At 36.1% G+C, this 72,089-nt stretch overlaps 4 protein-coding genes across 4 annotated transcripts; all 4 read left to right on the forward strand.

The window, feature by feature from the left end:
- The first annotated feature begins 1,207 nt into the window (after window positions 1-1,207).
- LOC141334929 (cytosolic phospholipase A2 gamma-like) lies at window positions 1,208-30,425 on the forward strand. The gene is made up of 20 exons (XM_073840154.1): window positions 1,208-1,232; window positions 1,504-1,647; window positions 2,391-2,416; window positions 2,570-2,728; window positions 2,916-3,058; window positions 3,143-3,344; window positions 9,147-9,249; window positions 9,328-9,468; window positions 9,772-9,825; window positions 9,918-9,985; window positions 10,296-10,407; window positions 10,548-10,686; window positions 12,160-12,419; window positions 13,379-13,504; window positions 13,700-13,840; window positions 16,687-16,764; window positions 16,839-16,993; window positions 26,184-26,349; window positions 26,419-26,555; window positions 30,216-30,425. The coding sequence occupies exons 1-20, from the start codon at window positions 1,208-1,210 to the stop codon at window positions 30,423-30,425; spliced, it is 2,589 nt and encodes an 862-aa protein (XP_073696255.1).
- Window positions 30,426-37,632: 7,207 nt separating this feature from the next.
- LOC141335838 (cytosolic phospholipase A2 gamma-like) lies at window positions 37,633-44,920 on the forward strand. Its single transcript, XM_073841396.1, has 14 exons — window positions 37,633-37,658; window positions 38,066-38,177; window positions 38,274-38,416; window positions 38,501-38,702; window positions 39,998-40,100; window positions 40,182-40,322; window positions 40,407-40,469; window positions 41,232-41,285; window positions 41,544-41,669; window positions 41,833-41,973; window positions 42,425-42,502; window positions 42,581-42,735; window positions 44,023-44,188; window positions 44,271-44,920. Exons 1-14 carry the CDS (start codon window positions 37,633-37,635, stop codon window positions 44,417-44,419), a joined length of 1,659 nt encoding a protein of 552 aa, XP_073697497.1. The 3' UTR covers window positions 44,420-44,920.
- Window positions 44,921-45,874: 954 nt separating this feature from the next.
- Window positions 45,875-55,945, forward strand: LOC141334930 (cytosolic phospholipase A2 gamma-like). The gene is made up of 13 exons (XM_073840155.1): window positions 45,875-45,900; window positions 46,561-46,672; window positions 46,775-46,917; window positions 47,002-47,203; window positions 48,857-48,962; window positions 49,042-49,182; window positions 49,483-49,548; window positions 49,641-49,700; window positions 51,499-51,624; window positions 54,274-54,357; window positions 54,439-54,593; window positions 55,539-55,704; window positions 55,782-55,945. The coding sequence occupies exons 1-13, from the start codon at window positions 45,875-45,877 to the stop codon at window positions 55,943-55,945; spliced, it is 1,551 nt and encodes a 516-aa protein (XP_073696256.1).
- Window positions 55,946-61,165: 5,220 nt separating this feature from the next.
- LOC141334931 (cytosolic phospholipase A2 gamma-like) lies at window positions 61,166-70,597 on the forward strand. Its single transcript, XM_073840156.1, has 14 exons — window positions 61,166-61,188; window positions 62,495-62,606; window positions 62,709-62,851; window positions 62,936-63,134; window positions 66,852-66,954; window positions 67,036-67,176; window positions 68,019-68,084; window positions 68,168-68,224; window positions 68,642-68,767; window positions 68,930-69,070; window positions 69,513-69,590; window positions 69,669-69,823; window positions 70,204-70,369; window positions 70,449-70,597. The coding sequence occupies exons 1-14, from the start codon at window positions 61,166-61,168 to the stop codon at window positions 70,595-70,597; spliced, it is 1,659 nt and encodes a 552-aa protein (XP_073696257.1).
- Window positions 70,598-72,089: the final 1,492 nt, after the last annotated feature.

Genomic DNA, 72,089 nt, shown 5'->3' on the forward strand with positions numbered 1-72,089 from the left:
AGCCTTTCTGTGTTTCTGAGTGGTATTCTAGTTTAGTCCTGTTTTATCCATGTCTTGATCCCAGGCTGGTGTATCTCATCCTCGGGCATATAGGGATTCAACATTTTATTAGCCCTCTCTGTGCAGTCATGGCCTAATGGTGAGAGAGTTGGGCATGTAACCCGGGCTTGTTCGATTCCCACCCCGGCAGGAATTGAAGGTGGGGATTGTGAATGAACAGCGCTCTTTCCACCTTCAATACCATGACTGATGTCCTTGAGCAAGGCACTGAACCCACCCTGATTGCTCCCTGGGTGCTGGAGCAATGCCCACTCCTCTGGTGTGTGTGTGTGTGTGTTTGTTTACTTCTCACTGCTGTGTGTGTGCACACTTGGATGGGTTAAGTGCAGAGCAACAATTTTGAGTATTTGTCACCATACTTGACAATACGTCACTTTCACTAAACAAGGCCTTTGAATGCTGGAGAACCATATTCGCAATTTTTTTGCCATCGCAAACTATTCTGATCTCCCTGACTGTCTATTGATAGAGATTTTTTGTGATGTGTGAATCAACCTCTAAGCTCGAAGCTTAGAGGCGAGGGTCACTCGTTCAGTTTATGGACTTTGCTTTGTTGTCTGTCGGTTCCTCTTTAATAATGTGGGTGTCACGGATGAGGAACGTGACATTGCGGTTAGGATGGCCGCAAGGTTTAGTCACAGCTCTCATTTCAGAGTCAAGTCAAATCAGTGCTGATATCCCAGAGTCTTGTCACGACACAGCCAATCGTCCAGAGTCTCATCACGTCCCAGCTGATATCCCAGAGCCTCATCACATCTCAGTTGGTTTCCAGAGTCTTGTCATGTGGCAGCTGATCGTCCAGAGCCACGTCATGCCTCAGCTGCTTGTCCAGAGTCTCTTCTCATCACAGCTGATCATCTAGAATCACATCAAGTCCTGTCTGCTGCACCCAGATCATCAGTAACCTAGTCTTGTATCCAGTGTGAGGGATGCACCACTGGTGTCAGCACGTGTAGCTGGTATCCCCAAACCAGCGCTTTCAAACCCTTCTGTCCCAGAAGTAATACTCATGTCTAAAGCACTTCCTATATGTGGGATTGCTTTCTGGTGTGTTTGAGCTGCGTACACTACCGCTGAAACTCCAGACCAAGTAACATCCCCTGAAGGATAACCAGAAGTGGCGGCTGAGGCTGCAGAACCTGCAGAAATGGCAGCTCCCGCTCCAGATCCTCGTGAGCATCTGAACTGAGATTAGAGACCATTGCTTCATACAGAATCTCTCCAGATCCTTCAAATTCCCAGCTTCACATTGGTGTTTCTTCTCTTTAGTTTCTACAGGGTTCAGGTCAGGGAACTGGGATGGCCATGGAACAAACGTCATTCTGTGCTTAGTGACACATTTTTGTGTTGATTTTGATGTTTGCTTTGGATCGCTGTCCTGATGGAAGATCCAACAACATCCCATATAAGATTTCTAACAGGCTGTCAGGTTTAGATTTTTAGATTGGAAGGATCACCAGAGGTGGCGGCTAAGGCTGCAGAACCTCCTGTCATGGCTATGGAGGCTGTCTGTGAACTCTAAACTCCTGCGTTGTCCCAAACCGGCCACGAAGGCTGAGTGTGAGTCTGTTGATCTAGTTCCTACTAGTGAGTCTAATTTTGAACTGTCAGTCCTGGCAGTTTCAGTCAGTGAATTAGATCCTAACTGTGTGCCCCGGATTTCTCTTATGTTCACCTGTGCATTCCTATTTGTCAATGTTGGAGGAGCTGGCTATTTAGCCTTCCCTGGACCAGGTTGTGCTACTTTCACAGCATGTCATAAATTCCGAGATAACACGTGACATTTTTACACATTTGTTTTTACACATCTTTCTATGTTCTCGGATTCTGAGTCCTATGTAGTGCCTGTTATAAGGTGACATGCTGGACGGACGGGACAAGAAACAATATTACAATAAACACTATATTTTAATATATACTTAGAATAACAAGCAGGAACAGGCAGGGACATCCACACACGAACACATTCAACGATTAAAGACCGACATTGACTCTTCAAACAAAGAGACACAGGTGAAACAGATTACGGTGATGAGGACTAAACCAAATGACTACAGAATGACAGGGGGAGACAATGGAAGAAACCAAATGAACAGACATGAACTGACAGAACTGTGACAGTGCCAAACTGAGCCTAAAACTAAACTAAAATATCCAAACTATAAGTTAACAGTTGTTGGTGTCATAAATCATTCTAATTTGCTAATTTGTTGCGCAGAAAAAATTTCTGATTATTAACAATGTCGGAAATGGTTGTGCTTTGAGAAATATGAGTTCATCAAATGATTTACATGTAGATTTACTTTAATGTCAACTTTTTTGTTTTATAGATGAGTGCATCCAAACCCCAGGGAAGGTAATTTTGCACAGATTCCTATAATAATGGGATAACAACTGTGCTCCATTTCTTACACAATTAACATCTATAAAAACTGGATACTAGAAATTAAAAATTAAAATGAATTGCAGACTAAATTATGTTTAGATTTAGAATATTTATAACTGAGAGGTGAAGTTGAATCACCACTGCTCTATATGTCTATGTCTCTGCTGCAGTGGTAAGGTGAGAATCGGACACTCTCTGAATAAGGAGGAAGAAGAGTATGTAGCCAAAAGGAGAAACACTGTTTTCCAATGCCTGCACAAGTTAAACATATGTTGCAGCCAGGTAAAACATATATATATACTTCATATATCTAACTGGTTATACCGGTATGACTAATTCTGTAACCATGAAATAACTGCATGAAATAATTCTGTGACCAATGAACATCGGATGTCAAACGGAGCATAGTTGTACTCTTGTGAAAAACCATGGCATTAGTCTAATGCTTTAAACGATGTGTGTGTTTCAGGATAAAGTTCCAAACATTGCATTAATAGGTTCTGGAGGAGGACAAAGAGCCATGGTGGGTTTGCTGGCATCACTGGTTGAGCTCGATAAAGCCGGTCTTCTGGGTTGCATGCTTTATCTGAGCGGAGTCTCTGGATCCACCTGGTATGAACCCTGAGAAACAACAAACACAGAGAGATTGAATTGGGCTGAATGTCAAAAATGACAGCAGTATGTTCTTCTCTGAAGGTGCATGGCCTCCTTATACAAAGAACCAGACTGGTCCACCAAACTAGAGACTGTGAAAGACAAAATCATCAAGAGAATCAGTGGACCAAATGTCAGCTGGACAGATGCATTAGCCAAACTGAGCAAATATCACCAAGAAAGAGATCACTTCAGCTTGACTGACGTCTGGGCAGTGATGTATGTCACATCAATTGTGAAAGAGGTTAGTTACTATTCATAACATAACCTTCTATGAATTTTTGAGGGTATAGGTGGCCATGTTCAGTCTTAAAGTGTGTGTTTTTATTTGAGGTCGACTGATTGTGGATTTTATATATATCTTTACTCTCAAGCCACCTTTCTACTGCACAAAACATTGGGACACGACGGTCGCATTTCTCCCTCTAGTGACAGTTGCACAGAACTTTCAAACTGATCATGCAGCAACTGTTACCTCGGCATATTCACTTTCGTAAAATTAATGATTTGAATGAATATAATCACATGAATTGTCACAAAAAAGATCCCCCAAATAAAAAAAACATAGTAGGTGTTATGGTATTATTATAATAGCTGTAAAAATGATAAGTCATTATAAAATAAATATTTCTGTTATAATTATTCTAAAGCATCATTTAACAGAAAAAGTGTTTAAAGAATAATGTTAAAGTGAACAAAATATTGGTAATTCTAACCTTAAGTCCCCCATAGTGAAAATAAAGTTTTTTAATGTGCCTCTAGACAAACCATGTGCCAATCCATTAATCAGCACAATTGCTGAGTATTTTGTCTTGAAAACTATAGTTTCCCAAAGGCTGTCCCAGAAATGTGGTTTGAAACAAAATAAAGCAATTGGATTACAAGCACAAAACCAAAAAGAGCAAAACCGCTAAACATTAACTTATATAATTATCTGCGGCAACCATGTAAAAGTAGCCTAGAGTCAGACTCACCTCTCCTGCACTTCACACGCATATGCTCATGGGCTTAAATTTCAATCACAATATAGGTTTCATTTGAACCTTCAAGGCATGTTAAGAACGTTACAGTATCCACTGTAGCTGACTTCTAGTAAAAGCAAATGTGGCGGAGGGGAATATGCTACTGCATTGTGGGGGATCATAAACTCTTAACCAAGAAAGATTGAGTACCAGGATCTCAGTCCCCCCACCCAATGCTTTAGGTCTCTATATAACAGGTGGTTATATGTTGGTGCCTATTGTGTTGCTGTTTGGTGCTACAGATAAAGGGTACAAGCTTTTGACTGCACAACCCACCATCCCCAAATCTAACAGGATAGGTGAGATGTCGTCACTCCTTAGTAAAAGAAACTCAACTTAATGTATATTTCAATTTACAGTTCCCTCCACTAATATTGGCACCCTTGGTAAATATGAGAAAAGGTGGCTGTGAAAATAAATCTGCATTGTTTATTCTCTAGATCTTTCATTAAAAAAATTCACAATATTCTAACCTTTCATTGAAGTAAAACAATTCTCATTATGAAATAAATGTTTTTCTCTAGTTCCCAAAATTACAGCTTTGAGTGTTCTCTAACAATGTCTAATGAATTTGGAGAGCATCTGAACTGAGATTAGAGACCACTGCTTCATACAGAATCTCTCCAGATCCTTCAAATTCCCAGCTTCACATTGGTGTTTCTTCTCTTTAGTTTCTACAGGGTTCAGGTCAGGGAACCGGGATGGCCATGGCACAAACATCATTCTGTGCTTAGTGACACATTTTTGTGTTGATTTTGATGTTTGTTTTGGATCACTGTCCTGGTGGAAGATCCAACTACATCCCATATAAGATTTCTAACAGGCTGTCAGGTTTACATTTTTTATCCATTGGTATCTGACAGAATCCATGATGCCATGTATCTAAATATGACATCCAGGACCTTCGCCAGAAAAACAGGTCTACAAAATTTAAGACCCAGCAGTATTTTTAACCGTGGGCATTGGTATTTTTTTTTTTTTTTATCTCCGTTTGCACCAAACACATTTGGTGGGTTTGTTGCCAAAAAGCTTATTTTTTAGTTCCATCTGACCATAGAAGCCAGTCCTGTTTGAAGTTCCTGTCGTGTCTGACAAGTGAATATGAGTATGTTTTTGGGTAAGCAAGGAAGATTTTTCTTCTTGAAAAAGAAAACAACATGTGGTGAAGTAGGGGTTGTTTGATCATTTTATTTTAGGCTTACTGACCCCAAGACTCAACTAATCTCTGAAATTCTCAAGCTGTGATGCTTGGATAGTTATTGGCCTTTCAAACTCTCCTCCTTATCGTGCATTAGGCTGATATAGACACACATCCTCTTCTAGGCGGATTTGTAACATCTTTAGTTGATTGGAACTTCTTAATTATTGCCCTGATGGTAGGAATGGGGATTTTCAATGCGTTAGCTCTTTTCTTACAGCCACTTTCTATTTTGTGAAGCTCAACAATTTGTTCTGCACATCAGAACTACACTCTTTAGTTTTACTCCTTGTGATGGATGATTAAGGGAATTTGGCCTTTGTGTTCCTCATATTTATAATCCTGTGGAACAGAAAGTCATGGCTGGACAATTTTATACTCCTAGCCACTAGTGTTGTCAAAAGCCTGGTACTTCGGTGCCAAGTTGGTACTAAAAAAAATAAAATGTTATGGTACCAGGTAGGATGCACCGAATATTCGGCCACCGAAAATTTTTTCCGAAAATGACCCAAAAGTGCACATTTCAAAGCCTTTGCTGCCGTGCTTTGTGTACCAATCTTAAAGCGCCTCCTGCTGGAAGAGAAACATGTAGAGTTGTAAATGTGAACTGATGGATCCACAAGATAATGTGTTATAAAAATGTAAACAATTGAACAATTTAAACAAACGCAGTAAAATATGTTATTTAAGTAATATAATACTTTTATTGATAATAATTGTTTAAATTTATATAATTGATTTATTCTTTGAAACTTTAATATTAATTTATGCAATTGCAATGCTTTGATTTTAGTAAGATTAGTACATAGTCATAGCCATAAATGCAATGGTACTAATAATTGGCATAATTCTTTCGATGTTTCAGTTTTCGGCCTTGGTCTCCTCTTTTTCGGTTTTCGGTTTCGGCCAAGAATTTTCATTTCGGTGCATCCCTAGTACCAGGTTTGGTACCTACTTTCCGCAGTTGCGGTCTCTTCATAAAAGCACCGGCGGTGCTGCTGATGGGGTGGCTCTGAATCCACTTGTTGACAAGGAAGAGCCAGGCATGCTCCAAATATTTGTTACTGTGGCTGAATTAGGCAGACATCATATATAATCAAAAAACTATTTGCAAAGGATGTCTTCTAGGTTCTCTCAAAAGGAGGAAACACATCAAACTTAACATAAAACTTAAAGACCAACTCCAGGATCAAATGAAAGAGTTCAAGTAAGGTAAGTTTCAATTTAATTTTATATTCAGAGCTTCTGTTACAAACATTATTGCATATTTTAATTTGAAATAATCAGATTGAAATTAACATTAATGTTTTTGTAGTTAATCATTAGCATAAGCACGGCTAACACTAATATGCTGGGCCTTAGAATGAATTAACTCTCTTTAACCTTTTATTAGGGTTAAAAAAAGGACGTTATGTATTTACTATTTTTTAATCACAAATGACATGTGTATCCAAAATAATTGTGATAGAGAATGTACAAATGTGTCGTTGACAATGATTATGTCCTTAATATCAGTCTGTCAGAAAACGTTTATTCTTGGCTGAATAATTAGCAGGTTTATAAAGCTTTGTAATATTAAAGGGGTCCTATGATGCTTTATCACATTTTAAACTTTAGCCAGTGTGTGGTGAGTATGTTTGGGTATAAAAAAAACATCTACAAAGTTACAAATCTCAAAGTCCACTCCAAAGGGAGATATTTCGTTTTTAAAAATTCCCTTTTCAAGAACTACAATGAAACGGCTCATTTGGACTACAGCGTTTGTTTTCCGGAGGCTATTATGTAACAACATAAGTCCAGCCTACAGAAATTCAATTTGTTGGCGGGTGGGGGATTCGCCTAACTTTAGCCATGTATTATGGACAGCCACTTTTGGGGTGCTACAGCGAGACACAGGTCGGCTCGTTTAAATGCGAGCTTTAACTAAAGGGTCCAGGAACTGCTTCAGTAGCCATGCTGAAGCCACACCGTTCACGTGTGTTGTACACAGGGTCCAAACACACGCAGATCCACGGCTGCTGTAAACACGAACATTGACTAGTGATCATCCGTGGACGCGGCAAAATTAGCCTAACATTAAGAAGGATAGTTGCCATGTACTGTTTATTGTTAAGTTATATTATCTAACAAATGAAATCTTATTGTAAAGCGTTTTTAATACTGGCGTTTCTATCTGTGATAGACACTTGACCTAATATATGTAATCATACCTAAATTTATTATAAAAGCTGAAGTTTGTTATTTACTGAAAATTATTATTTTTGCTGGTGTCGATGATCTAATGTCACATCTGGTCAGACTTAGCCCACTGCTTTACTTAAGATTATTATATTTTCTTTTTACAGCTGCAGATTAAGGAAGATCAAGAGACACCCCAGCAAAAAGTTACACGTTTTTTAGCAGCAGCAGAAATATGACAAAAAAATTTGGGTGAAGCTTGTTTACATTTTTTTAATGCCTGTAATTTATTTGGGTATTATTTAATTACTAAAATGTTTACAATCCTTGAAATACTGGTGGAAAAACTTGAAACAATATTTTGTGTAAGTGTAAAGAATGACATTTGGTTTTGTACATTTTATTTTTGTTTAACTTTATTAATAAAAAATAGTGTGTGGTTCAATTACTATGTTATTGTGTTTTACTTGGGTAGCGAAATTAGTACCGAGAACCGTGGATTTTCACTGGTATTGGTAACAAATACTGAAATTTTGGTACCATGACAACACTACTAGCCAACCTTGTGCTAAAAAAAATTGTAATATTAATGGGAATATACTTCAGAGATATTTTACTTAGACAAATTTTTAGGGGTGCAAAAGAAAGTATGTGAATCACTTTGCAGGTGAATTCACACAACACAGTTCCACTTATAAGAGATTCCTCTTAAAGGGATGGTTCGGAGTAGATTTGACTTCATTGCTATGCACTCCGAAGCCCATGTAAATACCCCATCCAAAGTTTTTTTTTACCTTAGTCGAACATTTATGGAGATATTAGAGTTTTTCAAATGGCTTGCTACAGCCCTTAAAGGTTCTTGTGACGTATCTCGTAAATTGCACCACTAAACGTGCAAGTAATCTTACCAAACTTACAGTACAGTAGTGTAAATAGGGTATGTACTCACAAAACGCTGCATCGGAAAATTTGTAACTCCACCATGAGTGCTTTAAAAACAACTTTTACGCAATCCCTACTAGTCTCAAAAACTACAAAATGGCGACAAGTCGACGTCACTGCCTGTCATCAATTATTCAATTATTCATTAATTAAATAGGGAGAGTATGGCTGAACCTTGAACATTTTCAGGAAGGCTATTCCAGAGTTTGGGAGCCAAATGCTAAAAAACACTCCCTCCGTGGACTTTGCTGTCCTTGGTACTATCAAATGTCCAGAGTTTTGTGACCTTAGGGAGTGTGATGGATTGTGGCATGGTAGGAGACTAGTTATGTACACAAGAGCTAAACCATTAAGGGCCTACTAGGTAAGAAGTAATATTTTGTAACTGATGCAGAACCTAATAGGTGCACAGTCTGTAAAATTGGAGTAAGTGCCACTTCTCTTAATGAAGTCTCTGGCAAAAACTTCTAAAGAACATCAAATATTCTATTGTAAACTCAAACTTTAACACGTTTCTAAATAGAGTTTTATTTTTGATGGTATCAGTGGTTGTTTCCAGTACCTTTTCAGTTTTACATATAGAGCTTGACTTTAGGTCATAATGAGAACTGAAAACATGTTGAGTAAATGTCACTTAAACCTTTTTAGTGATTACCCTAGAAGTCTCCACTACAACATGATGCTTTGAAATTTTTTTTTTCTTCAGATTGATGAACACACACTTACAGATCAGTGGAAACAGCACAGTAAAGACCCGTATCCCATCTACACAGTGACTGACAAGAATTGCAAACTGCATGAGGAAGGAGGTCTGTGTTTTGTCTGAAAGAGACAGAGAGTTATTGTGTTTGTGTCCACTGTTATATGGTGGTGTTTTCTGTCTGCAGACCCCTGGTTTGAGATCAGTCCACATGAAGCAGGTTATTCCCTCACTGGAGCGTTTGTGGACACCTGTAACTTTGGCAGCCAGTTTAACAAAGGCTTTAAGGAAAAGCATCAGAATGAATTTGACATGTTGTACCTACAAGGTAACAAATTCTGTTGCAGGACTGCCTACAGTTTTTTATTTTGTAATACCAACTTGCAATGTATACTTTATACCATGAACTCACCTAGAATTAATTACTCACTATTCTCACTATACTATTCACTAATCTCTGTTACATCTGTAGTAATAGCTAAATTTCAAGTAAAAACTGAAATACAAAGGTTGCAGACTCCTTCTGAGTACAGATACATCCCTGCCATTAGCTGTTTTTATGAAACTGACAGACAAAATTACTTTCATTTATTTGAAATGTTGCGTTTGTTTCATCTTGTGTTTTCTGCAGCTATGTGTGGCAGTGCTCTTGCTGATAAAGAGGTGGTCTGTGAACAAATCAGAGGTACAACTTGAATTGTGAAGCTTGAGAATTTGAAAGTCAGTCAACGATGCTACTTTAAAGTAATTTGGTTTTCATTTGATTTTGTTTTTCAGATTATTTACTTAAAACAGTAAAACCGGGAGTTATGATGTACGAGCTATTTAGGACAGGCGCAGAATTGGTGTTTAAGAAAGGTATAGAATTCTATTACTTTAATTTACTGAATGTACTGTATTCTAATATTTGTTGATCTATTATTTGTGGCCAAGCAAATGTTTCAGCTACAGCTGACAAAGTGGCATACTCTAAAGTGATCTTTCAAAAAGGTCTCTTCATCTCTTATCTGTTATACAAACTGCAAATAACCCCAAAACAAATCTGTATCACCTGCTAAAAATGTGTCACCAGTCCTGATGTAATATTGTTTGTATGATTGCTTCTGGATATGGGGAAAATCTTGGTTATGTATGGTAACCCTTGTTCCCTGATAGAGGGAACGGAGACGTTGTGCCAAGAAGCGTCTCAAGCTCACTCAGAGGCAGTCCAGAGTTGTGCTAGGAGGACACAATGTCTCTGTTCCCTCCATCAGGGAACGAGGGTTACGTAACCAAGACGTTTCCTCTTTGTCGTTCACTTCGACAACTCACAGACTGCATCACAAGTGTACAGGAATGCAAATATTAACAGGTTCACATGTTAGATAAATGCATCTCACCTCTCCATGACCTTCCATTGCCCAAAAGCTTTCAGCTGGCCTTACCTCACCCTTCGGCTGAGAATCTTGGAAAACACTGAAGCAGTGACTGTTCCCCCAGTGACTGAGGCGGGGGCGGGGGGGGGTTGGGGGGGCGGGCACTATGGAGATCACACCCTACAGATGAGGTAACGTGTGAATAACACCTAAGGACTCACTGAGGGAGTGCCACAAAGAGAGGATTCTGAGGTGGGCTCCACGTCAGGAGCCTGTCTCAAGGGAAACACCACATCTGAATATAGGTGGGGATATACACATGAGGCCACCTTTGGGAGCCACTACATGTGGAGCACCAAAATAGTACAAGAGGTAATTTACCTTGTACTGGATTCTGATAGCAAGTTCCTCCGTTGAACTTAGCTATATGCAATGGAAATGGCCTTCTGCTGGAAACAGACAAAGAGCTGGTCAGAGTATGTTCCATGTAGATGTGCAGGGCACAGACTGGGCATAACATGGACAGTTTCGGGTCCCCTTCTTGGGAAGGGATAGCTTGCAAGTTGACCACCTGATCTCTGAAAGGAGTGGTGGGTACCTTGGGCATGTATCCAGGCTGGGGTCTCATGACAACGTGAGAGTCTGCCGGCATGAATTGTTAATGGAGAGGGCTTGGAGGTCTCCCACTCATTTAACCAACTTGAGTGCAGTCAGGATGGCCGTCTTAATAGAGAGAACGCTGGGGTCAACTGACTGAAGGGGCTCAAACGGATCTTGCTGTAAGGCCTGACAATTAAGGCAGTAAAATATATGTATATGTTAAGTAATATAATATTTGATTGATAATAATTGTTTAAATTATTATCAATCAAGATACATCAAGATACATCACAAAATGCCAACCCACCTGGGGAATTCCCCTAAAAACCTTGCTGAACTCCCATGACGGAGGAGGAGCCAGTATAGCAGTATAGCAACACTTTGCGCATTTCCACTCATTCAAGCACGGCTGCCATTTTCAAGTACTGCCTGCAACTGAGACTCGGCCCACAAAGTGTCAACCTCATATGGCTCATGCCCACGATGCTGCAGTCAACCTTCCTTCCTTCTTAGGGGCTCTGAACAGGAAATCAAGCCGTACTAAGACAAACTTTCAAACCTGTCCGGAAGCCAGATCGGGAGACTGGAGACGTGAGGAACGAGCAATCTGCGGGGTTTCACCAAGCAAAACTAAACTTGTTTACTTTGCTTGCCATCAATGAACATCACTGCAGTCTCATACACTGAAGTAGGAGAACCAGAACGGGTAGTCGAGGTGAGCTGGGGCTTCTTCGAAAAGAATGCGACTCATGAGTTGAGCATACCCTTAGTCATATCCTCACAAGCAGAACATGAATCAACGAATGCTGCTTCAGCGCAAGATTAGCCCAACGCTGAATACAACGATCATGCTGATCATTAGGGGAGAGGTAAGAATTGCAACCAGAAGGACATGGAAGGAAAGGCATTTTGCAAACACACAATCCATCCATGTCAGCTCTATTAGAGAAATTGCTCTTTTAGGAGGAAATTTGCTCTTCATAGGTCGCCTTCGAAGCACCCAGGGTTACTCTCACAACATATGGCTGTGTTTGAGAGGTAGAACCCGCTATTTTGTGCCATAGATCCAATGACGAAGAGGTGAGTGGTGCTACTTCTCACAGAGAGACGCTGTATTCGGCCCCAAAGATCAGAACGATTGAGCAGATGCCACGCTGGCCTATTCTTACCCGAATGTGGCCAGCTATGCAAATTATGCACACCCAATTTCATTGGCATTTTCTTAAGAAATCAGAGGTATTGGGTTCCCAACAGCGGCCCCTAATGTCGGACATTAGACACAACTTCGAAGTGAATGACAGAGAGGGAACATCTGCTATTCACTGTAAAAATAAATTTGCACTGCAGCAACACCTGGAGCCATTCTGCACAAGAAATTACAATGAATTTTGACAATTTCTTTGAAAAGAAATTAACTTGATTTTTTAATACATTAACCCAGTTCATGGAAGCATAAAATTAATGCAATACATGTTGCATAGTGTAAATCAGGTGGCTCAAATCTCCTTCATTCTGTGTGTTATTATTTTTTCCCCTAACAACGAAGTTACAATTCAGTGTATATAAAGGAATTCATGTAAAGTAATAATAATAATTTATTATGCAGTAATAGTACATCATACAAAAGATTAACATTAACTATCTGCTCCAGTAGCGCAGAGGATAAATCACCTTTCATTCTTTTTGATGCGACCGAAGCGAGTTCGAATCCCCCTTCAGACAAACTTTTTTTCCCTTTTCAATCTCATATCATCAGAAAGGCATTTATTTTCAGTAAAAATGAAGGACATAATTGAAAAGTTGAAAATAAAGTATTGCTTAGGGTTAGGGAGGGCTTATTGTCCCAATAAGGCAGTACCATTTTATAAATTGAATTAAAACAATAATTTACACTAATCACTGCATACTGTTTTAAGTATTTAAGTTAAGTTGTCCAGATATAGCCTCTATCACTATTTACACTCAAAATCCACACAGAAATCCGAAATCATTCCAGTTTCCTTACATAATGCACTAGATCAGGCACAATTTATTTTGGTGAAATACATATGATCTTCGGATACCAAATAAAATATTTTAAGATTACACATTTTAAATAGTAGATTAAGTAGTAATTTTGTGCCCCTCATGGTTGAAAACAGCTTTGCAGATTACACAGACTACTTATTTGGCAGCATTACTAAACTTTAAAAGGGCCATTACATTTAAATTATTCTTGTGCACAAGCATATTCTGTCAAGACAATTTGCAGTGTGTTCATGTTCAGTGTGTTTTCTTTAAAAGATATACAGTACCTACACGTAGAAAAGATTTTCCAGCTGGTTGTGGATCTTGTGGACATGAAACTCGCTGAGATCAAAGGAACTGATCCTTCTGCTTATGCTGAATCCATCAAAAAAACACTGACTGGTAAACTTTTCCCAAGTGTGCTAAAAGTAAAACAACTGAAAATGAAATCATGAAACTGCAAAAATGTGCCATAGTGTCATTCAAACCAGTTATTTTTATTATTATTTTTTTACTAATTGTAAATAATGATTGTAGATGCACAAACTAAAATAGCAAAAAAATTATAACAAACCTATGTGTCCCCCTCTCTTACAGACATCCTTGGAAGACAAAATCAGCAGTGGCTTGTAGCATCAAAACTTCAATTTGATAAAGCTATGAATAATGTTACTCAGATTACCAAGGAAGTATGCAACATTATCCATTCAGAGGAGAAGCTCAAGTTCTGGATAACTGGTAGGTTAAACTGTGTGTAATATCAATTCATTCATCTGTTCTCCACACTGATTGTCCCATTCTGTTACCATACACACTACAGTCACTGGGAGGCACTGGCCAAGTAGTTATCTGTTGAGCTTGTTCCCCCTTACTTCCCTGTTGATTTTAAACATAGATTGATACTGCAATAGTAAAAATATTACTGAAAACATATTCTCAAGTAAAAGCACCATTCTCTTTAAAAAATTATACTGTGAGTAGAGTAAAAGGTACTTGCCCAAAAAACTACTTAAAGAATGGAAAACTGTATTTACCTTGGCATAGTTGAATAATAAAAGTTCAGTTCATGGACATGGCATACCATGAGTCTCATACACCACCATTTACTCCTCCTTGTATAAATCTGGTGTTTGCAAAAGACCACTGACAAATAGGCTAACTCTAACATAATAGTGACTATTATGTAAGAGTCGCATTCATTAAAAGTTACACCCACAATATTTGCATCACCCAATCATCAGACATTCTGCAGGTAGACTATTGTGAAAAAAAAAAAAAATTATATATATATATATATATATACACATATATATATACATATACATATATACATACAGGTCATTCTCAAAAAATTAGCATATTGTGATAAAGTTCATTATTTTCTGTAATGTACTGTTAAACATTAGACTTTCGTATATTTTAGATTCATTACTTCACAACTGAAGTAGTTCAAGCCTTTTATTGTTTATAATTTTGATAATTTTGGCATACAGCTCATGAAAATCCAAAATTCCTATCTCCAAACATTAGCATATCATGAAAAGGTTCTCTAAAAGAGCTATTAACCTAATCATGAATCAACTAATTAACTCTTAACACCTGCAAAAGATTCCTGAGGCTTTTAAAAACTCCCAGCCTGGTTCATTACTCAAAACCGCAGTCATGGGTAAGACTGCCGACCTGACTGCTGTCCAGAAGGCCATCATTGACACCCTCAAGCAAGAGGGTAAGACACAGAAAGACATTTCTGAACGAATAGGCTGTTCCCAGAGTGCTGTATCAAGGCACCTCAGTGGGAAGTCTGTGGGAAGGAAAAAGTGTGGCAGAAAACACTGCACAACCAGAAGAGGTGACCGGACCCTCAGGAAGATTGTGGAGAAGGACCGATTCCAGACCTTGGGGGACCTGCGGAAGCAGTGGACTGAGTCTGGAGTAGAAACATCCGTAGAAACAGAAGCGGCTGTTTCTGAATGAGATGCAAAAAGTTTCCGAATGACATGCAAATTTTGCATGTCATTCAGAAATCAAAGTGCCAGAGTCTGGAGAAAGACTGGGGAGAGGGAAATGCCAAAATGCCTGAAGTCCAGTGTCAAGTACCCACAGTCAGTGATGGTCTGGGGTGCCATGTCAGCTGCTGGTGTTGGTCCACTGTGTTTTATCAAGGGCAGGGTCAATGCAGCTAGCTATCAGGAGATTTTGGAGCACTTCATGCTTCCATCTGCTGAAAAGCTTTATGGAGATGAAGATTTAATTTTTCAGCACGACCTGGCACCTGCTCACAGTGCCAAAACCACTGGTAAATGGTTTACTGACCATGGTATTACTGTGCTCAATTGGCCTGCCAACTCTCCTGACCTGAACCCCATAGAGAATCTGTGGGATATTGTGAAGAGAAAGTTGAGAGACGCAAGAGCCAACACTCTGGATGAGTTTAAGGCCGCTATCGAAGCATCCTGGGCCTCCATAACACCTCAGCAGTGCCACAGGCTGATTGCCTCCATGCCACGCCGCATTGAAGCAGTCATTTCTACAAAATTGCATAACTGAACATAATTATTTGATGGTTGGCTTTTTTTGTATTAAAAACACTTTTCTTTTATTGGTCGGATGAAATATGCTAATTTTTTGAGATTAAAATTATTATCATGAGCTGTATGCCAAAATCATCAATATTAAAACAATAAAAGGCTTGAATTACTTCAGTTGTGAAGTAATGAATCTAAAATATATGAAAGTCTAATGTTTATCAGTACATTACAGAAAATAATGAACTTTATCACAATTTGCAAATTTTTTGAGAATGACCTGTATGTTTATGTATATATATGTTCCAGGTTGTGCAGGTTGAGATGTTAAGTGCAGGGATGGTTGGTATCTGTAACTTACTCAGAAAGGCAAGAAAAACAAAATGCAATCTACTAAAATAAGGCAAGCCACTGACATGGTTAGTTTAATGCTAGCGGTAGCCTGTTTTAAAAAGCAGTACATAAGATTTCAATAAAATAGGTGGTAATTACTGCTGCTGCAGTATAGCATTACACAGAGCACATGCCATCACAAAATGAAAGTAAAATGATTGCATTCAAAACGGCAGCTTCAATAAATTATTAATAGTGGCTCAAGCTTTGTGACAAATCCTAGGGTTGTAAATGGGCTTGTAAAACCTTTTCTGATTTCTCTCCAAAACGGAGGCAAAAAATCTAAACAAAAAAAAAATATTAATAAAGCCAGTGGGTTCTGTTTAAAGTAGTCCTGTTAATCCCTAAAAATTCAACACCAGAATTTTTACTCTTTACTCTCAAAGTCCTTAACACTTGGATTTAAACAAGGGACATTTTGAAGTGTACCATTTATTTATCCATGACAAGCCTCAAGCAGCACAAAAAAACACTCTTTTGTCTTTTTTGACCACTGCCTTTATCCCTGTTATACCCTAAACTTACTGTTAAAATTAACAAAGAACCATGTGGTCAAAATCCTGTTCAGCCAAAATAGTTATTGACAAGACCCTAAGAAACCATTTACTGAGCCGAAGAACTGAATAACTTTAGAAAATTATTTTTTTTACTGTATTTGTTTCACAGATATATTGCTGCATTCTATAATCTGCCTTAATGAGTGGATCTGGGGCACGAAATATAATTTCCTCCACAACATGACAGGTGAGAACAGTCCCATTTGTTAACTGGAGTTCATTGTGAATAATAAACAGACTCATTTCACACTGATTTCTTAGCTGATGCAATACCCGCGACTCTTCTGGAAAGTAAAATGAGAGACTATGAAGATGCAGGACTGTTGCTGAACTCACCCTACTTCTCAGTGCTGAGAAAAGAAAGAAACATTGACCTCATCATTTCTCTGGATTTCAGCGAAGGCGATCCTTTCATGGTATTATATGCAGTACTTATGTAATTCTATATAATGCATACACACGCTCATAAAAGTTCATTTAAAGGAATGCATCCCCTAGAAATGTAGGTTTCAACACAATTTACTCACACTCAGGTTTTTTTGTAGAACCTCATTTCATTCATTAATAGCATAACTGTCACAGTTTGTGAGCATGAAGGGCAGTGCACCACACAGGAATAGCCAAAAACAGTCTTTTAATATAATCCACAACGGAAATCTAGAAGCAAGGAGTAACACCACACATAGCAACAACCATTAGCAGACAAAGCAAATGGGGAGAACACAGGACTATAAATACTAAAAGGGTAATTAGGGAGAACAGGTGTGAAGTAATTAAATCAAAAACGATTTAAACAAATGAGGTACTGAATAAAGAGACATGAACACAACCAAATATGGGCAAACAGGAACCAACTCAGCAGAACATACATGTGACAGTAACACAGACAGATTGCATATGCTGGTATCATCTGAACACATAAAAACAAAAGAAATCCATTGAAACGTGTATTATTTCAAATACATATTAAAATATGTATTTTGTATTACAAAATCCTTAGAAAAAAATCGAATATAGTTTTAATTACATAAATAAATACAGTATTAGTACTTTTGTACTTTCAAAATACATAAAATATTGAGTGCCAGTCCACCTCTTTATCAGGGTACTGATTTTGTGCATCAACTAGATCCGAAATGACCTTTCTTTTCTCCCCAAACCCAAAATTTCAGGTTTTCTGTGGGGTTTTAAAAAGTCTTCAATTTTGTTGCATCACATTTAAGGCCATTATCCCCTGTTTTCACAGACAAGGCTTAAGCCTAGTCCTAGACTAAAATGTAAATCTGAGTTGTTTCAACTGAAAGAAACTTGCACTGACTGATCTTAAAATGTATCAGTGGCAGTGCCTTTGTTTTGTCTCAAGACAGACACCAGTAATGTTTTTTTTTTTCGAAGCACGTTTATAAAAATGACTCGTAATGCTCTAATTGAACTATTGCCTAATCCTGGTTTAGTCTAAGCCCTGTCTGTGAAACCGGGCCTAAAAGTCTTAAGTTTTTTATAGATACTGACATCGTTTATAATAAAAATCAATGGTTAAAATGCAAGATTTCTCTCTAAGTTGAAAATAATATACTGAAAAATAATAACTTTTTAAATAATAACTTTAAGTTTTTAAAAATGGGCATGGGCAGCACGCCATCATAATGTACAGCACCAAAATCGCAAAAACAAATCAAAATAATAATAATAATAATAATAATAATAATAAATCACTTAAATTATTTTTAACTCTATAAAAAACTAGTTTATATTTCTCCTCTCTCAAATCAATCGCCAGTGTCTACCTCTCAAATATGCATATCTTAATTTGATGTTGCGTTAAAACGTTGAACTGTATAATGTATTTTGTTCTGTAGATGAAAGTTTTCGAGTTAGTAAACTGCCCGCGGCGCCTGCAGGATCACTTGATTTTTCTTTCCATTATAAATGTGAATACAGCTTACAATACTCGTTCAAGAATTAGGCATTGTTCAAAACTAGGCTATTTTACATATTTCTTTTATTTGTGTACAATCACAATAAAAAAAACAGATGTTTTCTCTGTGCACAAGCTCTGCGCGTGATGTAGGGATGGCTCGATACCACAATTTTGAATTTGGTCGCTACTAGGATCTAATACCTTAGTATCGATACTAAATCGATACCATAGGTAAAAAAAAAAAAGGAAACAAATATAGGTGAATTAAACACAGTTTTTTTAACTCCATCAAGGAGGTCACATACTTCTGATAGAAAGTTAAAACCATTCCTGTTCTCCAGTGACAATTAAAACAACCAAGCGTCGAACATCCCTATGAAGAATCGTAGCTGTGATCTTGTCATGAAATTTTTTAGTCGGTTTGACATCTTTACCTTCTTTTGCTTGATTTGGTCTCACAATGGAAGCAGGATAACTGTGGAATACTCTAACCTTTGCATCCCTTACTGTACCTTTCTTGTCTGCATTTACACTGACAACTCTGGCCAACTTGTACTGACCTCGTAAAGCATTCTGGTCAGCTAACCATACTACATCTCCCACGGCAACATTCAGTCCGTTAGTGTGCCACTTGCTTCTTACGAACAAGCTAGGACCTGCCAGCTGACACCATCTTCTCCAGAACCTGTTGACTTCATCCTGGATGATTTATAGTCTTTTGTAGGGATAGCTATCAAACTCAAAACTCCCTTGATCCCCACTCTTCCCAGTACGTCCCAAAAGAGAGTTTGGACTTACATATTCCACACAGTCCTCTCGACTTTGTGTCCTGGCATCAATTGGTCTTTCATTTACCAGATTAGCTGCAGTATAACGAAAGGTTTGTAACTCTCCCCAAGACAGATTATCATTAACCCCCAAATTCTGAAGGGCTCGCTTCACCAGACTGACTACTGCTTCTGCTGCTCCATTTCTATGAGGAGAATCTGCAGGATGAATCTTCCAAGAACACTCTGGGCCGTGTTTGGCTGCCTCCACTTCTACTTTTACTCTGTCTTGTCGTTCTAGGAATCTGTGAAGATCTTCAAAAACAGTCCTGGCTCCTATGAAATTTCATCCTGCATCTGACCACAACTTACTTGGATGTCCCCTTAAAGCTGTAAATCTCTGATATGCCAGCAAAAATCCTTCTGTTGATTGATCACTGGCAATATCTATATGAACAGCTCTGGAGGCCATACAACAAAACACGATTCCCCAAACTTTGAGTCCAGCCCTCTTCTTTACCTCATATTTAACCACATAAGGTCCAAATAAATCCAGAGTTGTTAACTCAAATGGTGCAGCTGGCTCTGTCCGCTCTACTGGAAGGTCTCCCATAATTTGTTGGCATTGTTTCGCTTGTGCCTTTCTACAAGTTACACAGCCATCTGCAATCTTCATAGCCAACATGCGGCCTTTTACTACCCAAGCTTTTCTTCCCATTTTCAACAAAGTTCCAGACATTCCTTCATGATTTACTTGATGGGCTTCCTGACCCAACAGCGTGGACACATGTGCATTATAAGGCAAGACTGGAACAGCCGTTTTGTCCTCATTGAAAACTTCAATTCTACCTCCACAAACCAACAGTCCAGAATCATCCTTATACACTGCCAATCTACTGAGGGTGGTGTCAGGAAAGACCACACTCTCTTGGGCTGTTAGGAAAAGATCTTCAAGAGCATAATTTTGTTCTCTTACTGTCAAGACAGCTTCCTTGAATCTTCTTTGCACAGATTTTACCTCCCACTTTGATGAACTCAAGGTCTTTAGTTTCATCTCCAGCCACTTCTTGACAGCTCGACATAGCCAAGCAGTAACCCTGACCAGTCTGGACAAATTGCTAAATTTCTCAACATCAAGTAACTTACTTGTTACTAAACCATTAAACATCCCTTCTGAAGGAACATCCAGCTGCCTTTCCTTTCCATTCACAGAGATGCTGGAATCCGCAGTTTTTTTCACCATCCTCCTGAGCTGTCAAATTGTGTTTCTCCTGTAAGTCTGAATATAATCTTTTCTTAACCTGATTTCTGGTTAGAACTGCAGAAAAAGATTTTCTCTGGAGCAGTTGCAACTTCCGCAGCTGACTTTAATGGCCAATTCCCTACTGGCCATTTCAGGAACACTGAAAACACTCTGCCATGCAGATTCTTCACTTAGGTCTTCTGGCCTAGCTCCTCTTGTGTTATCCTCACAACTGGTGTAATCGACATAGTTTGAAAACCTGCATCTTGATTTGTCGGACTTAACATTTGGGAACCTCTTTCAACATTACGTGCAGTGATAAACTCACAGTTTCTTGAAACAAGTTGATTATTCTGTACCTTTAACTGCTTCAAAGCTTTCCATTAATGTATGGGATAATATTTGGTTGAAATACAATTATTTGAAAATCTAGAATCTGAGGGTGCCAACAAAATCAAAATATTGTGAAAATCGCCTTTAAAGTTGTCCAAATGAACTCTTTAGCAATGCATATTACTAATCAAAAATTCTGAGAACAACTTTAAAACTAACTTGAGTTAATTGTATTCAAACTTAAAATTAAATATACTCATACTATCTAATGGACTTGTATCTTTTACTAAACAGTGATGAATAAATATTTCTTCCTTTGGTTAAACAACTACAACCTCACTCACCTGGTCACCGATATGACTCTTGACTTCAGGCTCTTCCTCAGCCTCTTGATCTACACACACACACACACACAAAAAAACTCAGATAAAGACTCCTCATTAGTTTACTTTGATTATGCACGTGTGATCACGCAAGCAGTAAATGCATTTGGGTATGTCCAAGACAATTCATCTGTGTCATACTCTGTCAACAATGTATCGGTCACTTCAAGTGAAGGTACCACCTTTCCTCCGGCCAGGTCATTACCTAGAATAAAGGATATGCCTTTCACTGGTAAGACTGGACGTACTCCTGCCTCCATGAAACCAGACACCAAGTATGTTTGCAGGTGAATGCGGTGAACAGGTAACCTCATGATCTCCATACCAAAGCTCTGGACCAGTCTACTAGATCCAACTGATGTATGATCTGAAAAAGGCAAAACATCAGAACACACAAACGACTGGGCTGCGCCAGTGTCCCTTAACACCTGCACTTCTACCTGATCTTCTTCCTTCCCTGATAGTGACACATAACCTTTGAAAAGGAATGGTACATATACGCTGTCTACTTTATCTCTTGTCTGTTCAACATGCACACTTTGACTCACAGTATTCACATATCCAACCTCTTTCACTTGAGATTGCTGCTTTCGCTTTAAAGACAAACACTCTGCAATAACGTGTGCTTTCTTATGACAGTAAAAGCAGTCTCGCATTTCTTTAGGCTTCTCAACACTCACTTTAGACTGCTGAATCTTCATTGGTGATTTTACATAACTCTACTCCACAATTACTGGCTGAAAAACGTTTCTATGTGTAAGCACAAATTCGTCTGGTAATACTTCTGCCTGAGATACGGTCGCTACCTTTTGTTCATTTAAATACAGAACCATTCTTTCTGGAAGACACTGTTTAAGTTCTCTCAGTGAAGCAAAATCTTCTACTTTACTAGAACCGCACTATCAAACAGAATGCCCTTGTCTCGGCGAATTCAACATAGGTTTGAGCAGCGTTTTTTTTTTTTACGAGAACAGAATAGCTGCCTATAGGCCTCTGGGACTAATTCATAAGCTTTAAGTACTGCTAACTTAACCACATCATACTTAAGGCTGTCTTCTAAAGACAAGGTTGAATAAACCTCCAAAGCTTTACCAGCTAGTTCACACTGCAATAGCAATGACCATACCTCATTCAAAGAAGTTGTGATCTTTTCAAAAGCGTTAAAATAACTATCCACATCCGATTTGCGAAAATTAGGCACTAAAGCAATGTGCTTACCCACATCAAAAGTGGTTGAATTCGAATTAGCCGAATTATTACTTACCGGACAAAAGTTTTGCTAAACAGAGGAACCCGCTGCAACCTTCGCCGCCTCGATGTCCAACTGTTTAAGCTTAACTTCCTTATCGGCCTCAATTTCGAGCTTGCAGATCTAACTCTGCCTGGTGGGCCTGTGTTCTCTCCTGAGCCTCTGCACGGAGCCGTGCGATTCGCACTTTCAATTGCGTCTCCCCTCTCGACTTGGGAGTGCCAAGGGAAAAAGGTTCGAAAGGTGAAAGAGTTGCCCCAGCTTTGGCCTCAGCCTCGGTTGCGACTAACTCACCTTCCCTTTCACCTGTTTCCACAACATCCTGCCCCCCATCCATAGGCGCCACCCCTCTGTCTACATCTGACCAGCTTAAAACACCGAATTCGTTTTTATGCGATCAATCAATTCCGCCTTAATTTTCTTTTTTAATGCCTGTTTTGGAATCGCAGTTTGAAAGTGGTCAGCTATCATCAACAACTCATCCTTCCTACATTTATCTATCACCTCCAATGAGGGATTATCAACAAAACTCTGTAAGTTAAACGCCATCAAACCGTATTACGATGCGCCACACAAAATTTGCTCAACCCAACGTTTGCATAAAACTGCTTTAAAAAGCAACACATACCACACTCCTCAGCAAAAGAGACAGTATTCGCCTTTTAGGACGAGCCCCAAATTATGTTACGATTCCCTAATTTCAGCATCTAGGGTTTTGGGAGGTAGCATCATAATTTAAATAGTAAAAAACAAACAAACAAACAAAAAAACAATTAAGCTAAGTACTTTTCTCAGCTTTGGAAGTGTGGATGTGTGTAACTAAAAAAAAAAACAGACAGAGGCAATCGGATTCAGACTTTACATTTAGTGAGATTCTCTGTTATTTACTCTTATGCATAGCTCTCGATAAGAATAATGTTAATCATATAAACAATAAGCCTAAAATACCTTCAAAATCCAACAATAATCTATTTACAAATTATATACAAAAGAAAGACAACAGAAGTGAGGGACAAGAGTGGTGCTAAAAGAAAGAAAATAATAAAACATAAATCCTCTAACTAGCCCCAAATTAAGACTAAACTTAACAAAAGAAATTAAAGAAAATAACATCTTCATCGTAAAACGCCACTGACTACTCTGATTCACAAACATAAATACAAAGGTTGGCATCCGCTTGATAACTAGTGTGTCTAGACAACTTTACCCTGCATGACGTAAGATGTAAGTCACGTGACATGCTGAGCTGGTCCCATCACTATATGTCGAGGTAGGACCGAGAGTCGAGTCACAGCGCAAACACATCCAAGTGGCTAACAAAGAGCAAAGTTTTACAAGAGAAAACTCAAACACGTGATAATTCAAATTCGACATAAATAACAACAAAACGGGAGCAAGACAAGCAAACGTGGGAGAGCAAACAAATGAAAAGCAAACGCTCCTCCCAATCTAACGTCACATCCGGGTCTTTATACGCGCCCATTAACGTCTGATTGGTCCTTCAGGTGTTACGCAGGATTGACGATTGACAGCAGCGCGATCCAACCACAGGTGAGATGATAGAGAGAAAAGGAGAGAACCCTCTCCCCGAACAATACGATATGTAACAATGCAATAGGCATGCAGCCTCGGAGGTCTGGACGAGTCCTCGGCTGCATTAGCATATCAATTGCCTGGAGTTGCTGACAGGGCTTGGCCTTGAAGAGGTTCTATCCCTTAATTTGGGGTAAGCGTGTGTTGGTCCAGACAGACAACACGTAATTGATTTACGTAAGTAAACATGTTGAAATCATACGGCCACCTTCTATCGTATACCGCACACAGTACCAAACTGATTTCTCTTTGTTGCAGTTTTTAATAATAATTAAGTGGCATGATATATCTACTGGAAAAAATAAACACAGCTGGATCTCAGCCAGTTGATCATGTATGCGTCCCACCGCTCTACACATTTTGTGTATCTCTTACTACTTCACATGTTTGTGCTATTGGACCGTAAGTACCCTGGTGAAGAAAAAAAACAAACAAAAAAAACAGCTAAAACCAGCCAGGTTTTGGCTGGTCATAGCTGTTCAGCAGGCTGGTTTTAGAGTTTTAGCCACTTTCCCAGTCTAGCCAAGCTGGTCTTAGCTAGTCAGGCTGGGAGACCAGCTACGACCAGCCTGTTTTTGTGCTATGCGAATTGGACATCACAGGTATGATTCCAGTTCGAAAGGTGCATATATGTTTCATTCAAAGTGCATTAAAGTGTGCGAGACATTAATTTAAACTTGTATCATTTACAGAGCTATATTAAGACACTCTTCTCTAGTAAGTTTCATCTGAGTGTGAAGACACTGCAGGTCTCAGCTCAGCGCAAATCCATGAATGAATGTTCTGAAGTGAAGTAAACTGTGTATCATTTAAAAGGTAGGGTAGGCAATTTTGGAGAGGCTAGCAACAGCATACTAGCTTTGAAATCAAAAGATTTCACCCTTACTGCATAATCACTCTCCAAAGCCACGTTTCCTCCAAAACACATGATCACAGGCAGACCAGAGGCTAACCAGCAGCACAATGAGAGACAGCGTCACGGCTGTCAGATTACAAAACATTAGCGTATGAAGTGCATAATAATAATGCCTTTCATTCACATTGCAACCCCCTAATGACGTATCATATATGCGCAAACAGGGTGCACATTCTTAAAATTCATGGTAAAAAAAAGGCAGCTGTGGTTGCTGAAATTTGACCGTAAAAATATGGTGGCAACATTTTATGCTTTACAGTTTTAACTTAAACTTACATTTAAATACCCGAATTTCATTAACTGGTGTAATGTAAATGAACATATTGAAGTACTACTAAATCTGGTTTGTACCTTTGTAACAAAATAACCACCAAAAGCAGATGGTGTTGAAAAAGCCCATGATGAATCAAAGCTCATCAGAAGCAGCATTTAAACACTAACATATATATAGAAGGTGCACAGTGTTTTTTCACAAACACTAAATATAACATGCATTTAAACTGAAATAATGCAATTTAAAAAAAAATGTAAAAAGGAATACTGGGAACATGCAATTTACAGTTATTTTACGGTAATGTCAGTTTGAAAAATGGGTTATACAATTACATTCAATGACCAATACAGTTTTCACTGTATATAGTAGAGGAATTTACTGTTAACTATTCTACAGGATTTTGTAGGCATTTTTTACAGTGTGTGCAAACATATTTTAACAGGAAGACAAGACAGCCTATGGAAATGTTTGGACCAAACATTTTGATTGAACAAACCTTTTTTGGTCCAACACCTTCCACAGATGATATAAATACTTCTAATTACATTTAGATCACACACACACACACACACACACACACGGATTTAAACCAGGGGTGCCCAAACTCGGTCCTGGAGGGCCAGTGCCCTGCAGAGTTCAGTCAACACCTGCCAAGTAAGAACTTAATTAGCTGGCTCAGGTGTTGTAGCTTAAACTCTGCAGGACAGCAGCTTTCCAAGACTGAGTTTGGGCACCCCTGCTTTAATTGTTAGTGTAGCCTATATGATTTCATTTGAATCCATATTTATCTATAATACCTGCAGTGACGATTTGCTAGCATTACCATTCACCTCAACCTTATGATTTCAGTAAAAACTTTAATTTCAACTAAATTATTTATCTAACACATTTAATGAAGCAATACTACCATGCTTTTTTTCACTGCAGACAGTGACAGAAGCTGCAAAGAAGTGCACGAAACTAAACATCCCTTTCCCTGAAGTCAACATTCCCAGTGAAGAAAAGGACAAACCAAAGGACTTCTATGTGTTCAAAGGCCAAAATGCTCCAACCGTGATTCACATCCCTCTGTTAAATGTGGTCAACTGTGGAGGTAAATTTGAATTGTCTATGAATAAACCTGAAATATCAACTATGTTCTGATGTGTTACTGTTTCTTTAGATAATCTTGAAGCCCAGAAGGACAAATATGGCACTCTTCAACTTCCTTACAGCCCTGAGAAGATCACTGATCTTATGGAGGTCGCTGGAAAGAACATTGCAAACAACATAGAGAAACTGAAGGAACAGATTCGTGCAGTTGCTGGGATAACTGCAATGCCATCTGAAAATCAGCAGTGCGCAATAATGTAAAATCAGGCAAAGTCCTCAGTTTGTTTTAATGATTTTATTTTTCTTACATAAAATTATGTTCCAGTTACACTAGATGTCGACAGTTAGATAAATGAACATTGTTTACACTATAAAGGAAACAACAACAGGGCTCTGTTCATTAAAATTAAGTTGTTTCCCCCCGGTTTCACAGACAAGGCTTAAACCTAGTCCCAGACTAAAAAGCCCTGTCTGTGAAACTAGGCCTTAGTTTCTAAATGTGAAAGTGGTGTGGCCTCATTTATAAAATGTTGCACAGAAACCATCCTAAAATTGATCTTACAATCATCTCTTAAATATGCGGACGTGTGATTCGTAGAATAAACTTACACAAACAAAACACACATATTGAATTGCAAATAATCTTGAACTTGTGCACATCTGAATGGTTTCAGTTCTCCGCCTTGTAAACGACTCCTAAACAAAACCAAAGTCATTAACATATAAAAGATCACCAGTCATTGACCAAATCCTTTAATTTAAAACAGCGAGCTGCAAGAACAGCTTACATTTTTCAAAAACCTAGAGTACTCCACCAAGTAAAAAGTGTGTACATCTGCGTAGACCCTGATGTGACATTAAGCACTTTTCCATGTCAAAGGCCGTTTTTACAAATATGAGCATGAATTTAAGCGCACACACACTCTCAAGATCAAATCTGTGCATACTTTATATATATGAGGCCTGTGATATTTAAGTGAGTTGACTTTTTACTTAGTATTGTCATTAACTCTTCTGTTTCTGTTTCATGTATTTCTGAATATCTCAGTCTGTTCATCTATGCTTGATTGTCATTTAGCAATTAATAGATATAATCATTAATAATCAAATCAACCATAACACAGATGTGATTACAATTATGATTAAAATATTTCATTTTCTGCTTCTGTTCAAGAAAATTAATAAACTGTTCTCTGAAAACAAGTTTCTGTCTTGGTCATTTGATTTCAAATTACACAAAGTTCATTATTGTAGACCTTATGCACCAAAGAAAAAAAAAAAAAAAAAAAAAAAACACATAGCAAAGAGGGCACAGACAAAAACAAAATCCCAGCTTTCAATTTATGCTAGTTTTAAGAAGAATTTCAAGCTATAAATACAGTTTTGGAGCTCTTTTCACAAGCACTCCCATGTTGCCTCAAAGCGATGCAGGACTGCATTCAAATGAACATGAAATAAACATGAATGAACATGAAAATTAATTGTGACTGAACTAATGAGAAAAATGTATTCTAGAGAGGAGAATTTAACAATTTATTATATTTTCACTTATATAATTACTTTTATTATAATTAATAAAAGTGTACAGATATAATATGATCTAATATTAAACTTGCATACAAATCTATTGTTATTTTTAACCTTATAGTACCCCCGTAGTCAAACATTTTATCCCTTAAAACCCATCTCTGATCATCAAAATGACATATTTAAATGTTTCTTATTTTAAATAAATAAATATATATATATATATTTATTTTTTTCCCCCATGCTTTAAAACAGCTTGAATGTAACTTAACATCCCTTGCCTCATTTACTATATGCAGATCTATGCTGGTGATACATTTATAATGACTGATAAAACAATCAGACAACATGGGTCAGCCTTTGGGAAACTACAGTTTTAAGGAAAAAACACAGTGTTAGTTGGTACATGGTTTGTCTAAAAACATTAAAAACACCACATATACAAATAACATAAAAACTTATGTTATTGAGACTTTAACAATATGGTTCCCTATATATAGTTTAGAAAAGTTGAGAAAAAAATAACACATACATAATCACAAGCTTGTTAATTATGGTAACACTTTAGTTTAGGGACCAATTCTCACATGACCATATTTAACAGCAGTAAAAAAACAAATAAATAAATATATGTAAATATATGAGTGCCAGGATGAGCTGGGGAAATTGCACCCTTGTTTAGTCCAAGTCTAGTCCTTGTTTACGCTGCTTCTCTATTTCTCTGGTTCTTGTATAATATTCTCTATTCTCAGCTGGTTCGTTGCGTTTTTTCCTTGTGTGCAAGAGGATTAATTGTCAGGGGGCAGCCATGGCCTTATGGTGAGAGAGTTGGGCTTGTAACCCAAAGGTTGCTGGTTTGATTCCCACACCGGCAGGAATTGAAGGTGGGGATTGTGAATGAACAGCGCTCTTTCCACCTTCAATACCATGACTGAAGAGCCCTTGAGCAAGGCATTGAACCCCCAGTTGCTCCCCGGGTGCTGGAGCAATAGCTGCCCACTGTTTTTGTGTGTGTGTGTGTGTGTGTGTGCTTTTGTTCACTTCTCACTGCTGTGTGTGTGCGCACTTGGATGGGATAAATGCAGAGGACCAATTTCGAGTATGGGTCACTGTACTTGACAAAACGTCACAACTTTTTTTTTTTTTAACTAGTCATATTAGTAGAGCTATATCACATCACACTCTCCTTGTCAGTCTAGCTTTGCATTTAGTTCTTTTGTTTAGTTCTTAGTTTATCAATGTTTTTTTTGTTGTTGTTGTTATTTTACCCTAGTCTAGTTCCTTTATTTATTTATGTTTTGCTCTAGTTTTCTAAAGCCTCTTTGGTTGCTTTATTTATTTTGATTTTGCCCACAACATTTTGGTTACAACAATACACATCTCTGCCACTTCTTCATAACATTTAACCTATATCTTCCTACCTGTGTGCCACCATCCCCTCTACCGGTTACTTTTAGATGGAAACTACCCTCCCTTTCACCCTCTTATCTTTCCTCTGTAGTGTCCTCTCTACCCTCACCTACCCATTTCTCATTTCTAGATGTGAATACAGCAACTGACACATTATGCCCAACTTTAACTTCATGTCTTGACAATTTATGTCCTCTCTCCTCCATGCCAGCATGGGCTGCCCATTCTAACTCTTGGTTATCCAATGTTTTTTTTGTTTTTTTCGTGAGCATCGGTCCAAGCAGCAGAGAGAAAATGGCACAAATCAAAAGATTCAGAAGACCCGAGTAGGTATCAATCTCTACTTTCATGTAGACATTTTCAGTGGTCAAAAACCAAATGTGGGTCAGTTTGATAAAGTACAATACTTATTTTCTTTAAAAAAGGAATGTCTGAAGAACAAATGATGTTAAAACTAAAAGATTGTTTGTGGAGACAACTGCATTGAATCAGTCTGAGTGCCATAAATATTTGCTTTTCCAAAGTTTGAGTGCCTATAACTCAAGAAGTATTAAAGATATTACAATATGATTTTAGTTTCTAGTTCTTCACAAAGCTTTCTTTTAGAATCTTAATTTTACTTTATTTTAATAATTTGGTCAGAAAGACAAAAAATTTAAAAACTAAAAATCTTAATCATATTCTGAAATTTAATCTCAAACGTACAACATGACAAAATGTTCTGTAAATAAATGATGCTGTGATGATAATGTATTTCATATCATGCATGTATGTATATTTGTTTTGATGCTGAGGAAGAGCTGTGTTATTGACTGATTCCATACTACGTCACGTGTGTCATGTTGGATGTTGTGATAAAAACGCACCTCGCATCCCGGGATTGTCATCTTTAGATCTGATGTTTCGTATTTTCACTCGTTTTCCGCTCAGTGTGGACAACACGAGTCTCTGTCTGAAGCAGCTACAGCCCTCAAACTCCATGATGTGAGGAAACACACGTGTTTCTGCAGCGAACTCAACTCAACACGGACGCGCGACGGGAACCCGCGAGGGACAGTCCACAAAACGCGAAAGCGAAAAGATGACATTACATCTGATGACAACAAGAGGGCGACAACTTCCTCAGCTGGGATAAACTAGAAATTGCATTTAATTTTTTTTTTTTTTTTTACCATGCTAAATAAACCTTATGATCAAATAAAATAATGTGAATTTATACTAACATTTTAAAAAGTAAAAAATAAATAAATAAATAAATAAAAATAAAAATAGAAACGATTTTAAAGCATAAAAAATTATATTATACATATTTATACATTTTTTTTCAAATATTTACAGATAAATATATTAAAGTGAAAAGTGATTTAATATCTGTGCCATGAATATTGATATTAGACTATTTATTTGTTTACTGGGTTTTGATTTCATTTATTTGTGAATATTAAAATGTAAGATTTTACCGTTTGGTCTTTTGAAATCCTTTATTTATTTGAAAAAGTCACATCACAAATACTTGGGAAAACTCTGGGAAATAAAAGTTGTTGTACTGTAAATTATAATGTACATGAATGTTAGATAAACACAATCATGCAATTCACAAGTTCCTCCTCTCGCACAGGTTTCAGTTTTCAGTTCCCCATGAGGATCTTGAGTCAAAAGGTCTTCCGAGTCACAACGGTTGCTGCTGTTTTTGCTGAAACTCAGGATCTTCAAGACTACACAAAAACGGTGAGCGTATGTTTTAAAAGCCAATCCCAATGACCTGAACTAAAGACTGCAATAGTGGCCTAATAACTGAAATTTTGAGGTTATTCAATTCAGTTCAATTGCAAATTGATACAAATCATCGCAAAGCAGCTGTACAGAAAAGGGTAGTGCTGTATGTTGTTTCAGGGTGGGTTTCGTCAGAGGTCCTCTCAGGGTTGGTATCATCTCTTCTCAGGTCTGGATCCAGACTGAATCTTGTGTAATTCGTAGTTACCATGTGGCAGAAACAGAGAAACAAATAGAGAAATAATTCGCGTAGCTGCTGTTCCAACCAAGCAAAAATGATGTGTTTAGCCCAAGCTGAAGAATGTTGATGTGCATTTGATCAGATGTAACTGAAGTACAAGGTTATGAGATACATTATGTGAATGCTTGGCTAAAGAGATGAGTCTTTAATCTAGATTTAAACATAGAGAGTGTGTCTGAACCCCGAACGTTATCAGGAAGGCTATTCCAGATTTTGGGAGCCAAATGTGAAAAAGCTCTTCCTCCTTTAGTGGACTTTGCTATCCTAGGTACTACTAAAAGTTGAGAGTTGCGACCTTAGGGAGCGTGAGGGATTGTAGCGTAGTAGGAGACTAGTTAGGTATGCAGGAGCTAAACCATTAAGGGCCTTATAGGTCAGAAGTAATATTTTATGTGTGATAAGGAACCTAATAGGTAGCCAGTGCAGAGACTGTAAAATTGGGGTGATATGATCATATTTTCTTGACCTGGTAAGGACTCTAGCTGCTGCATTTTGGACTACCTGTAACTTATTTATTGAAGAAGCAGGACAACCACCTAGTAGTGCATTACAATAGTCCAGTCTAGACGTCATGAATGCATGAACTAACTTTTCTGCATCAGAAACAGGTAACATGTTCCGTAGCTTAGGAATGTTTCTGAAAGAATGCTGTTTTTGTAACATGAGAAATATGATTTTCAAAAGACAGGTTGCAGTCTAATATAACACCCAGATTTTTGACTGTAGAGGAAATAACAGAACATCCGTCTAGATGCAAATTGCAGTTCAAGAGATTCTGTGTATTGTTTTTTGGTCTTACCTGAATTTAATAGAAAAAATTATTGGTCATCCTTTTACATTTTTAACACACTCTGTTAGCTTTGATGAGTTTGAAGTTTCATCTGGTCTTGTAGAAATATATAGTTGAGTATCATCAGCATAACAATGGAAACTAATCCCATATTTCCTAATAATATTACCAAGGGGTAACATGTAAATTGAAAATAGCAGAGGACCTAGGACAGATCCTTGTGGCACTCCATAGGTTACTGGTGGCAATTGTGAAAACTCCTCATTTAAATAAACAAAGTGGTAGCGATCGGACAGGTATGATCTGAACCATTTTAAAGCCTGCCCTTGAATACCTGTATAGCTTTGTCATCAATCTATGAGTATGTCAGGATCTATAGTGTCAAATGCAGCACTAAGATCAAGTAAAACTAGCAATGAGACTCAGCCTTGATCTGACGCAAGAAGCAAGTCATTTGTGATTTTTACAAGTGCAGTTTCCGTGTTGTAACCTGAAACCTGAAATTCTTCATAGAGATCATTTTTTTTGCAAGAAGAAGCACAATTGAGCAGACACAACTTTTTCTAAAATGTATGACATAAACGGAAGATTATAAATGGGTCTGTAATTTGCCAGTTCACTCAGCAGGTAACAACTTTTAGTAATTTACTTTTAGTAATTTAGTGGATACAGGATCTAATAGGTTTAGATGTGGTGACAAGTTTATTTAGTTCTTCCTGCTCTATAGTTGTAAAGCACTGCAGTTTTTCTTCAGGTGCAATGATTGACTCGGAAGTATCAGATGCTGTAGAATCTACGTTTGTTATTGTATATTGTATTGTTTTATCAGTAAAGAAATGCATAAAGTCATGACTATTAAAGGAGTAGTTCACTTTAAAAATGAAAGTTTACAGATAATGTACTCACCCCCTCGTCATCCAAGATGTTCATGTCTATTTTTCTTTCTTCAGTCGTAACGAAATTATGTTTTTTGAGGAAAACATTTCAGGATTTCTCTCTATATAATGGACTTCTATGGTGCCCCCGAGTTTGAACTTCCAAAATGCAGCTTCAAATGGCTCTAAACGATCACAGCTGATGAAAGAAGGGCCTTATCTAGCGAAATGATGATGAAAAAAAAAAAAAAAAATTATATATTTTTTAACTTGAAATGCTCGTCTTGTCTAGCTCTGTGTGTACTCTGTTTAGAGATTAAAAAGCATATGAATTGTAACTTTTTTTTTTTTTGAAAATAACAGATTTTTTCCCTAGATAAGACCCTTCTTCCTCACCTGGGATCGTTTAGAGCCCTTTGAAGCTGCTTTTAACTGCATTTAAGAAGTTCAAACTCAGGGGCACCATAGAAGTCCATTATATGGAGAGAAATCCTAAAATGTTTTCCTCAAAAAACATAATTTCTTTACGACTGAAGGAAGAAAGACATGGACATCTTGGATGACAAGGGGGTGAGTACATTATCTGTAAATTTTAGTTCTGAAAGTGAACTACTCCTTTAAACTGTACAGGAATATTTAGGTCGGGTGGCACCTTTTGTTAATATATCCTAAATAAAAACCTTAGATTGTTTTGGTTTTTTTTCTATGAGTTGGTGGATATGCTCGGCTCTAGCAGCTTTTAAAGCCTGTCTATAGCTGCTGGACAAACTGTTTTTCCACGCAAATTCTAAAAACTTCCAAGTTAGCTTTTCTCCATCTACACTCAAGATTATGAGTTTCTTTTTTGAGCCCATGGATCTGCTTCTCCACAGCCTCCAGCTCGAGCTGCACCAAATGCAGTTTCTTGCATACATCGGCAGTTTGAGTCACTGTCTGCAGTATCAGTTCATTAAAAGGTTAAGAGAAATATGCACTTACGTTGAAATGGTTTTCTTTCTTGTCTTCTTTTGTTTGAATGATTCACAGCATTTGTAATTATCTGTCAATGTTTTTTAAGGTTAGTGTGACCTCTGGTGGTCACAATGAACAATGTCAAGAGGAAAACAATGTTTTTCCAACATTTGTGTATTTTAAACCCTTTCCAACAGTAGGGTGACCATACGTCCTCTTTTCCCCGGACATGTCCTCTTTTTGGAAAAATGCTGGGACTCCTAAATCGGCTTTTGCTTTCTACTAGAGATGAAGCCTTGTGAAGCTTTTGAGACATTTCCCCTGATTGGACCAAAAAAGATTCAGTTTCAAAGCCTTAAACACAGAACCCAGCTGCAATTATAGCAGCCACTTTCATATTTCGCATCTCCTTATAATGAACAAAGCCACGCCAAAGATTCAAAATAGTCTTATGGTTTTAGGTGTTTTATTGTGACATTTGAAGTCACAAACGTCTCAAATCCCTCGCCAACTGAGGGACTTATATGCAGCTATTAAAGAAGGTTCAAACACTTACTGATGCTTCAGAAGTAAAAAAAACATGCATTAAGAGCGTGGAACTTTTGGAATTTGAAGATCGGGGTAAATTTAACTTATTTTGTCTTTTGGGAACATTTAAGTATCTTCTGTAGCTTCTAGAGGGCAGTACTAAATCAAAAAAAAAAATATTAAGGCAATATAAGACAAATGTACACATTTTGTTCAAAAGTTTTCAACCCCCACTCAATGCATGGTTTTTCCTTCTGGAGCATCAGTGAGTGTTTGAACCTTGTGTAATAGTTGCATATGAGTCCCTCAGTTGTCATCAGTGTGAAAAAATAGATCTTAAAATCATACAGTCATTGTTGGAAAGGGTTCAAATACACAAAAATGCCAAATCACACATTTTTATGACAAAGCAGGCAGATTAACTGTTCCGGACAAAAAAGGTACTCAAGGATAACTATCACTAAACAAATAAAAACAGCTGTGGATCATTCAGGGGTCATTTTTATAAATTCAACTATTATTTTCTCTTGCAGACTATATGTAAACAACTTTTACGTGACATATCTTATTCAGGTCAGTACTAAATAAAAAACAACATGTATTTTGCAAGCGAGATTCCCACTCGGTCATCGATAAGTCATACAAACTAATCAGCGGTGCCTGATCGTCTGAGTCAACTGTCTTCCCTTTTATCTGCTCATTCTCAACTGGAGGCTGCAACAATGAAAAATGATCAAAGATGAAGACCCTACATTGCTCCCGAAACATAACCCTTCTGTGGAACCAAATGGCCAAGCAACACTTCTAGAAAATCCCACACAGAATGTATAGCCATAACAGGAAACAGGAGGCATGTGATAGTGGTCCCAAGATCAGCATTAACATGAGAAAAGCCTCGTGACACTTTCTTGCCCCCAGGATGTCTTCCCTGTCCCCCTTTAGAGCGTTCCAAGATATCTTCTACAAAAACGCTAATCATCTGTTGCATTACTGGATGTTGTTTCAGCATGAGAATCACTATATGCATTATCCCAGGGTGAAAGTCCTTCAATGGACAAGTATTATCAAGCACAGTATTTCATTCAGCCTTAATATTCTTGAGTTTGGGGGATTTTGTAGAGACAAGTTCAGCAACCATCCGCATTAAAGACCAGGGAGTTTAAGGACAAATTAAACAAAATTGGCTAATTTAAGCATTTTACATATATTAAGTATACATTTTCTGTCTTTGTATTAGTATTTTGCAATCTTTCCGTGAATTGTATTAGTGATCATTAAGAAAAATAAATCTTTTGGATTTGTTCAGAGAGCGTGAACTTATTTATGCTGACTCTTTATAAACTTATAAAACGGTCTTTATTAACCGAGTGACCCTGGACACCCTGGAAATTGAGATTTATACATTACCTGAAAGCTGAATAAATAAGCTTTCCATTAATGTATGGGATAATATTTGGTTGAAATACAATTATTTGAAAATCTAGAATCTGAGGGTGCCCAACAAAATCAAAATATTGTGAAAATTGGGTTGGAACTCTTTAGCAATGCATATTACTAATCAAAAATTCTGAGAACAACTTTAAAACTAACTTGAGTTAATTGTATTCAAACTTAAAATTAAATATATATTAAATAGCACAAGACCATAAGAGATTTAAAAGGATTTGGGATAATAAAGTAAAAGAGAAACTAAAAGCAATCAATTTGAACCGTTTTTAAAATATGCATAAGTTTTGTTTATATGTTGAAAATTCAAAATAAAAACTGCTTTTATCTTGTCACATTAAATTATGAATTACATGAATGCACATAAATATGTAAACAATACTGTGTTTGTTAATCTTACCTTGCACACTTTTACCGTAGCAGTGGTCTGTCTGTTTGTCTGTCTTTGTGGCCAATGCAGTGCTGAATAAATAAGCTTTCCATTAATGTACGGGACAATATTTGGCCGAAATGCAACAATTAAAAAATCTGGAATCTGAGGGTGCAAAAAAAAAAAAAAAAAAAAAAATCTAAATATTGAGAAAATAAATCACCCTTAAAGTTGTCCAAATGAAGTCTTTAGCCATGCATATTACTAAGCTAAAATTTAGTTTTGATATATTTATGGTAGAAAAGGTACAAAATGTATTCATGGAACATGATCTTCACTTAATATCCTAATGATTTTTGGCATAATAAAAAAAAATCAATAATGTACTTACGACTGGATTTGTGCTCCAGAATCACATATATCATACTGAAGGAAACAACACATACAATAAACACACTTAAAACAAACATTTATGGACATTAATTTGTAGCAAAAAAAAAAAAAAAAAAAAAAAAAGCTAGATGTTACAGATGTTGCAACAAAATCTGTGCACATCATTGAGATACTTACATTTTGAATGTATATTTTTTTCCATTTTAATTTTAGTTTAACTTTTAGAAATTGTGCTTTGTTTAGAAACTACTGCTTTTTAATGTCTATTTTTATTGTTATTTTTTTATATCAGTTTTAATTAGTTTTTTGACACATCCAGTTAAACTAAATTAAAATGAGAAATGTCAAAGACATAAATACTAACTGAAAACATTGCCTTTTAAGGCAGCTGAAATAGAATGAGTTATATAAGAAATTAGTGCTTTTCATAGTTTTATTTGCCTTACAACCCTGGGCCAGATTCCCGAAAACCTCCTAATTAAGAAGTTAAGGAATTCCTTACATTTTCTATTCAGCTTGCGCATTCATGGATGAAATTGTACTTGATCTGTGCAAGCCTAACTTGTGCAACAATTCACATCACGTCACCACACTAAGCTTTTTTTTTTTTTCTGTTGTCTGAAGTCCCTGTTAATAATCTCCACCCCTCATGATGTTCCAGAGTCCTATAAAAGAGCATCTGCTCTCCGATCTGAGAGACAGCAAACAGCTGAAAACAACAGCTGAGTGAGCTCGTGTATCTCAGGACTTTACAAGACGGATCAAGAACAGTGAGTATATGAGTTAAAGCTTTTACAACAGGCACTTAAAACAGCTTATTGTCATTATATTTACAGTGACAATCGTAGTATGAATTAATTTAACTCTAAATCTTGGCCAATACACAATGGCTTAATAATTGACATTTGATATGGCACGTGCATTTTTTTTTTCCCCCAATAGTTTTCAAATTATTTTAACTTTAATGTTGTGCTTCACAGATGAGTGCATCCAAACACCAGGAAAGGTTAGTAATCCTGTTCAGGTTCCTAATATTGGAAGCTGTGCACTTCATTACATATAAATACTCTATTGCAACTTACACAATTAATGTCTATTACAAACTAGATCAATAATAGTTAATTGTATTCAAACTTAAAATAAATATATAGCACAAAACCACAAATTAAGGATTTAAAAGGATTTGGGATAATAAAGAGTACTCAGTTTTGTTTATATGTTGAGAATTTAAAATAAAAACTGCTTCTTGTCTCGTCACATTAAATTATGAATTGCATGAATGCACATAAATGCATGACTGGATATTGATGTTTTTCGAACAAATACGTATTATTTTATCTTACCTTGCATGCTTTCACCATAGCAGAGATTTAGCACTGGTCTGTCTGTTTGTCTTTTTTGTGGCCAATGCAGTGATAATGTGAGAGTCAAACACTCTCTACATACAAAAGAGGAGGAGTTTGTGGTCAAAAGGAGAGAAAGTGTTTTTCAAAGCCTGCAGAAACTCAAGATACACTGCAGTCAGGTATAAGTCAAACATCTTATACTAATTCATCTATGACATGAAATGATCTACAAATGCATGTTCAATGCATGCACAATCAAACTGTGTGCATTTCAGAATAAAGTGCCGAACATTGCATTACTAAGTTCTGGAGGAGGACAAAGAGCCATGGTGGGTTTGCTGGGATCTCTAGTTCAGCTTGATAAAGCGGGTCTTCTGGACTGCATGCTTTATCTGAGCGGAGTCTCTGGATCCACCTGGTATGAACCCTGAGAAACAACAAACACAGAGAGATTGAATTGGGTTGAATGTCAAAAATGACAGCAGTATGTTCTTCTCTGAAGGTGCATGGCCTCCTTATACCAAGAACCAAACTGGTCCACCAAACTAGAGACTGTGAAAGAAAAAATCATCAAGAGAGTCAACGGACCTGCAGTCAGCTGGGGAGATGCATTTGCCAAACTGAAGAAATATTACTATGAGAAAGACATCTTCAGCTTGACTGACGTCTGGGCAGCGATGATTGTCACAACATACATGAAAGAGGTCAGTAACTATTTATACTACAACCCTGAATGATTTATGATAGTCACATTAAGCTATATTTATAATAAACTTTTGGTTTCCAGTTGAGGTCAAAAGTTTACATTCCCCTTTCAAAATTTTATCTAAATAAGAGGAATCATACTAAATGCATGTTGTTGTTTATTTAGTACTGACCTTAATAAGATATTTCATATAAAAGATGTTTACAAATAGTAGTTTATAAAAATCACCCTGTTTGAAAGTTTATATCCCCTTGATTCCTTATACTGTGTTGTTACCTGAATGATCCACAGCTGTGTTTTTTTGTTTAGTGATAGTTGTTCATGAGTCCCTTGTTTGTCCTGAACAGTTCAACTTCCTGCTTTTCTTCAGAAAAATTCTTTTAGGTCTCACAAATTCTTTGGTTTTTCTGCATTTTTGTGTATTTGAGCCCTTTCCAACAATGACTGTATGATTTTGAGATGCATCTTTTCACACTGAGGACAACTGAGGGACTCATATGCAACTATTACAGAAGATTCAAACACTCACTGATGCTCCAGAAGGAAAAACCATGCATTAAGAGCCGGGGGTGGAAACTTTTGAACAGAATGGAGATGTGTACATTTTTCTTATTTTGCCTTAATGTCATATTTTTTTCATTTAGTACTGCCCTTTAGAGGCTATAGGAGACACTTGCATGTTTCCCAGAAGACAAAAGTTAAATTTACCCTGATTTTTGAATTTCAATTTAATGCATGTTTTTTTTTTTCTACTGGAGCATCAGTGAGTGTTTAAATCTTCTGTAATAGTTGCATATGAGTCCCTCAGTTGTCCTCAGTGTGAAAAGATGGATCTCAAAATCATACAGTCATTGTTGGAAAGTATTAAAACACACAAAAAAGCTGGAAAAACAAAGAATTTGTGGCACCTGAAGGATTTTTCTGAAGAACAGCAGGCAGTTGAACTGTTCAGGACAAATAAAGGACTCATGAACAACTATCACTAAACAAAAAACACAGCTGTGGATCATTCAGGTAACAACACAGTATTAAGAATCAAGCGTATGTAAACTTTTGAACAGGGTCATTTTTATAAACTCACCTATTATTTTCTATTGTGGACTATATGTAAACAATTTTTTTGTGAAATTTAGGGTTCATATTCAGGTCAGTACTAAATAAACAATAGCATGCATTTTGCATGATCCCTCTTATTTTGGTAAAATAATTACCATTTTGCAGATTCCGATAGGGGGATGTCCACTTTTGACCTCAACTGTTTATATACACATTTAAATATGTTTTTCTCTACAGATTGATGAACACTCACTGACAGATAAGTGGTGCCAACTCAGTAAAGACCCGTTTCCCATCTACACATTGACTGACAAGCAAAGCAGACAGGGGGAGGGAGGAGGTCTGTGTTTTTGCCCGAAAGAATTAAAAATAGGTATTGTGCTCATATCAGCTGTTTTATGATGGTGTTTTCTGTCTGCAGACCCCTGGTTTGAGATCAGTCCATATGAAGCAGGGTATTCCCTCATTGGAGCGTTTGTGAATTCCTCCAGCTTCGGCAGTCAGTTTGAACATGGCTCAAAGAAAAAACAACAGCCTGAAATGGACATGCTGTACCTGCAAGGTAACAAACTCTGTCACATGAGAGTTTATTAATATTTGCACTAATACTGTATACTGAATACCTACGTTTTCGTGTTTTCTGCAGCTCTGTGTGGCAGCGCTTTAGCTGGAGAAGATAGTAAAGAATTCATCTGGGGAAAAATACAAGGTGCAGCTGCATTTGAAGATTCAATTCTGACTAAAGCCAACATTAATTTCATTATCATGTGAACCCATGATCAGTGTTGAGGGTAATGCATTACAAGTAATACAAGTTATGCAATATTACTTTTTCCAAGTAGCTAGTAAACAAATGCATTACTTTTTAATTGACAAGAAAATATCTGAGTTTTCAAATGCATTGCATTAATACATGCATACATGCATTAATTCATCTCACTCACTTAAAAAACAGATACAGTATTCCTCAAAATGAATAAAAACAGAAAATTCAACGCAAACCTGCAATAATTAAATGTTAAATAATACAAATATCCTTTATGTATTTAATCCCATTTTATTAACGGATGTCTTTGCTGCTGACCTTTGATGATCCAATTCATCCATACTAATAAGCAAAAATTACTCAAGATAATCTAACATTTGTTTTCCTTTTTTTATTGCTGAAGAGTTGACTTTTTTCTGCGATCTACTGTACAGACATCAATTTATTTTTCTCTAAGCCTGAGGCTTTTGGTGTGAAAAGACTTTTACATTTGACAAAAATAGAACTTTTTATATTAAAAACAAACAAACAAGCCCTGGCCAGATTTAAAAAGTAACATATTGCATTACTTTCCATAAAAAGTAAAAGTAAAAAAGTTCAACTAAGTAACGTTACTTTTTTAGGGAGTAACTCAATATTGTAATGCATTACTTTTAAAAGTAACTGTCCCCAACACTGCCCATGATGTTTGATTTTTTTCTTCAGATTTCATTAAACATTTAAGACCTTCAAAAGATATGTTTGAGGAAACAAAGCAAGGTAAAGCATTTCTTTGCATCTCTGCTTTTATTTATTGATATAAAGTGTTACTGAATAGATAATGGGAATGACAGTAAATTAATTTTAGCTTCAAATCCAAGCATCTTAAATGGCGTTTGCACAAAGTTGTGTGTATGTTTGCATGTTGGAAACTCCTAATATCTGAACATGATGAATTTAGGGATGGAACACATTCACATGGAACTCATGCATTTTGCAGTGTGTTCATGTTTGTTCAATATGTGTTTTCTTCAAAAGAGCCAAACTCACCACCAGCAGAAAAGTGTTACCAGGTGCTCATGGATCTTGCAGACATGAATCTCTCTGTTTTAAATGACAAAGATCCTTCTGATCTTGATCAATCCATCAGAACCAATCTAAACGGTAAGAGTGTGTTGCAATTTAAATAGAGACTAGTTTAGATCAATAATTAGTTAAAAGAGTTGATAGGTTAACATGCAAAAACATCTGATTAAACAAGATAAAACAAACTTGAATGGTACATTGCTAGATAAGAAGAACTCATTAATGTTTATCTCTTTCACAGAACTCGCTGGAGGCAAACGTCAGCTGATTTTTCCAATACAAAAACTGAATCTCGCTGATAAAGACGCTGCAAAACTGTATATGAAGCAATACACTGAGGATGTGTGTAATTATTTGAGTCAGTTCAGTTTGGGGCCTTTCGGTAGGTTCAACTGTCTTTACAATGCATTTCATTTGTATATTGTGATTTTTAATGTGTAAAAGTTCTTTATAACAAGAATGAAGTTGAAATTCTTCGAGAATGAAGCAAAATAGTTTGACTTTATTCTGAATGAATGAAGTCAAAATTTTTCGAGAATAAAGTCGAAATGTTTTGAGAATTCTTGCAATGTTTAATTTCAACTTTCAACTTCATTTTCGAAACGCTTTGACTTTATTCTCTAAACTTCTGACTTTATTCATGCACTTTAATTTCGACTTTATTCTCGAAACGCTTCAAAAAAATCTTTTTTTATAGCTGCACACCCCTAGTTTTAAGCAGGAAGCTGAAGAAATAAAATGAAACATCCAAAACTTCCAAATACAGTAAAGAACCATTTACTAAAACAAAGAACCATTTACTAAATTTAAAAGCCTGTGTATTTATATTTCAGATCTTTTCTTGAGCATTTGCAAATGCATGGCTCTGTGGATCTGGGGCAGGAATTATAACTTCCTCCACAAAATGACCGGTGAGAACAGACCTATCAACTAGAAATTCAGTATGAAAAATATAATAAACAGACTCATATCACGCTGTGATCCTTCAGATGAATCTGTGCCTTCTGCTGTACGGGAAAGTGAAACTCGAGACTTTGAGGACGCCGGACTGTTGCTGAACTCACCCTACTTCCCAGTGCTGAGAAAAGAACGAAACATTGACCTTATAATTTCTCTGGATTTCAGTGAAGGCGACCCTTTCATGGTAAAACTCGCACTTTAAAGACATACTCTAATACTCTAAGACAGATGATCTAGAAATCACCTCCCATCATTCCAAACCTGTATTTCTCTTTTTGGCCAGTAGAAAACAACAGGAGATTTTTTTAAACAATCTAATTGTTTTTATCCTCATACTTTATTCTCGAAACGCTTCGACTTTATTATCAACTTTTAACTTTATTCTCAAAACTTTTGACTTTACTCAAGCACGTTTAATTTCAACTTTATTCTCTTAACATCTTTACGTTATTCTCCAAACATTTTTACTTTATTCTCGTAATTTCAACTTTATTCTCCAAACGATTCGACTTTATTGTCAAAACTTTTGACTTAATTCACGCACGTTTAATTTCAACTTTATTCTCTAAACATTTTTACTTTGTTCTCAAAACGTTTTGACTTTATTTTTGTAATTTCAACTTTATTCTCCAAACACTTTGACTTTATTCTGAAAACATTTGACTTTATTCATGCAACGTTTAATTTCAACTTTATTTTCGAAAATCTTTGACTTTATTCTCAAAATGTTTTTGAAAAGTTTCGCTAATAAAGTCAAAACAATAAAGTCAAAGAGTTTCGAGAACAAAGTTGAAATTAAACGTTGCGTGAATAAAGTCAAATGTTTTGAGAATAAAGTCGAAGTGTTTGGAGGATACTTTATTCACACACGTTTAATTTCAACTTTATTTTCGAAACTCTGACTTTATTCTTGAAATGTCTTGACTTTATTCTCCAAACGCTTCACCTTTATTCTCGAAACTTTTTACTGTATTCACACACATTTAATTTAATCTTTATTCTCGCAATGTTTAATTTCAGCTTTATTCTCTAAACATTTTTACTTTATTCTCCAAATGCTTCAAATTTATTTTTATTTATTCATGCACATTTATTCTTTTTTCCTTAAAGACATACTCTAATAAAAGTTAAAGACATCGAAAATCTAGAATCACCTCATGTCATTCCAAACCTATATTTCTCTTTTTAGACAGTATTTTATCCCCATAACATAAAGAGTTCACACTAACCTTATAAACCCTGACAGATTGCATAAACTGTGAATTATTTATTCTGATAAAACCAACAAGACTGAAAGCCATTTAAACAAAAGTTGCATACATTTTCCATTCATTGCTGCATGGTATTTATCTATAATACCTGGAGAGAGGCATCAGCTAGCATTCCCATTCATCTCAGCCTTATAATTTCAGTGAATAACAACTTGAAATCTCCAACCTGTTCAATAAATTAATGCTGTTTTCCACTGCAGACGGTCAGAGATGTTGCTGAGATGTGCAAGAAACTAAACATCTCTTTTCCTGAAGTCAACATTCCCAGTGAAGACGTGGAGAAACCAAAGGACTTCTATGTGTTCAAAGGCCCAAACGCTCCAACCGTGATTCACATCCCTCTGTTTAATGAGGTCAACTGTGGAGGCAAGTTAAGACTGTCTGATTGAATAAAACTGAAATTTATGCACAATATACAGTATGTTTAAGTGTTCTACTGTTTCTTCAGATGATGTTGAGACCTGGAGGAACAAATATCGCACCTTTCAAGGTCCTTACAGCGCTGAGATGATCACTGAGCTTATGGAGGTCTCTGGAAAAAACATCTCAAACAACAGAGAGAAACTGAAAGAGCAGATTGGTGCATTTGTCAGTTGAAAAGGACACAAGTTATGACTCTAAATATCTGAAAAATCTGAATATCGGAGGCATGCAGTGTTCTGAAAAGACTGTTTATTTAAATGTTTTTCTTTTTTTATGTAAAATTATGTTGCAGTTACACTTCATGTTGACATATTTACAGTATTTTGTTCTACAACTTATTTTGGGATTAATATCATTTACAGTGATGGTACCTTTGCTTAAAAAAAGAAAATAATGACTGTCTATTACTAGAAGGGAGCCGCACGCTAACAACACCTGCTGGACAAAGAAGCATGTGATACGAGAGAAGTCAGACATTATTATGAGCTTTAAAGTCATTAATATGAAAGTGTTTCTCATTATTTTGAAGCACAGAATCATATTTTGTATGTAACTGTGGTGGTAATGGGCCTCTATACATTGCTTGATCAATAAGCCCCGCCCCCTGATTAACATATCATTTGCATACAAGACTTTTGAAAATGAAAACTAAAATAAAAAAACATTTTGATTTGAATTGTGTCACTATTATTGCGTAAGTATAAGTAAAAAGATTTTTAAAAACTGGATTTGCATTTTCTTTTTCATGTTTACCTTTTCATTTAAAGATTTGCAGCTTCGACTCGCGATTGCAGTGAAAATAAAAATTGTCAAATCACAAACTGCATTTTATTTTTACAAATAAAAAATTTGTATGATTGTTATAGTTATCATGGTTTTAAACAATAACAATATGCAATAACAGCATATTTTTATGATGGACTTTTTAAAACTGAAAGTCTGAAACAAACATAAAAATAAAATCGAGACATAAAAGTGTAACGCAGCTGAAATAAACGAATGCATAAAGGTAACACATTTCCAAGAAAACAAGCTTTAATGTGACCTGAAGACAAAATCTGAAATCTGTTTATTTAAAGTTAAAGTTAAACCCTGGGAAAATAAAAGTAAAAAAACAAAATCAGAGATAAAATATGATTTAATCTGTGCAAGCCTAACCTGTTTAACAATTAACAGTAAGTTCCCACATGGAGTTTCACTCCTCCTCTCATCCAGTTACCAGTTTTTTTTGTTTTTCGTTCATGTTCATCACCTTCACCCCCGCATATGGTTCCAGAGTAACTATAAAAGATTTTCCACCTGATACGAGACACAACGGTTGTTGTTGTTATTGCTGAAACTCAGGATTTTCAAGACTACACAAAAACGGTGAGTGTATGATTTAAAGCTTTTAAAAACAGGGTAACTAAAACGCTTAATGTCATTACATTTATAGACAATAATATTAGTATTAATGAATTTAACTCTAATTAAATTGATTAATGTGATTAATATAACCTGCAAACTAGAGACTACACTACTATAAAAAAACAGTGCTTAATAATTGACATTTGAAGTAAGAATTTATCAAAAGATTTCATTTTTTCAATGACAGATTTTACTTTTAATTTTATCTCTGTTGCTTTACAGATGAGTGCACCCAAACTTCAGGAAAGGTTTGTAATCTTGCACACATTTTAAGAACAATGGAAGATTTGCACTTTATATACAGCCAAATGAAAACTATGAAACTAAATAAAGATTTAAATGTTTTATGGTAATAAAGACAAAAACATGAAATAGAAAAGAAGGATTAGTAAGGTTTTTGTAAAGCCATTTTTTTTAAAATGTGCATATAAATCGTATTTATATACCCATGTTATTGTCTCGTCACATTTAGTTATGAATTAAATTAATTATCTAAGTGTCATATTTTGCAAAAACATGCACATATTTTTCTCACAATAGCAATTTTATATCTTGTAATTTTCCTCCCAGTTCTGACGTTTTTTTCTCAGAACTGTGAGAAATAAACTTGCAATTCAGACTTTTTTTCTACCGATTCTGATTTTTTTTTAAAATCTGAGAACTGAGATATGAACTTGCAACTCTGACTTTTTGTTCTCCCAGTTCAGCCCCAATTTAGATATTTTTTCCCTCAGAATTGCAAGATACAAACTTAAACAAAATATAGTCCAATTTATAAATAAATAAAATAAATTATTAGGAGGGGGATTTGTCCCCCAATGTCTAGTGTTTATGGCCCTGAAACAGAAGTGATGTTAAATACAGCACTAGTCTATCCGTCTGTTTGTTTGTCTTTGTGGCTAATGCAGTGGTGAGGTGAGGATTGGACACTCTCTAAACATGGATGAGGAGGAGTTTGTAGTCAGTAGAAGAGAAACGGTTTTTCAAAGCCTGCAGAAACTCAAGATACACTGCAGTCAGGTCAAACATCTTATACTTTATATATCCATCTACCATTTCTTCTGGAATTGACCAACAGTTGGTGGTTGCTTATGAATGCTAAATCAAGCTTGTGCATTTCAGACAGATGTGCCAAACATTGCATTACTGGGTTCTGGAGGAGGACAAAGAGCCATGGTGGGTTTGCTGGGATCCCTGGTTGAGCTTGATAAAGCGGGTCTTCTGGACTGCATCCTTTATCTGAGCGGAGTCTCTGGATCCACCTGGTATGAACCCTGAGAAACAACAAACACAGAGAGATTGAATTGGGTTGAATGTCAAAAATGACAGCAGTATGTTCTTCTCTGAAGGTGCATGGCCTCATTATACCAAGAACTAGACTGGTCCACCAAACTAGAGACTGTGAAAGACAAAATCATCGAGAGACTCAGTGGCCCTAAAGTTAGCTGGAAAGACGTATATGTCAAACTTACCAAATATTACCATGGGAAAGACTTCTTCAGCTTGACTGATGTCTGGGCCGCTGTAGTCATCACAAGATACGTGAAAGAGGTCAGTAAGTATTTATAATACTTATAATACTGCATGATCTACAGTAAACACAGTCTACAAATCTACCTGCTGTAGACTTTATGTAGCTCCGCCCCTTTTCAGCAACCTGAGTTTCCAAGTTGGGGAGTTTGGAGAGGCAGATGCAATAGATGCATTATATTGATAGTAAATATATTGCAAATAGATAAAAAAAAATTCCCATTTAAACCAAATTGAGTCAAAAAGTAGTGTGATTACCTAAAATGTGTGACGTAATGGATTATATTACTAAACTAACATAATGTAATCATAACAATTCACTTTACGTTCAGTCTACTTTATGAAAAGTATGTATAACTTCCCAGAAGGACTTAAAAGGACCAGTTATGGTAACTGACTTTAGGAATGTCACAACAAGCCAATCAGAATCAAGTATTTCAGTGAGTCGTTTGGCAGTTACTAATGCTACATTCCAGCCAACTCGAAATTCGAGTTTTCACAACCTACAAGTAATGTCCCTTGAGAAGATATACTAAAATGGTTGTTGAAATGTGAGGTGTGAGGGGTGTACTCACTTTTGTGACATACTGTAACTAGCTTTTATATAGCAATTATACATTTTATATTAGCAATGCACCGATTGCAACTTTCTTGGTTGATTCTGATTTCTGATTTTTTTTCAGTAAGTTTGACCTGCCAATTCTGCCAATTTTTGCAGACTCTGAATTTTGCATTTAATTATAAAATATATTATTAAACATTACAGGATTTTCTTACAACAAAATAACAAAATAAAGTGCTTTGTGTCTTGAAGAAGGTATAAAACGAGTTCCTGTAAATAACATAGTAGAGTTATACTAACAAAAATCTTTTCCTCAATGTATTTTCTTCTTTTATAATAAAATAAATGACTAAACATTACACGACCTTCTTACAATAGAATAACTTTAACAACATAAAGTGCTCTGTACCTTGAAAACATTAGAAATAAAATAGAACTAACAAAGTAGGCTTACTAACAAAAATCTACTTTTCTTCAATTAATTTTATTACGGATTTTTTTTAAAAAAGAGGTCATCAGATGCCTCATCAGATTCTTTAGGGTCTTAATGAAAAGTCTTTAATATACTTTGGTAAAAAATTCTCAATAGTAATGTAAAAAAAACACCCCTTTACCTTGTCAAAATCAGCTCTGCAAAAACTGTTTTTATAGTAGGGTCCCTTTAAATGCAAATGAGCTCTGCTTGCCCCGCCCCTCTCTGCCGTGGGATGATGAATCCTAATGTTTACTTTAGCTGCATTTAGTCGTGTTTAGCCACATTTAGCGGTGAAACTTTCCAACTAGCACATTATTAAGAAAGGCCATTTACAAAGATGCATAAAAACCCTTATAACTCACTTCTGCTGTGGGTGAAGCTGCATCAGGAACGAACATAGATGCATATGTAGATCAGGATCGGCTCCTTCCTTTCAAAACTGAAAGTAACATTAATAATGTTCTGGAGTAAATGACGACTGCTATGTTCATTATTACATCCAACAACAGTGATGTTCATCCTCAAATGTTTCCACCAGTGTGGTGATCTGGAAAACATCAAATGCAGCCTTGACTAATATAGGTAGATACATAAACAAATAAATACATATATATATATATATTTTTTTTTTCTGCAGATTGACGAACTCACACTCACAGATCATTGGGACCATCTCAGCAAAGACCCGTTTCCCATCTACACAGTGATCGACAAGCAGTTTAAAAAGGAGAAAGAGGAAGAAGGTCTGTGTTGGTGTATATAAGAGAAAGACTGTGACTATGCTCAAGTCAGCTGTTTTGTGGTCTTGTTTTCTGTCTGCAGACCCCTGGTTTGAGATCAGTCCATATGAAGCAGGTTATTCCCTCATTGGAGCGTTTGTGGACACCTCCAGCTTCGGCAGCAAGTTTGACAAAGGCTCTAAGAAAAAAACTCAGCCTGAAATGGACATGCTGTACCTGCAAGGTAACAAACTTTGTTAAGAGAGTTTATTAATATTTGTAATATCAGTATACATTGAACTTACAATGTGTCAAAGTTAAAATATAAACATCATTACAATTAGAAATTAAAAAAACATTGTTAAAGCAAATTGTTTTTGAACATAAATCTTAATACACTTAAAAAATAAAAATAAAGAAGAGATCTTTATGCTGAACAATTTAAAGGCTTATATATTTAGACTTTTTGTACATTTTGTTTTAAAAGTGATGTGTTTTTGTTCCTTTTCCTGAAAACACTAGTATTTAATTGTGTTTTCTGCAGCTCTGTGTGGCAGCGCTTTAGCTGATGAAGAGGAGATTAAGAAATTCCTCTGGGAACTAATAAATGGTGAAGCTACATCTAAAGATTTAGTTCTGCTTAAAGATGACAGTCACTTTATCATCATGTGAACTCTGATTGCATTTGATATGTGCCCCCAGATTTCTTTCACTGTTTAACACCTGTAATAGAATTGGAGATGTTTGAGGAAATGAAGAAAGGTAAAGCTTTTCTTTGCATTTCTGCTTTTATTTATTACTAAGTTTTATTTGTGTTTGTCACTGATGTTCAAGTTTCCTTATAAAGGTGACAAATAAAAGATGAGTTCTAATCGTGATAATCTTTCATTTGGTTACAGTGCCTTGCAAAATTATTTATACCCCTTCATTTTTTTCACATTTTGTTATGTTGCTGCCTTATGTTATACTACTTTAAATTACTTTTTTCCCCACATCCATCTACACTCCCTACTCCATAATGGCAAAGCAAATTTTTTTTTTTTTTTTTGCAGAGACAATTCAAATTGTGCTCTCGCGAGACCTCTGGATTTCCAGGGTAGCAAAGAATGACATAATTGCCAAATGCAGATGTGCAAAGCTTGTCAGATCAGACCCAAAAAGACTTGAGTTAAGGGTATGAATACTTATCTACTTATTTCAGTGTTTTATTTTTTAGTAAATTTGTAAAATTTGCAAATCTGGCATGGAGTGTAAATTGATGTGGGGAAAAACTAATTTAAAGCAGTTTAACATAATGCTGCAACAAAACAAAATGTGAAAAAAATGAAGGGGTATGAATACTTCTGCAAGGTTCCGTATAAAGACTGTTAATAACCTTTAACACTTTTTAAATTCCTTTTCTAAATAACAATGTTATCAATCTTAGTTTTTCCTGCAACATTTGCTGATACATTATTCTAATAAATAATTTTTTTTTTATTATATTAATATATTAACAGATGCAACTAATCTGCCCTGAGCTAATAGCCTAATTAACAGTTGTAATTTTACTAACATAAACAAAGATTAATAAATATAAAATCTTACTGAATAGATCATGAGAATTATCAAATTTATTTTAGCTTTTTTTTTAATTTTTTTATTTTAGCAAGTATTTGGACAATATTGAGTGTCTGTTGAACAGTGGTGTATGAAGTACCTAAAGGCAATACTTAAGTAAAAATACAGATATGTTACTAGAAAATGACTTTGTTAGAAGTTGAAGTCACCGTTTGGAATATTGCTTGAGTAAAAGTCTAAGTATTGAAAGTAAAAGTATCAGTAAATGCCTTTTTTTTTCACAATTGCGAGTTTATTTCATCCATTTCTGAGATAAAAGTCTGAATTATGAGTTTATATTGCAAATCTGACTTTATTTCTCACAGTTGCACCCAATTCAGAGAAAAAAGATTCAGAATCGAGTTTGTATCTTGCAATTCTGGGGAAAACAAAGCCAGAATTTCCAGAAAAGAAGTCAGAATTGCGAGATACAAACTTGTATCTAGTTTTATCTCACAATTATGAATTATGAGTTTCTAAACTAAATAAAGAGGTAACTAAATTTCTATGCAAATCAAAATTTCTATGAAGGAAAGGCAATCTTTTTGTGAGCAAACATTTTCTAGATAGAATGCAAAACATTTGTAAGAACTTTTTTTTCATCCAGTTTTGCAAAAATAAGAAAAAAACCTTTTCTTCTCACAGATGTGATTTTACATCTTTCAGTTCCGACTGAAATCCTGACGTCTGACTATTTTGTAGTAAGTAACGAATATGCTTCAGGGAAATGTATTGGAGTAAAAATATACATTTTGATTAGGAAATGTAGTGGAGTAAAAGTAAAAGTAGGCTGAAAAATAAAAACTCCAGTAAAGTAGAGGTACTCCCAAAAAATACAAAGTATTATTACTTTGTTACATTACACCACTGCTGTTGAATGATGAATTTGAGGTTGCAAAGCTTACATTCAAGACATTTTGCATTGTGCTTATGTTTGTTCAATGTGTATTTTCTTCCAAAGATCCGAATGACCCGCCGGTATACAAGTGTTACCAGGTGCTCATGCATCTTGTGGATGTTAATCTTGCGGTTTTGAACAACAAAGATTGTTTTGATCTTGATCAATCCATCAGAAAAACACTGAAAGGTGAGCTAGAAGTCTGCGAGAATTCATTTAGAGAAATGTAGTTATTTTTAGTTTATTTTAAATATCTATTTATGGCGGTCGGTGTTGATATCTTGGCCACCACAATGTAGGGGAAACACTGAGGCAGTGTTGGGGGTAACGTATAACAAGTAACGCAAGTTACGTAATAATATGACTTTTTCCAAGTAACTAGTAAAGTAACGCATTACTTTTTAATTGACAAGAAAATATCTGAGTTACTTTTTCGAATAAGTAACGCCAGTTACTTTTTTCCCCATTTATTGATTAAAAGCTCTCCTGTCCCCATGTTGAGAGAAATTGTGAGTAAGATGTTACTTTAGTTCTAGAATAAATGTGAACATGCATTAATTCATCTCACTCACTAAAAAAACAGATACAGTGTTCCTCAAAATGAATAAAAACTGTGAAATTCAATGCAAACCTGCAATAATTAAATGTTAAATAAAACAAATATCCTTTTTGTATTTAATCCCATTTTATTAACCTTCGATGATCCAATTCATCCATACTAATAAGCAAAAATTACTCAAAATAATCTAACATTTGTTTTCCTTTTTTTTCTTGAAGAGTTGACATTTTTTCTTCTGTGGTCTACTGTACAGACCTCAATTTACTTTTCTCTAAGCCTGAGGCTTTTGTTGTAAAAAGGCTTTTACATTTGACAAAAATAGAACTTTTTATATTAAAAACATACAAGCAAGCCCTACCCAGACTTAAAAAGTAACGCAAAAGTAACGAAACATTACTTTCCATTAAAAGTAACTAAGTAACGTAATTAATTACGTTTTAGGGAGTAACTCAATATTGCAATGCATTACTTTTAAAAGTAACTTTCCCCAACACTGCACTGAGGCAACATGCAAAAATATCTGTTTTGGCCAACAAAAAAAGAATTAAAGGACAAACAAACTAGAATTATATTAAAACCCGAAATCAACAATGTACATTTCTCTCATTCACAGAGCTCAGTGGAGGCAAATGTCACCTGATTTTTCCAGGAGAAAAAAGTGATCTTGCTAAATACACTGAGGAAGTATGTACTCATTTGAGTCATTTGTTTCATTCGGAGCGTTACGGTAGGTTGAATTGCCTGTACGGTTGATTTGTATATTGTACTTCTTTTTGATTTCCTAGCCATATTAAGGCGAGACACTGCAGGTGAATAGGTAAAAAAAATTAACTAATAGTTATCACCTTACTTACCAAGTTGATTGATTACATTGATAATTGCAAACATTTTTTGTATTACAAGTTTTCTAAAATGTTAGGTTTAAATATGCAAATGAGGCATTATATGACGAAATATGCGCTAATACGCATACATATAGTACAAAAAAATCTAAACACTGGATGAAGTCAGTTTTTCTTGTTTTTTTCTGACATATTAGAGTCAAATGTTTTTACAGAGAGGATTTTGTATATCTCATTTTGTCACGCCATAATTAAGAAAAAAAACTGTTTTTTTTTTTACAATTTTGTGGGGAATAAAATGTTGTAAAAACAAACAAACAAGCAAAGCATATCTGAACAAATCCATCTGTAAAAACCTTCAGGATATAGACAGGAATAAAAATGTAAAGTTTGGAAAAGTCAGTGAAAAAACTCATTTTGAGAAAACGGCCTTTAAAAATATGTATTGTAATTGAAATCTATTGACGCAAATAGATAAAGTGCTATAAAACAAACACTTAACAGTGTCTTCTGGGTGTTTTCTTTCCACTTGTCTGAAAAAACAGTGTTTTTGCCTGCAGTGTCTCCCCTTAATACATAAACCCAGAAATGTTTTACTCTAACATTCAATAAATTGTGACCCTGGACCACAAAACCAGTCTTAAGTCGCTGGGGTATATTTGTAGCAATAGCCAAAAATACATTGTATGGGTCAAAATTATTGATTTTTCTTTTATGCAAAAAATCATTAGGAAATTCAGTAAAGATCATGTTCCATGAAGATTTTTTGTAAAATTCCTACTGTAAATATATCAAAATGTAATTTTTGATTAGTAATATGCATTGTTAAGAACTTTCTCTTTCACTTAAGAATTTTCTCAGTATTTAGATTTTTTTGCACCCTCAGATTCCAGATTTTCAAATAGATGTATCTCGGCCAAATATTGTCCTATCCTAACAAACCATACATCAATAGAAAGCTTATTTATTGAGCTTTCATATGATGTATACATCTCAGTTTTGTAAAATTTAACCTTATGACTGGTTTTGTGGTCCAGGGTCACAATTAAGCAACAAAGTCTGTTAAAGGTTTTAACAGACCGATGGCACTGAAGATTTTTGAAATGAAAACACTCCTGCCATTCCAAACCCATAAGTCTTTTGTTCATCCTCCAAGAACTGAGAACTAAAAAAAATTGTAATAATAAAAAGCTGAGAGATTTCTGTCATTTTGTTTAAAAAGTCTATTCACCAAGAACTTTGATGCTTCAAAACATTCCTAAAGAATTGTAAAATTAACACACATCACGATTGTCTTGATAATGTTTGTATAATAATGAAAGCCGAAATTAAAACTAAAATTTGAGTAATTACTCAGCCCTACTTTAAAGTCAACTAAAAAACAATACACATAAAAACTTCATCAGAAACTAAATTTAACACTGTGCTGTATTTTAGATGTTCAGATCTGGACACGCATTTGTATATGCATGGCTTGGTGGATCTGGGGCAGGACTTATAACTTCCTTCACAAAATGGGAGGTGAGAACAGACCTGTTATCATCAAGAAATTAAATGAGAATAATACAACAAACACACTCATTTGATGCTGTGATCCTCCAGATAAAACACTGCCTCCTGCTCTTCTGAAAAGTGAGACGAGAGACTATGAAGATGCAGGACTGTTGCTGAACTCACCCTACTTCTCAGTGCTGAGAGAAGAAAGAAACATTGATCTCATAATTTCCCTCGATTTCAGTGATGGCGATCCTTTCGCGGTATTAATACAATATCATACTCTAATAAAAGTTAAATATCTTCTGAAGAGAGACAGTTTTCATTTTGGCCTTTATTTACAGTTAAACATCGACCAGCAATCATAAAAGCATTCAAATTTGGTGACAAAAGTCCAAGTGTGAAAAATCTACACCCTTGAAAATCATAACAAAGCCTGTTTGACTTTGGAAAGCAAGTTCTCTCCTTAAATATTAAGAGAACAAACAACGGATTAATGAGGTAATCCAAATTTCACAAAAAGCTTAAAAATCCTCTTCGGGAACATTACTACTTTCAAGCTTTTTCCAAAAGTTAAATCCAAGTACTTCAAGCACTTTAAGCACCTTGTAGGAAATCTGATAATATTTTAATAATTGAAAAAGACAGTTCACAGCTCTTTTTTTAAGGGTTTTTGTTTTTAAAAAGTATTTTTATTTTATTTTACATTTTTATGACTGAATAGGCTTGATTAACTTTTTTTTTTCTATCAAGTCACAAACCCATTCAGTTTAGGAAACCCTGGTGTAAATGTAATTTTTAATGCATTTCATGATGTTGATGTCAAATAATTTTCTCTTTGCTTTTTTTTTTTTTTTTTTTTTAATAAATCAATACGGTACATTTACTGGAAAGTTTAAAATAAACAAGGTAAAAAAAGTTGCCTAATCTAAAACGTTACAATTTGTTAATTACAATTAACCCAGTGCTGCTTAAAGCACTGATTATTTCAGATTGCATCTTTGTTCTAATGCATTTATTTGTGTGGTTGCTTGTAATTTGTTCTTACATTATTACTGACAGTTTACTTGTCTTTAACATTATTTAAATACTACAAATAATTTTTTTCCCCCACTAATGATTTCAATAAATAACAACAAATTAATTTGAATGGAAATGTTTTTCTAGCCCTTTTAATGAAGTTATACTGCTATATTTTTCCAATGCAGACAGTGACCGAAACCTACAAGCGGTGTGAAGACCTAAGGATCCCTTTCCCGGAAGTCAACATTCCCAGCGAAGACCAGAAAAAACCAAAGGACTTCTATGTGTTCAAAGGCCACAACGTTCCAACCGTGATTCACATCCCTCTGTTTAATGTGGTCAACTGTGGAGGCAAGTTAAGATTGTTTAGCTAAATTAACCTAAACTATCAGCTGTGTTTTAATGTAAGTGTGTTTCTGTTTCATCAGATCATATTGAGACCTGGAGGAAAAATTATAAGACCTTTCAAGGTCCTTACAGCGCTGAGATGATCACTGATCTTATGGAGGTTGCTGGAAAAAACATCTCAAACAACAGAGAGAAACTGCTGGAGGAGATTCGTGCGGCGATTAGGCAGAAAAGACACGACTGATGAAATGTTCTGAAATGAGTCCTTACTGTTTGCATTTTTTTATTTCAATTAATGACAATGTTCAACATTTTTTGTTTAATGTTTCTGCATGTTTCAATGGAAGCCTGTTTATGCCATGGAATAAAAAAATACAATAAAATAAAAATAAGGTTACTGCGACTTCTCACAATTGTGACTTTTTTTCTCCGAACATAAAAGTCAGAATTTCTGAGATATAAACTTGCAATTCTGAGAAATTAAGTCAGAATTGTGAAATATAAACTTTTATAAATCAATACTGTGAACATGTCTTTTTTTCTCCTCAGAACTGGATTTTGTACCTCGCAACTGCAAGTTTATATCTCACAATTCTGGGGGAAAAAGTCAGAATTTTGAGACAAAAAGTCACTATTATCTTTTTTCATTCATTTTATTTCTTTTTTATTTATTCCATACGTTTCAGTCTGTTCCTTCAGGCTTGAATTTTATTAATCAATAAACAGATAATCATTAATAAATGAGCCATAAAACATATTGATGTGCGAGTCCCACCATTGTAATATGATATTCCTGTAAAGATTCATTGGAGACGAATGTTGTAGGCCCTGCAGAAATAACTCATCATAAATGAGAACACCTCCTCTAAAAATGAACAAATTCGGCAATAACCCATTACTCAGAATTCACTAGAGATATGAAGTTTCAGTAAATATGCTCAATCAATTACTAAAGAAGCATGTCATAATTATTCAGGGAAATGAGATTGTGAAAACATGTTGAGTTGCAAAAATGAGTGAGCACACCCTCCTCAAAGTTCCCTGAAATAATTAGGCCTCCACTTTAAGCTTTCATTTAGTGAGGAGTGTTTTTTCCCCCCAGGAAAATGCCAAGCAGTTGTCTCAGAGCCAGAAACAGCTCTAACATGCAAAGTGAATGCAAGGAACTAACTACTGCAGTCAACGAACAAGAAACTTATATGTGACCCAGGAGCACAAACCAAGTCATAAGTGTCATTAAAAAAAAAAAAGAAAAAAAAAAGACATTTGCGATGTATACATAATCTGAAAGATGAATAAATAAGATTTCCATTAATGGACAACTATTTGAAAATCTGCAATCTGATGCTGCAAAAAAAAAAAAAAAAAAAAAAAAAAAAAAGTAGAAAAATTGCCTTTAAAATTGTCCAAATCAAGCTCTTAGCAATGCATATTACTAATCTAAAATTAAGTTTAGATATATTTACGGCAGGCATTTAAAAAAAAAAAATCTTCAGGGGACATGATCTTTACTTAATATCCTAATGATTTTGATAATTTGGACCTATACAATGTATTTGGCTATTAATGTGTCTGTACTTAAGACTGGTTTTGTGATCCAGGGTCACATATAGCCTTTTCCAAGGCCCATATTTACAAAATATAGACTTCTGAGAACCCATTCTCTGAGACCAAGTCAATCATTTTGGTTCTAAGGCGAGGACATTGAGAAGTGCCTGGTTCCCACAGTAAAGTTCGGTGACAGTAAAAGCGGTGTGTTTGAGTACTGAAAGTGTGAAGGAGTTTACACTTTCACTGTATTCACACACCACTGCATTGTTTTTGGATATTGACATTGATATTCCTAATAACCCATTTCAATATTTTTTTTATTTGCTTATTGTTATGTTAACACCATATGTGACCCGGGACCACAAAACCATGTCATAAGGGTCGGTTTATACATAATAAAGCTGAATAAATAAGCTTTCCATTGATGTATGGTTTGTTAGGATAAGACGATATTTGGCTGAGATGCAACTCTTTGAAATTCTGGAATCTAAAGGTTGCAAAAAAAAAAAAAAAATATTGAGAAAAATCGAAAAAGTAAAAAAAAAAAGAAGAAAAAAAAAGACGAGTTGTGAAATAAAAAGTCGCAATTGCAAGAAAAAACCCAGAATTGAGAGTTTATGCCTGAAATATATCTGATAGTTCTAAAAGAATTGTCAGAATTGCGAGTTTATGTGACTCAATTCTGAGAAAAATGCATAAGACAACATTTGGCTGCAACTATTTGAAATTCTGGCATCTGAAGGTGCAAACAATCTAAATATTGAGAAAATCGCCTTTAAAATTGTCCAAATCAAGTTCTTAGCAATGCATATTACTTATCTAAAATTAGGTTTAGCTGTATTTAAGGTAGGAAATTTTAAAAACATCTTCATGGGACATGATCTGTACTTAATATTCTAATGATTTTTGGCATAAAAGAAAAATCGATCATTTTTGGCTGAGATGCAACTATTTGAAATTCTGAAAACTGAGGGTGCAAAATGTCTAAATATCGAGACAATTGACTTTAAAGTTGTCCAAATGAAGTTCTTAGCAATGCATATTACTAATCAAAAATTGCATTTTTATATTCATGGTAAGAAAACCTACAAAAAATCTTAATGGAACATTATCTTTACTTAATATCCTTATGATTTTTGGCATAGAAGAAAAATTGATCTTTTTGACCTATACAATTTTGGCTATTGCTACAAATATACCAGTGAATTTCCACAAGTTGATATGATTCTTTAGGGTCTTAATGAGAAGTCTATAACATACTTTGGTTAAAATTTTTCAATAGTAGTGTAAAAAAACAAACACTCTTTTTACCTTGTCAAAATCAGCCCTTTTTAGAGTGAGCTACTCTGTTGCATGTTCCTTTAAATGCTAATGAGCTCTGCTCACCCCGCCCCTCTCTGCCGTCGGATGATGAGCCGTAATGTTTACTTTAGCCTCATTTAGCTGCTAAACTTGTTAACTAGCACATTATTAAGAAAGGCCATTTGCAAAGATGCATATGTAGATCGGGATCGGTGCTTTCCTTATTAAAGCCAAAAGTAATGTTAATCCTCTGCATCTTCAGCGGCTCAGATGTCGGGAGTTAATGACGACTGCTATGTTCATTATTACATCCAACAACAGAACACCTCAATCACTCAGAGACATTCTCATCTTCCTCTGCACCTGAGTCACACAATGGTGATCAGAGTCGGACTGTTTCAGCTCGGTGAGGGCGGGGCTAAGGTAAGGCAGTCATGTCAATCAACTATCGTGGGAGTGGCCTCTGTCTGTGTTTTATCACACCCACAAGAAGCTGAGAATGACCTGATTTTAAAAAGGGGATATTACTTTTAACGATTAAAAAAATACCACTGGGTGGATTTTTATCATTGTAAGGTGGTTGTGTACACAAACTGCCAACATTAATGTTCAAACAACATGGAAAAGTGAGTTTTGCATCCGATAGCCCCTTTAAGAATGGTCACATATGCTTTGATATAAAAAATGTTTGCAATTGCAACACTTGCTTTGTTAGGATGAATAGGCAACAGTTGTGAAAGCTAGATGCCCGAGTTTGGCAAAACTTAACGAGAAAATACATAGTGGTGAAGAAAGCATGTTGCAACATCAAGCGGAGATGAGACAGACGAAGACTACAGTGAAGAAGAGGAAGAGTGCTAGACGCAGCAGTGCAAGTGAAAGAGGAAGGACATCCGTTTTATGTAGTTGGATGTTTCCAAAAAAAGTATAAAAGGTCTAAGAAGTAAACCACTCTTCAGATGCTCCATGCATTAAGCGTGGAAGACACCTGGTACATGATTTATTGTGGCAATCGCCTCCCGTGAGACTACAAAACTGAGACTACAAACTGAACCTCAAACAAGAAGAGTCTTCTACATCATTCCTGAAGAACTTCAATCTGCTGTGCAGGTGAGTGCTTCATGGTTTAGGCTAGATTTGACTATCCTAACACAAGATGAAAAGAAAATACCATCTAAACTTTTCTAAAGACAGTCAGTTCTCCAGAGATACATTCATGTAAGTTCCCACCACCTAATTGTATTGCGATTCATTTAACATCTCAACTGAATTTGAATTATATTTGCATTTATTTTTTAACCAGCTTGCAGTGCATCGTTACTTCCCTAATGTACATGTAAGTGAAGAGGAAACTGGCTTTCCTTTGCTGTAAACAAAACGTGGTTCTCAGCTTGGCCTGCATCCCATGTTATCTGCTGGAACGCCACTCTTTTATGAACATGCATATAACAGTTAGAGTAGCGTTTATAAGGTTCTTCAATTTTCACCAAATTTTGCACCAAAAATTATATCAACCAATCAATCAATCAATCAAAAAAAGAAAAAAAGTTTACTTTACTTTTTGTTCAGATTGTCATGGTTTTAAAACCTGTTCAGCAATTAGAGGATTACTCCAATTTCAAAATTAAAATTTCCTGAAACTTTGCTCACCCCCATGTCATCCAAGATGTTCAATTCTTTCTTTCTTGAGTCACAAAGAAATTAAGTTTGCTAATCAGATTGAAGGTTAAAAATGCAGTTTCATTGCAGCTTCAAAGGGCTCTACACGATTCCAACCGAAGAATAAGGTTCTTATCCAGCAAAACGATCAGTTATTTTCTAAAATAAATGACAATTTATATACTTTTTAACCTCAAATGATAGTCTTGTCTAGCTCTGTGGTGCACATGTGTACTCTGTGCACTCCGGTTCAAGACAGTTAGGGAATGTCGAAAAACTCCAATCTCATTTACTTCCCCAACTTCAAAATCATTTGTGGATAAAGTGTATAAATATTTTTTTTAAGAAAATGACTGATTGTTTTGCTAGATATTTAGAGCCTATTAAAGCTGCATTGAAACTGCATTTTAACCTTCAATCCGTTAAGCACCATTGTCCAATTCCACTATATGGAGAAAAATCATGGAATGTTTTCCTCAAAAACCTAATTTCTTTGTGACTGAAGAAAGTAAGACATGAATATCTAAGATGACATGGGGTGAGTAAATTATGATGAAATTTTTCTTCTGAAAGCGGAGTAATCCTTTAACCTGAAGCTTTATCGGATGATTTCTGTTTTCCCGTTTTCACTGAATTTCATGTTCACCATCTCCACCCACATGACGATCCAGTGACTTATAAAAGAGCATCTTCAGCCCCGATACGAGAGACAACGGCTGCTGTTGTTATTGCTGAAACTCAGGATTTTACAAGACTACACAAGAGCAGTGAGTATATGTTTTGAGGCCATTACCAATGACTTACAAACTAAAGACTATATACTGTACAAACACACTAATACAAAAAATGTTGGCTTAATAATTGACAAAGTATTTTTATTATGTTTATCAAAAAAGTTTGCTTAAATTTTTTCACTTTTTTTTACTTCAATGTCAACTCTCTTGTTTTACAGATGAGTGCATCCAAGCAGAAAAGGTTTGTAACCATGCTCAGATTGCTAACAATGGAAGCTGTGCACTTCATTATTGCAAATAGTATTGGGATCTTAATGTTTACAAATTTTGATGTTTAATCATATAACGATATTCTATGGAATTGTGTGCTTTTAATTTTATAGCAACAGTTTGGACAGCAGGACCCCTTTTCTATTCTAACATGACAATGCAGATGTGTATAAGGCAAGGTTCAAAATGAAATGATTGGTTCAGTCAGTGTTGAAGAACTTGACTGGTCCTAATCCCATCTGAGCACCTGTGTGGCTTTAAATGCAGACCTAGAGCCAAAAACTCTTCATCAAACACCAATGACTTGTACATATAGGTCCAGTTATTTTAGACACTTCCAAAACTGTTGCAACAGAGATGGAAATACATTTTTTAAATACAAGAATCATGTTTCCATCTTTGCTGCCACAGTTTTGGAAGTGTCTTTTTCTGATCTAAAGAAGGGGGTGTCCCAATATTTTTGTCCATAGTGTATGTACAAGTAATTGGTGTTTGGTGATGAGTTTATGGCTCGAGGTCTGCATTTAAAGTCACACCCAAGGTGTTTAACTGGGATGCTTTATGATGCCATAGAAGAACCTTTTTGTCTAAATGGTTCCATAAAGAACCTTTAACAACTGAAGAACCTTTCTGCTTTACAAAAGGTTCTATTGTGGCAAATAAGGTTCTTTAGATAATAAAAAGGTAAGCAAGAAATGTTTTTTTAAGGAACCTTTGACTGAATGGTTCCTTGTGGAACCAAAAAAGGTTCTTCTGTGGCATCGCTTGAAGAACCTTTTACAGCACCTTTATTTTTAAGAGTTTGGGACCAGTCAAGTTTTTCAACACTGACTGAATTGATAACTTCTTTTTTAACCTTGACGTATACACAGATGCATTGTCATGTTAGAATAGAAAAGGGCCCTGTTCAAACTGTTGCTATAAAATTAGAAGCACACAATTCCCTAGAATATCATTATGCTTAAACACTAAGATTTGCACTCATGGAAATTACTAAATTAGCCAAACTTGTTCATTAGAAGGGGTGTCCCAATACTTTTGGCAATATAGTGTATGCGTACTATACTTGTCACATTATATCACATTACATGAATGACGTAATGCCAAATGTCAAACAATATTTTCAATTACAAACATGGCAAAAAAATAAATAAAAAATCAAATATTGAATGGGACAATTTAACCTTTTCTATGGTGGTTATGACCCTGAAATAGAAGTAAGTGATGTTAAATTCAGCACTGGTCTGTCTGTTTGTCTGTCTTTGTGGCTAATGCAGTGGTGAGGTGAGAATCGGACACTCTCTACACCCGAATGAGGGGAAGTTTATAGACAAAAGGAGAAAAACTGTTTTTCAAAGCCTGCAGAAACTCAAGATACACTGCAGTCAGGTCAAACATCTTATATTTTATAGTTCTATCTACTATTCTTTCTTGAAATGACTAACAAATAGTGTTGTAGCTCACGTTTTCATTAAACTATGTGTGTTTCAGAATGAGGTGCCTCACATTGCATTACTGGGTTCTGGAGGAGGACAAAGAGCCATGGTGGGTTTCCTGGGATCCCTGGTTCAGCTCAAAAAAGCGGGTCTTCTGGACTGCATCCTTTATCTGAGTGGAGTCTCTGGATCCACCTGGTATGAACCCTGAGAAACAACAAACACAGAGAGATTGAATTGAGTTGAATGTCAAAAATGACAGCAGTATGTTCTTCTCTGAAGGTGCATGGCCTCCTTATACCAAGAACCAAACTGGTCCACCAAACTAGAGACTGTGAAAGACAAAATCATCAAAAGACTCAACGACCCTGCGGTCAGCTGGGGAGACGCATATGACAAACTGAAGAAATATTACAAGAAAGACAACTTCAGCTTGACTGACGTCTGGGCAGCTTTGGTCGTCACAACATATGTGAAAGAGGTCTGTCACTATTCATAACACAAAACTGCATGAACTGCTAGTCACATTTAGTCTTAAAGTGCTGTATTTTTACTAGATTGTTGATCATGGGATGCCAAGGAACCTGAGGCACAGATAAATCATCTCCTGATTACATACAACAAATCTACCTGCTATAGTTAGGTGGTAATAAACAACATTTTGGGAAATAAGTAATTTGTGATAAAAAATAGAGTTCAACAATTTCACTTAGAACTTAAACAATGCCACTGAACCAAATGAAACGTGTATATTTTGCTGATTATTGCTGCTGAAAATGGTCAATTATCATGTTTTGGGGCGTACAAAAATTGGTCGGACTGGAATAAACATACTATACTACTACAGACTGTAGATTGAAGTTAAATGCATAACAAATCAAGAAAAGAAATGCAAAAAAAAAAGGTCTGAGGAACAAAAGGCGTTTGTGGTTGGCCAAACTGAACCAGGATTTCCAGGGCAAGAATCTTGACAACATTTGTGTTTGTGCTCATTTCCAGTCAGGTATGTATAATATTAGGCTAATATTGTGGTAACATTGAAAAGGTTACATGTTACATGTACATACAGGTTAAATGTGGTAACATTGTGGTAATCTACCGCCCTCCTACTCAACTTGGCATCTTCTTAGAAGAGCTGGATGGGCTGCTGTCCTCGTTTCCAGAGGATGGCAGCCCACTTCTAGTCTTTGGGGACCTCAACATTCACCTTGACAAACCCTATGCTGCTGACTTCAATTCACTTCTAGCTTCATTTGATCTACAACGTGTTATCACTACATGCACTCATAAATCTGGCAACCAACTTGATCTCATTTACATGCAAAATTGTATTTCAGACAACATTGCGGTCAAACCCCTACACATCTCTGACCACTTCTTCATTACATTTGACCTACATCTTGCTACTTGTGCACCCCCAACCCCTCTACCTGTTACTTTTAGAAGAAACCTACGCTCTCTCTCACACTCCCATCTTTCTTCTTTAGTATCCTCCTCCCTTCCCTCTCCTACTCACTTCTCATCCCTGGACACTAATGCAGCAACTGACACCTTATGCTCCACTCTTACCTCCTGTCTAGATGTTATATGCCCTCTCTCCTCCAGGCCAGCACGATCTGCTCCGACAACCCCTTGGTTATCCGATGTTCTTCGTGAGCATCGCTCCAAACTTAGGGCAGCCGAGAGAAAATGGCACAAATCTAAGGATCCATCCGACCTCAGTATGTATCGGTCTATGCTCTCATCTTTCGCTACCCAAGTACATACAGCCAAATCTTCATACTTCCACAACAGGATCAACAATTCCCCGGACGCACGCAACCTTTTCAAAACATTTAATACACTGCTTTGTCCCCCTCCACCACCTCCCACAACTTCTATAACAGCTGATGATTTCGCCACATTTTTTACAGACAAAACTACATCGATCAATAATAAGTTCTCAGCTCCACACATACAGGAACTAAAATTGACCACAATCACGGCTGGAACTCCCCACTTCTCCTTCTGTCCTTGCTCGGAGGCAGAAGTAACCAAACTTTTCCTCTCCAGCCATCCGACGACATGTCCTTTAGATCCTATCCCCTCACACCTTCTCCAAGCAATCTCCCCTACAATCCTACCGGCGCTCACACACATCATCAACACATCTCTTCTCACAGGCACTTTTCCCACTACATTTAAGCAGGCCCGGGTAACCCCACTGCTCAAAAAACCTACACTTAACTCTTCACTCATAGACAACTACAGACCTGTCTCCCTCCTTCCATTCATAGCAAAAACACTGGAACGGGCTGTTTTCAACCAGCTATCCTTATTCCTCTCACAGAACAATCTACTGGACTCTAACCAATCAGGGTTCAGAAGCGGCCATTCAACTGAGACTGCGCTACTGTCTGTCACTGAAGCCTTGCGGACGGCAAAAGCTGAGTCCAAATCATCAGTACTCATCTTGCTGGACCTATCTGCAGCTTTTGACACTGTGAATCACCAGATCCTCCTGTCCACCCTCTCAATGCTGGGTATTACAGGGACTTCACTTCGCTGGTTCAAATCCTACCTCTCTGGTAGGTCTTTCAGAGTGGCATGGGGAGGCGAGGTATCCAAAACTCATCAACTGGTCACTGGGGTTCCTCAGGGTTCAGTTCTTGGACCTCTCCTCTTCTCCATATACACTACATCTCTGGGCCCCATCATACAGGCACATGGCTTCTCCTACCATTGCTATGCTGATGACACACAGCTCTATCTTTCTTTCAAACCAGATGATCCATCGGTAGCTGCACGGATCTCAGGTTGCCTGGCGGATATCTCTGCATGGATGAAGGAACACCATCTACAGCTCAATCTAGCAAAGACGGAACTCCTTATCTTTCCTGCCACTCCATCTCTACAGCATGACTTCTCCATCCAGTTAGGTTCATCAACAATTACCCCATCAACCTCAGCCAGAAATCTAGGTGTTATCTTTGACAACCAACTGACTTTTAAAGACCACATAGCTAAGACCGCTCGATCTTGCAGGTTTGCATTGTACAACATCAGAAAGATCAGGCCCTTCCTAACAGAGCATGCTACACAACTCCTCGTCCAGGCCCTGGTCATTTCCAGGCTGGACTACTGCAATGCTCTTTTAGCTGGTCTTCCAGCATGTACAATCAAGCCTCTACAAATGATTCAGAATGCAGCAGCACGACTGGTCTTCAACGAGCCCAAAAAGGCCCATGTTACACCTCTCTTCATATCCCTGCACTGGCTACCGGTTACAGCACGCATCAAATTCAAGACACTGATGCTGGCATATAGGACAGCCACCGGATCATCACCTGCCTACCTCCATTCACTATTACACATCTACACTCCTTCCAGAAGACTGAGATCCTCTAGTGAAAGACGCCTCATTGTACCACCACAGAGAGGTATTAAATCACTGTCCAGAACATTCTCGTTCAATGTCCCTGCCTGGTGGAATGATCTTCCCACCCCTATCCGGAATGCAGACTCCTTAACAGCTTTCAAACGACTGCTGAAAACCCATCTTTTTCGACACTATCTGACTCAATAAAAAAAAAAAAAAAAAAAAAAAATCCTCCCTTCTAGCCTGTTTTTCCTCTCTTTCTTGATCTTCTCCTTCTAGCCTGCACTCTTCTAACAACGCCTGATATATGGTATTTTTGAACACTTCCTATGTTGATCTGCCTCCTTAGGATGAATCACTTGTTGTATTCCCAATTGTAAGTCGCTTTGGATAAAAGCGTCGGCTAAATGAATAAATGTAAATGTAATGTAAATGTAAATATCTTAATGCATCTTTACCACCTATTAACTTTAGTTTGTCAAAATATTGCGCCCTTTCCTGCTTACTAAGTCCTACTCTATATGATTTAGCAGCTTCCACACATTTTTCCCATTATTTAGACAGCATACATTTACAGAACAACGAATTGGTAAGGCCACAGGTATTCAAAGTATTCAGTGCCGATATACAGTCATGTGTGATATTGCATTTATACAACAGTTCAGTAAATACATAAACAAAATAACAATGGAGTGTTGTTTTCTCCACAAGAGAAGTGATGGTGAAACGGCTGTTGGACTCTAATATTGCACTCTTATTTGCCAATCAGATTCGTGAACCAGAAAAACAGTTGTATAAATAAAAAAAAAATAAAAAAATATATATATATTTCCTTTACAGATTGACGAACACAAACTGACGGATCAGTGGAACCAGCTCAGTAAAGACCCGTTTCCCATTTATGCAGCGATTGACAAACAAAGCAAACAGGTGGAGGATGGAGGTCTGTGTTGGATTGTGTCTAGAAAAAGGTTAGTTAGTGTGCTCATATCAGCTGTTATATGGCCATGTTTTCTGTCTGCAGACCCCTGGTTTGAGATCAGCCCACATGAAGCAGGTTATTCCCTCACTGGAGCGTTTGTGGGAACATCCAGCTTCGGCAGTCAGTTTGACAATGGCTCGAAGAAAAAACAACAGCCTGAAATGGACATGCTGTACCTGCAAGGTAACAAACTCTGTCTCAGGAAAGTAATATCAACATAGACTGAACACTTAACTTGTGACAAAACTATAACGGAGTGTATATTTACACTCTTGTTGGCAGAGGCTATTTACACTAACTCCATCCACCAGTGTGGGGTATGGATAGTCAAAACTACAAAAGATGGCTATTAATTGTCAGCTCCAGTGGTGCAGAGGATAAACCACATGTTTTACTCTTTTCAACGCGACCAATCCGGGTTCGAATCCCCCTTCTGGCGAACTTTTTTCCTCCCTTTTCAAATCTCATATCATATTGGAAAGGCATTTATTTTCAATAAAAATAAAGGACATAATTGAAAAGTTGAAAATAAAGTATTGGTTGGTGTAGGGAAGGCCCAAAATGGCAGTACCATTTAATAAATTGAATTAAAACTACACTCAGTACATAATTACTGCATACTGTTTTAAATGTACTGCAATACTGAGGTGCATGTGATTGCATCTATTTGCAATAAGTGTTATAAATGTAAGAAAATCCTGCTATTTCAATTTAGTGTAAATAGAATCTATAGCTATTTGCACTTATTGTAAATAGCATCGTTAAGAAAATATGCTATTTTCACTCAGTGCAAATAGTCGCTGCCAAACTAAAAACTTGTTAGAAATGAAATGTTAGAAATGTTAGAAATAAAGCAATTTAACAGCATTAACAGCATTGTGAGTTTCTGTTTTACAACAAACAATTTAAGGCCTCAAATGACTGTTATATTTAACATTTTGTTTTGAATGCATTATGTTTTTGTTTCATTTATCATATACATATATCATTTATTATACACTTAAACATTAATGTATGTCCTGCAGGTCTGTGTGGCAGCGCTTTAGCCGATGAAGACGAGATCTTAACATTCTTCTGGGAAAAAATAAAAGGTGCAGATGCATTTCAAGATTCAGTTCTGCTTAAATGTGACGGTCATTTCAGTATCGTGTGAACTTATTACATTTTCTCACAGAGTTCTTTCAAAAACTAATCCCTGTAAAAACGAGGACGTTTGACAAAATGAGTGAAGGTAAAGCATTTCTTCGCATTTCTGCTTTTATTTATAGTTGTGTTCTATCTTTTGAGTCAACTGAACTATTAAAATTACTAACAACAACAAAAATTAAGAAGTATTAATCTTAGTCTAATCCTTATGTAACTGAATGGATCATGAGAATGTCATCAAATTCATTTTAGTTTCAAGTGGGATTTGGACAATTATGCATCTAATTGCAAAGTGTTACCGAACAGATCATGAGAATGTCATTACATTTATTTTAGCTTCGAATCAAAGCATCTTAAATGGGTTATGAACCCTATTCTGTGTATGTTTGCTTGTTGGAAACTCCTTATATCTGAACATGATGAATCAGGAGGTGCAAAGCACTTACATTCAAGACATTTTGCAGTGTGTTTATATTTGTTCAACGTGTGTTTTCTTTAAAAGACCCAAAAGCTCCAACTGAAGAAAAGTGTTACCAAGTGCTCATGGATCTTGTGGACATGAATCTCTCTGTTTTGAATGGCAAAGATCCTTCTGATCTCGATCGAACCATCAGAATAACAATGAACGGTAAGAGTGTTAAAATTCAAATACAGGTGACTAGATATTTTTTTGTTCTTTTTAGAGTCTAGTTATCATCTGAATGATATGATGTTTCTGAATAGACACATTTAATATTAATAAACGTAATTGTCCAGAAAAAAACTAAAAGTATGTTTCTCTCTTTTACAGAGTTCGGTGGAGGCAGACGTAGTCTGATTTTTCCAATTGAACAACTGAATCTCGCTGATAAAGAAGCTGCAAAATTGTATATGAAGCGATACACTAAGGATGTATGTAATGATTTGCGTTCGTTCAGTTTGGGGCCTTTTGGTAAGTTAAATTGTCTGTATAACATATGATTTGAACAGCATTGTTCTCTTTTGATTTCTAAATGCATAAACCGAGAAGTCCTAAGCTTTCATTTTTTTAACAAACTGATGCAACAGAAGAAATTTTGCATGAAAATAATTATAAACATGACTATTTAAAGGATCAGTTCACTCATTAATTACTTACTCATGTCATCATTATCAAAGCACAAATGAAGATAATTTTAAGGAAACTTCTGATTTCTGTCCCTCTGTTAAAAGTCTGTTCACCCAAAACTATGACTGAAACGAAAATTTATTTTTCGAAAATAAATTGCATACCCCTACTTTAAAGCAAAAAGCTTGAGACATTATACTGAAATATCAATCAGCAGAAAAACACTATACAGAATATACTAACACACTTTGCTAAATTTAAGAACCGCTGTGTATTTATATTTCAGATCTTTTCTTGAGCATTTGTACATGCGTAAATAAGTGGATCTGGGGCAGGAATTATAACTTCCTCCACAAAATGACAGGTGAGAACAAACCTGAGAAAACCTAACAACTCATTCTGAATAATATAATAAACAGACTCATATGCTGTGATCCCTCAGATGAAGCAGTGCCTGTCGCTCTTCTGGAAAGTAAAGCGAGAGACTATGAAGATGCAGGACTGTTGAACAACTCACCCTATTTCTCAGTGCTGAGAGAAGAAAGAAACATTGACCTTATAATTTCCCTGGATTTCAGTGATGGCGATCCTTTCATGGTATTATATTAATTCATAAAACGACATACTATAATAAAAGTTAAAAGAATAGATCCCCTAGAAATCATCATTTCTCTTTGTTCAGTAGAAAACAATAGGAGTTTTTTAAAGCTTTTAAGAGGTCACACTAACCTTAAAACACTGAAAGATAATTACAAATGCTGTATATCATTTAAACAGATAAAAACCATTAAAACCATTCAAATGTAAGTGCATATGATTTCATTTAAACAATATTTTTCTATAACAGCTGGAGAGAGGCATCCACTAGCATTCCCATTCATCTCAACCTGACGATTTCACTGAATAACAACTTTAATTTCAACTGAAATCTCTAACCCTGTTCAATAAAATAATGCTGTGTTGCTTTTCCACTGCAGACGGTGAGAGAAGCTGCAGAGAAGTGCAAGAAACTTAACATCCCTTTCCCTGAAGTCAACATTCCCAGTGAAGACGTGGAGAAACCAAAGGACTTCTATGTGTTCAAAGGCCAAAATGCTCCAACCGTGATTCACATCCCTCTGTTTAATGTGGCCAACTGTGGAGGCAAGTTAAGACTGTCTAGCTGATTGAAACTTAAATGCAAGTATAATATGTGCTTATAAGTGTTTTACTGTTTCTTCAGATGATGTTGAGACCTGGAGGAACAAATATGCCACCTTTCAAGGTTCGTACAGCCCTGAGATGATCACTGATCTTATGGAAGTCGCTGGCAAAAATATTGTTAACAACAGAGAGAAGCTGAAGGAGCAGATTCGAGCGGTCGTTGGGTGAAAAGTCTGAAAATCAACGATGTGCAACGTTCTACAACGAGGCGGCAAAGTCTTTACTTTGAATGTTTTTCCTTTTTTAAATTTAAAATAATGTTTCACTTACTCTTAATGTTGACACATTCTTTAGTCTTTTGTTCTTTAGACAACTTATTTTGGGACCATCGGTTACCTCTATTTCACCAAACTGATTTCTCAAAAAAAAAAAAAAAAAAAAAAGTGGCAATATCTAAGTTGTTGACTTTTAGGTAGTCTTTCCAGACCCATTAACACCATTATTTGTTTATTCAGACAGATTTGCAGATGCAGAATGTACATAGAATTGAGAGGCAGGGTTTTAAACTGCAATGGGCCAATCACAGCACAACAGCAATTGTCATTAACCAATAAATAGATAATCATTAATAATCTAATTAACCGCAACACAACTGTCCATGTTTCTGGCTTCCAGATTGGCGCAAGAGTAAGTTTGGGAATCAAAGTCTATTTTTACAAAATAGATACTATGATACTATAATATATACTGGTGTATTACTTTACAAAGAGTAAACATTTCTTCAAAAATGTTGTGTCAGCTTCGGGTCATCACAAATACTATGTTTATTTAATTCTGAATGTTGGTACTTATAATTCAGTACATTTTTGAGTTTTGCCGTTCTGTCTATTTGGTGCTGGCTGTGCATTATGACTCTTCACGTGAATTTATTTTGCTAATATTATTATTAAAATAATATTGTATTTTCTACTTGCTCTCCTTTGCATTATTAACATGACGGTGTAAATGTATGTTGTATAATGTGCCCACACTGTAAAAAAGTAGTTTCAACTTAAAAAAGTAAGTGTTTGTGCTGCCTTAAAATGTTATGTTCACTCAACTCAAATATCCAAGTCATCACGGATTACAACTTAACATTTCACGCTGACTAAACTTTTACTAAACTAAAATTTTAAGGCAACACGAACACTTAACTTTTTAATTTGAAACAACTTTTTTTTGTTTTACAGTTTAGGGATATACATAATAAAATAATACAATACTAAACAAGAGATGACTATCTTAGTTACTTAGTAACACCAGCTCTCCTTTCCCCATGTTGACAGAAATAGTAAGATGTTACTTTAGTTCCAGAATAAATGTGAACATGCATTAATTCATCTCACTCACTAAAAAAAAAAAAAAAAAAAAAAAAAATACAGTATTCAAAATGAATAAAAAGTGAAATTCAACTCTGAATATGACGCAAACCTGCAATAATCAAATATGTTAAATACAAATATCCTTTATGTATTTAATCCCATTTAATTAACCCATGTCTTTGCTGCTGACCTTCGATGATCCACTTCATCCATAGAAATAAAACAAAAAATACTCAACATAATCTAACATTTGTTCTCTTTTTTTACTGCTAAAGATTTCACATTTGTTCTTCTGCGGTCTACTGTACAGACGTGAATTTACTTTTCTCTAAGCCTGAGGCTTTTGGTGTGAAAAGGGC

Source organism: Garra rufa, chromosome 5 (genome assembly GCF_049309525.1).
Source record: "Garra rufa chromosome 5, GarRuf1.0, whole genome shotgun sequence".
NCBI classification, from domain to species: domain Eukaryota; kingdom Metazoa; phylum Chordata; class Actinopteri; order Cypriniformes; family Cyprinidae; genus Garra; species Garra rufa.

Coding starts and splice junctions, on each gene's coding strand:
- LOC141334931 (XM_073840156.1), top strand. CDS start 61,166: ATGAGTGCATCCAAGCAGAAAAG. Junction 63,135..66,851: donor TCACAACATATGTGAAAGAG/GTCTGTCACTAT, acceptor TTTCCTTTACAG/ATTGACGAACACAAACTGAC. Junction 69,071..69,512: donor GTTCAGTTTGGGGCCTTTTG/GTAAGTTAAATT, acceptor TTTATATTTCAG/ATCTTTTCTTGAGCATTTGT.
- LOC141334930 (XM_073840155.1), top strand. CDS start 45,875: ATGAGTGCACCCAAACTTCAGGAAAG. Junction 49,549..49,640: donor CCTCTGGGAACTAATAAATG/GTGAAGCTACAT, acceptor ATGTGCCCCCAG/ATTTCTTTCACTGTTTAACA. Junction 49,701..51,498: donor GTTTGAGGAAATGAAGAAAG/GTAAAGCTTTTC, acceptor TTTCTTCCAAAG/ATCCGAATGACCCGCCGGTA.
- LOC141334929 (XM_073840154.1), top strand. CDS start 1,208: ATGGCAGCTCCCGCTCCAGATCCTC. Junction 12,420..13,378: donor GGGAACATCTGCTATTCACT/GTAAAAATAAAT, acceptor TTTCTTTAAAAG/ATATACAGTACCTACACGTA. Junction 13,841..16,686: donor GCTCAAGTTCTGGATAACTG/GTAGGTTAAACT, acceptor TTTGTTTCACAG/ATATATTGCTGCATTCTATA.
- LOC141335838 (XM_073841396.1), top strand. CDS start 37,633: ATGAGTGCATCCAAACACCAGGAAAG. Junction 37,659..38,065: donor GCATCCAAACACCAGGAAAG/GTTAGTAATCCT, acceptor TGGCCAATGCAG/TGATAATGTGAGAGTCAAAC. Junction 40,101..40,181: donor CAGACAGGGGGAGGGAGGAG/GTCTGTGTTTTT, acceptor TTCTGTCTGCAG/ACCCCTGGTTTGAGATCAGT.